The sequence below is a fragment of the Passer montanus genome, unplaced genomic scaffold (genome assembly GCF_014805655.1).
Source record: "Passer montanus isolate IOZ18808 unplaced genomic scaffold, ASM1480565v1 scaffold10, whole genome shotgun sequence".
Taxonomy (NCBI): Eukaryota; Metazoa; Chordata; class Aves; order Passeriformes; family Passeridae; genus Passer; species Passer montanus.
In genome coordinates, this window is record NW_024356505.1 from 652,112 (window position 1) to 723,355 (window position 71,244).

Below are 71,244 nucleotides of genomic sequence, written 5' to 3' on the forward strand. Positions count from 1 at the left end.
ACTTAGTGTTCTCTCAGCTCCCACCCAGCACCTTGGGAACATCCTGAGGCCCTGGGGGTATTGCCTGGTGCCTGCTGTCCTATCCCTGGCTATGAGAGCCCCTGATCATGCATTCCCTTCAGACATTTAACCAAGGACCATTCTACATCAGCTGCCTGTCTCTCCTCCCACAGCAAGCCAGGTCCACAGCCCCAGTGCCTCAGCAGCAAACTCACTTGAGCCCAAGGGGGTAAATATTGCTGTCATATGGCTGTACTCTTTGAAGGTGAGAAAATCCTCTTTTCCCCTGGCCATGTCTTCACTGGGTTGTCTGTATGTAGCAGATACATCCTTTCCATGATCTTGCTTTACCACCCTGAGCCCTTGCACTGCCTGTCCTGCCACCTTGCAGCCTCTCTGCACCACTTTCCGCCAGAGTTTAGCACTTTCAAGTGCAGATGACCTTTAACTTCTGTGTTCCTCTCTTAACACTCTTGCTGGTTTACCACATTTTCTTTGTTATCCTCCTCACGTGAACTACAAAGGCTGTGTCTTGGCTTGGTAGAAAACTCAGGTTTGACTGTGTAGCCCCTGTGTTACTCAGGGCTTGGTGTTTGCTACTCACAGACTGAAAAAGTGTTGGGAAGGATACAAGTCCTTACATCCTGGCTCATAGCTGATAAGAAGGATATTGGAAATGTGTACCTCTCCTCCTCCCTCCACAAGATATCTTCCTCTGAGCTTTCAAGGGAAGTTCAGCACACCTGCATCTTGCAGCACCCACATCTGTGAACACACTGGTGGTTATTTGTCTCTACTGTCCTTCAGCTCAGCAGGGTTCTGTCTGTCCGTCACCCTCTTGGATTGCCTGTAGGAGAACCAGTAGGGCTCAACGTGGGAAGAAGAAAATCTGTCTGTGGGCTTTCCCTGTCCCCCAACATAGGCATCTCCTATTAGTTTTCATCATTGTAATTATCTCCATTTCAGCCAACATCATAATTATAGTCTCTTCAGTTCTCAATCCCATCCCTGTGGGTTTTACCTCCCACCCATGCTCACACCTGCCAGTCAAAACCAGACCCTTTCCTAAACTCATCTCTACTCCATTCCTTTCACTGCTTTTGACAAATGACATCCTCTTCTTCTTTTCAAAAATTCCCTTTCTCTGCTGAGAAAAGCTCAGGTTTCAGCTCATTCTCTTCAGTTCTAAATCCCATCCCTGTGTGTTTTACCTCCCACCCACGCTCACGCCTGCCAGTCAAAACCAGCCCCTTTCCTAAACTCATCTCTACTCCATTCCTTTCACTCCTTTTGACAAATGACATCCTCTTCTTCCTTTCAAAAATTCCCTTTCTCTGCTGAGAAAAGCTCAGGTTTCAGCTGTGTGTCAGGAAAACCAACCACCACAGAAGCAGCTGCACATAAACCTTCCTGAAAGCCAGGTAGGGCCAGGGACTCACACCTGCATATCACTTCCCAAAACACAGCAGAGATACCCTTGGAAATGTTGCATCAGACTCCATAATTTTACTGTTCTCTCCAAAACACTGACACCACCACAATTTTTTCCTCTCTCTCTCCTTATTACCAAGCTGTTATCCATGTGCCTTGGTGTGCCCAAAGCACAGCAGCCAGCCCAGACATATCAGTCACCAGGCCTGCTCGCTTCTCTTTCAGCTTCTGTTCTCTTGAATTTAAGCTCTTTTTCTCACTTATTAGCTCATCTGCATCTTCTTGCTTGCTCCAGTTTTCTGCAACTCATGGAGTATTTCCCTACTGCCTCTCCCAGCTTCGTGCTTCTCTTTGCCTGACTGTGCAGAATTCTGGCTGGTAAAAGTACACAGCTGGGGTATTTCCCAATTAAGCTATGCATTTTGAATGAACTGAAATCTTTTTGCAAGATCATAATTTGTGCAGCAGAAAATAAGAAAAAATACAAGATTTTTTTCAATTTTAGAATATGTACGAATGTTTTAAAATGCAGAAATGTTTTATTCTTTTATTGGTTTAATGTCAAACTATTGTTTTATTTTTTATATGTATTAATAACTTATCAACCAGACTATTGCAAAGAAGCATATGATAGAAGAGGAGGCATCTTTAATTTGTTAATGTTTTGTTCCTAAGAAATAATGAAAGCTGACCTTATTGATTTTTAAACAAATATAAATAAACCTAAATAGGATAAAGCTACAATATGTCATATGATGTGTCTGTAACACCAGGACATACTATTGACAGATTATTAATCATATAGGTAGTATCTATAGAACACAATAAAATAAAGCTCTGTTGCAACAATTTTCAAAAATTAGTTCTGAAAAAAATATGAACAGAATAAGAGGAGCTGGTCTCTCTTGTGCAATAAGACCAGCTGGGTACTTGGAGGCAGGATGATGCCCTGGTTACTGTTAATATTATGAACACTTCATCACAGGACAGGTTTTTTCTGACTGTGCTACCAAGTAGTACCAGGTCTTTCATTGCATTACTGCTTTTTTCCTCCAGCCTGTTTTCTCACTTTTCTTTTTCTTTCCCCCTGCAGTATTTAGCTTTTCTTCTCTTTGAGACTCTTTCACTACTCACTTATGCAACAACAATCAGTGACCTGTAAAGGTACTTTGGGCTGGACCTGCAACCAAAGAACATGCTAATAACTTCAGTAAAAATTGCGGTTTGGATCTGCCACATACTCGTTTGGGATCTCTTGAGTGAACCTCTGGTATCAGACTGAAAAAGTGTTGGGAAGGATACAAGTCCTTACATCCTGGCTCATAGCTGATAAGAAGGATATTGGAAATGTGTACCTCTCCTCCTCCCTCCACAAGATATCTTCCTCTGAGCTTTCAAGGGAAGTTCAGCACACCTGCATCTTGCAGCACCCACATCTGTGAACACACTGGTGGTTATTTGTCTCTACTGTCCTTCAGCTCAGCAGGGTTTGTCCATGGCCCTCTTGGATTGCCTGTAGGGCTCAACATGGGAAGAAGAAAATCTGTCTGTGGGCTTTCCCTGTCCCCCAACATAGGCATCTCCTATTAGTTTTCATCATTGTAATTATCTCCATTTCAGCCAACATCATAATTACATTCTCTTCAGTTCTAAATCCCATCCCTGTGTGTTTTACCTCCCACCCACGCTCACGCCTGCCAGTCAAAACCAGCCCCTTTCCTAAACTCATCTCTACTCCATTCCTTCCTTTTGGCAGATTACATCCTCTTCTTCCTTTCAAAAATTCCCTTTCTCTGCTGAGAAAAGCTCAGGTTTCAGCTGTGTGTCAGGAAAACCAACCACCACAGAAGCAGCTGCACATAAACCTTCCTGAAAGGCAGGTAGGGCCAGGGACTCACACCTGTATATCACTTCCCAAGACACAGCAGAGATACCCTTGGAAATGTTGCATCAGACTCCATAATTTTACTTTTTTCTCCAAAACACCGACACCACATCAATTTTTTCCTCTCTCTCTCCTTATTACCAAGCTGTTATCCATGTGCCTTGGTGTGCCCAAAGCACAGCAGCCAGCCCAGACATATCAGTCACCAGGACTGTTCGCTTCTCTTGCAGCTTCTGTTCTCTTGAATTTAAGCTCTTTTTCTCACTTATTAGCTCATCTGCATCTTCTTGCTTGCTCCAGTTTTCTGCAACTCATGGAGCATTTCCCTACTGCCTCTCCCAGCTTCGTGCTTCTCTTTGCCTGACCGTTGCCGAATTCTGGCTGGTAAAAGTACACAGCTGGGAGATTTCCCAATTAAATTATGCATTTTGAATGAACTGAAATCTTTTTGCAAGATCATAATTTGTGCAGCAGAAAATAAGAAAAAATACAAGATTTTTTCAATTTTAGAATATGTACAAATGTTTTAAAATGAAGAAAAGTTTTATTCTTTTATTGGTTTAATGTCAAACTATTGTTTTATTTTTTATATGTATTAAGTTTATCAACCAAACTATTGCAAAAAAGCATATGATAGAAGAGGAAGCATCTTTAATTTGTTAATGTTTTGTTCCTAAGAAATAATGAAAGCTGACCTTATTGATTTTTAAACAAATATAAATAAACCTAAATAGGATAAAGCTACAATATGTCATATGATGTGTCTGTAACACCAGGACATACTATTGACAGATTATTAATCATATAGGTAGTATCTATAGAACACAATAAAATAAAGCTCTGTTGCAACAATTTTCAAAAATTAGTTCTGAAAAAAATATGAACAGAATAAGAGGAGCTGGTCTCTCTTGTGCAATAAGACCAGCTGGGTACTTGGAGGCAGGATGATGCCCTGGTCACTGTTACTATTTTGAACACCTCATCACAGGACAGGTTTTTTTCTGACTGTGCTATCAACTAGTACCAGGTCTTTCATTGCATTACTGCTTTTTTCCTCCAGCCTGTTTTCTCACTTTTCTTTTTCTTTCCCCCTGCAGTATTTAGCTTTTCTTCTCTTTGAGACTCTTTCACTACTCACTTATGCAACAACAATCAGTGACCTGTAAAGGTACTTTGGGCTGGACCTGCAACCAAAGAACATGCTAATAACTTCAGTAAAAATTGCGTTTTGGATCTGCCACATACTCGTTTGGGATCTCTTGAGTGAACCTCTGGTATTCTCTGTGCTCCTAAATGTCAGGAAAATTGTGCCTGTTGAGATTAATGCATGAAAAGTGTCTCATTTGTCTGACTTATAAAGCTCCACAATGGACAATTTCAGTGTTCCACTAAGCATAAGTAATTTAAAGCAATTAAATAAAATACAAAATATCAAAACTGTCTTTGTTTCAATATTTGTCCTTTTGCATCCTCAAGTAAACAAAATAAACTTGGAAAAAAAAACCCAAGGTAGCAAAGAAACTGAAATACCCCACTAAATAAGAACTGATTAAAAAATTATGGCTAAGTGGTATCAGTAGCTTTGAGTTGTTCTTTTGCTCAAAATACTAATGAGTTTTTAATGGGTAGGGATATAAACAGACTGCAGGATACAAGTTGTTACTAGCTGAAGAAAATGAAAAACTAAAATAATGCTAACTAAAACTGGAAATTATATATCAGCTTCTGTAAAAAGCTGCAAATTTATTAGGGTGTCTCCTGTGATGGAGACATGTGAACTTTAACATTTTTCCCGTAAATCAGGTGGGGCTGTGGAGAAGTGGGGTTTATCAAACACGTTAAAAAGACCCATTACTGTGTTAAAGAAGAGAGGCATTTGATCTTTGTTTCGAAGAAGGTGCCTGATACCCCCCTCACTCTTTTCCTGTTTACCACAGATACAAAATCTTCTATTTGTCCCCAAGCCAATCCTGTGTCTGACAGCTGCCCATTCGACAGCCACATAACACAAATTCTCAGCCCTCTGCACAAGCCAAGAGAAGGTGAAGTAAACCTCGAAAACCCTGATCCCAAGCAGCAGGGCACAAGGAGAAGGGGGCCAGGGCCATCTGAGAGAGTAGAGGCTTCCTGCTGTCAGAGGTAAAGCTCATCCATATTCACTGTGCTATTACTGGGCTGGCTGTGGCAACAAGGGGACCTGCAGCAGCCACCTCTCCCTTGATACCTTCCATAAAACTGCTTTTCCAGTTGGACTGTTCTGCTGAGTGATGTGGAGAGGGGAGAAAATGGGAAATGCTGTGGCCTGGTTGGGAGCTGTTGAAGGCATTAATGGTATAAGGGTGGCCTGAAGTAGAACATCTGTGGTCTCTGTTTAGCCCAGGAAAAACACTTGAATTTTTCTGGAAGTAGATGCTTTTTAGCTATAATCTAGATTTATGTATCTCTACATATCTATCTACACGTTTATAGATCTATATATTTATAACACGGTATTCATTGTTGTTCAATGAATACCATTTTATAAATATATTCATTTTTTAGTTTTGGTAGTTGAATCTACGCACTGCTTTTAAGAGGTCCTTGACAGACAATAAAGAAGCGAGAACCAGTGCTGCATCACTTAGTCATGGTATATCAGTTTCACACATCAAAAGCATTAGCAGGAAACATTTTCTACCTTTATCTGTTGCTGCAAGAAGAGTCACATTATCTAGTCACTCACCAACTAAATATTTGAAGATTTACGCCTTATACAAAGTTAAAATTAATAATGCAGATGTCCTAGCTACAGCTAAGAGCTCAGTGTAGTAGAGAACTACACTGTCGATGTGGATTGCAGCGCAGCTTTTCTCTCATTATTTGTTATTTCTGGACAAGGAATTCTTGTGGGGTTGAATGCTGTACTTGTAACAGTTTTCTCTGCATTGTGCTTACCAATTGAAACAGTTCTGGTGCTCCAAGGAAAGCTGAGGCAGGTCAGTGGGGCATGAGCAGCATCCTTACCTGGAGCAGAGGATGGACACTGGCACTCCTCTGGGCTGCACATACAGATCATTCTGTTCGCCCCACAGGTGGCATGGCCAGCCAAGAAGGGGTGAACTGTGATTCCTTCCTATCAATACAAAAAGTTCTCACTGTTCTCTCTCTATTTGTATCTCCAGGCAGCAATCTTTAATTCAAAAGAGCACATCATCTACTTCTATAGAATTATCACTTCTATTCATGTTATTACTTCATCTTAACAGCAATGATTATTACAAGTTATTCTTCCTTCCTCAAAACTCTGTGTCTTTGAAGCTCTTTCAAGATGTGGTCAGCCTGTAAGCAGGTGCACCAGAGGTGCAGCAGAGCCTAAGCTTTCAAATGTCTTAGCGAAAATGAATGCCTTAGTGAAAAATAAAACTATTTTGAAAGAATCATCACTTAAAATGTGAACAGTCAAGTCTGGAAACCTGATCTGCTTTTATAAGGGTCATGAACTGACATCTGAAACAATGAAAAAGTTGGCTGAAGCACTGAGTCAGTCTTGGAGAGCATGTCAGATTATTTTACTATTTTGAGGCTACCTTCGTTGCCATTCTTCAGAAATGAGAGAGAAGGAGCCACTCCTGCTAATGTTTTGGTTTTCTCTGTGCTAGAAAACTGAAGTTGGACAGAACAGGCAGGAGCACTAAGCTGCTGTGTTGTGGCAAAAGGCACAGCCAAGCTGCTCACCAGCTGCCCTGGAGGCTGGTGGCAGCTCAGAGCTTGGCACTACAAGTGTTGCTGTGCAGCCCTGTGAACTCCTTGTTGCTGCAGAGCTTTTTGTATGCAATCCGGGACCCACCCATGGAAAAGTAGCTTGCATGTCTCTGCACTCTGTGCCAGTACCTAGCCCTGATAAGCTCTGCTAAAAAAAAGGTTATGCTGCTTGGTGACAGCTTCATCAACAAAACACTCTTATGGGGATTTTTATGCTACAGGCAAAAAGTTTCTGCACCCAAGGGAAAACAATAAAATTGAGATCCTTAGATCAGATGCAGGATTTGTATTTTTTTAATCATTGTGACTATTCAGAGACCTGAATTTTTCCCCATCATTTTAATGATGAGGGACTGGTCCACTGGCACTCAAGCAGTTTCAGGAAAAACAGAGAGCATCCCCGAGCTCACACTCACACATGTGTAGGAACAATCAGCAGGCTGCAGGGCAGCCCTTTGGGTGGTAAAGCTGTTCTTATCCAGCCAGTGAGACCAAAACTGCATTTTGCCGTCACCCTCTGCCTGGAGGCTGATCCACAGGCTCAACACAGCCCACACAGAAGTAGAACCCACCGTGGGAGTGCTGTGCCAGGACAGCCAGACATTTCTAATCCTTTCTCTTTCCTGCACAGGTATCTGAGATGAATCCCACCAGCCAATTCGTTGGCACAACAGAATATGACTATGGATATGATGAAAACACTGCTCCATGTAGCGAAGGAAACAACTTTCGCAGGTTTAAATCCCTCTTTCTGCCAATTCTTTACTGCCTTGTGTTTGTCTTCTGCCTCCTGGGAAACACCTTGGTCCTTTGGGTTCTCCTGACCAGGAAAAGGCTGACAACAATGACTGACATCTGCCTGCTGAACCTTGCAGCCTCTGATCTCCTCTTCGTTTTGCCCCTCCCTTTCCAAGCCCACTACGCTTCAGACCAGTGGGTTTTTGGCAATGCCATGTGTAAGATAATGGCTGGCATTTACTACATAGGTTTTTACAGCAGCATTTTCTTTATAACCCTCATGAGCATAGACAGGTACATAGCAATTGTCCATGCTGTCTATGCCATGAGAATACGGACAGCCACTTGTGGCATAATTATCAGCTTGATCCTGTGGCTGCTGGCTGGCTTGGCTTCTGTACCCAACATCATGTTCAGCCAGGAGCTGGAGATTGAGCAGGCATTGCAGTGTGTCCCCATGTACCCCCCAGGTGACAATACCTGGAAGGTTGGTTCTCAGTTTGCAGTCAATATCTTGGGCCTCTTGATTCCCTTTAGCATCCTTGTTTGCTGCTACACTCAGATACTAAAAAACCTGCAAAAATGCAAAAACCGGAACAAGGTCAAGGCAATCAAGATGATCTTCATCATCGTCATCGTCTTCTTCCTCTTCTGGACTCCTTTCAACATCGCGCTGTTCCTGGACTCTCTGCAGAGCCTGCACATCATCAATGACTGCAAGGCCAGCTCCCAGATAGCGCTGGCCCTGCAGCTGACAGAAACCATCTCCTTCATCCACTGCTGCCTGAACCCCATCATCTACGCCTTCGCTGGAGTGACATTCAAGGCCCATCTCAAAGGACTCCTTCAGTCCTGTGGTCGCGTTCTCTCCAGCCCTGCCGGAGGTGCTGGGGCTGGACAGTCATTTTCGGCACCCTCCCAGCTCTCTGGCTGGTCTGACAGTGCAGGGGTTCTGTGAGCACACCTGAGCCACCTTCTGCTGGTGAAGGGGCTGGCCAAAGGTCTGCTGTGGTCCTTGAGGTCGCACCACGTGTGCAGCATCCCCTGGGACATGCAATATGCCTGTGCCTCCTGTTGGGATAGGCTGTGGCCTGCCACATAAGAATTTGTGACATCGATTTCCCAAGAGAACCAGTGTGTTTGTAAAACGGTGGCCATATACTGACACAGAATAACTTTTAAGTTTTAGAGCTCCTTTAATACAAGCAGGCTGATTCCTCTAGTATCTCTTTTCTCCTCTGACAAAAGAGTCCCTTCTGCCTTACCCCAAGTATGCTGTGCCTTGTGGAAGCTGAATCCCTACAACCCTGGGACAAGTGTGTGACACTCCTCTGGAAAGTGGGAAGTGGACAGGCATGGCATGACCTGATATGGCAAACAGAGAATCACCTCAGACACTGTCACAGCTTCCCCTTTGCCTCAGATCCCAGACAAAAAGCCCCCTCAGCACAGGACCCTGCTTGTTGTGGGATGGTCCCAGGGACACAGCCCTGGAATCCTTGGAAGTGCTGTCACCCAGAGCAGCCTTTGGTAGTGATGCCTCCAAAAATAACAAAACAATGGCTCCAGGTGTCCCCTATACTGATCACTCGTGGAGGATCCTACACTTGAAAATGTTTTCCTCAGAGCAGGTGGGGGCTCTGCGTCACCCCTGGAGCTGTGGGAGCTCTGACTCTGAGCCTCCAGCTCTCGCTGCTAAATGTAACCATCATGAAACTGCCTGTAGCAAAGCAGGCTCCTTCTCTTTTCCCAAATGTCTCCGTTTCCTGCCATTTTATAAATGCTTTCTTCAAATAAACATTAGCTACACCTTTCTTGTCTTGGTTCTTGATATTCTGCCTGATGACTCACAAGCCTCGATTAGGATAAGGAAACTTTGTGCATTTTTGAGTGGGTATCACATAAATGCATCTGATTGAATTGAGAGGCACCCTGAAGCTCTTCAAGAAAATAAGTCTTATCTCCACTTTTCTGCTGAGGAAGGTTTGTTCTCCAAGTCCCAGTAAAAAATCACAGGGAAAAAATAACATTTATGTTATGGTAGTATTACTGTAAACACACATTTTTAAAAGTTAATCAAGAGAACACCTGAAATCAGGGAAAACAGCCTGAATATTGTCAAAGATTTTATTTTTTTTAAGGTAATAAAAATTTTAAATATTTTCCTAACTCTACCTTTCATGTTTTTATCCTTCCTAAAAATTAAAAAAAAAGAGAAAAAATTAACCTTGGTGCCACAATTTTCTTGCTATTGACTATATGGTATAGAAAATACTTCTTTCTTTTATTATAGATAGCATGAGTAACATTTCTAGGTTTTATTCCCCAATGGAGAAGAAATGTCCTGCAACTCAATTATGATATTGTTTTACTTCACAGAAAACTTCTATTTAGAAATAAAGCTCTCTGTTAGTGCATTTCTGTGGTTTTTTTTGGACTGCATAGGGTCTTTAATGATTGAAAAGAAACATGGGTCAGCATCTCAGGTTAGGTATCTTCTCTCTGTGGCCAGATTTTGGAGTTTGGATGAAAGTATTTAGTTTAAAATATTCAGTGACATTTAGCATAATTTTTCCTGTTGATATTTCAGATCAGGAAGGGACAAGACAGAGAACTTATATTGCTTTAACTGATATTTTGAGAAGAAGGGATAATGGAAATGTTGTCTGACCAGCCCTCACTCACTGTCACTTTGCCAATGAGCAGTAAGATTCTCTCCAGGTTACAAGACAAAGGTCAAATTCTGGTTTCTATTTTTTTTGGTACAGCTTCTACTGAAATAATGCTCTGTGTGCAGTAGCAGAACTTAGTCCAAAAGATATGTGAAGCCTTAATCAAAGAGTAAAAAAAGTGCTTTGCTGGGCTCCCTGAAGAGTTCTTTGCCCCATCTTCCACTGCTGTCTTTAAAATACTGGTGTTTAAGAATGCAGGAGTGTAGATCCAAGCCTCACATCCTCTGCCCAAGCACAGCCAGTCTCCGACAGAGCCAGACTGCAGATTCTGAGGACACTTTTCCCTTCAGCAGACTCCTCCTTTGTATAATGTGGCTGTGAAAAGGAATGATACATGTAGGTATTTTGCCCCTTTTGTTGTAAGAACTACCAGAACAGAGACACAAACACACCCAGCATGACCCCAAAGCACTTGTACACAGCAAAGCACTCAGAAGCATTGTGCTTCTTCTCTAAACATGAAATTTTATTTACAATGGTTTGGACCACAAGACTTATGTGATGGAAAGAATCTATGGAGACACTAAACAATGTTCAAAATTTTTGCATATGTATGCACTGAAAGAGTTTTGGAAAACAGAACTACATTCACAGGATAATAATAGTAATGAGCTGGTAATGCCATTTCTTCAATTATACTTTTCTTTTTTTTAAGGCAGAAACTTGTCAACAACAATCTACTTTTCTCTGCAGGTGTAATAATTTTGGAATAAAGCAGGTAGCAGTTGCACTATTTCCTCAGTTTCAAGGTTCTGACACAGTAAAATTGGTAAAAGGAATTTTGCAATCAACTCATAACCAGATCAGCTAGTTTTCATGTGCTCAGATGTTGTCAGCTGCAAATACCACTGCAAAAGCACCAAGTAATAGTCAGGTTTAATGCTACCTAGATTTCCTGGGGCTTGGTGTGATACTGTGAATATATATGCCAAAATAGATAGCTCAATCTTATTCCACTAAATTAGTGGAAATTTGATCACTGTTCAGAAGAGGATGGAATAAGGAAATTATTGCTGTTTGTAGAACAGATCTAATGAGATGTTGCACATCCAAAGCAATTACAGTTTCTCCAGAGAACAAGTTGCATTGAAACAGTTGATGTCAGGTTTCCAGTTAAACTACTGAATATCACTTTTCACATTTAGTAACTTCCCTGCCTGGTTCTGAACTGTTTGTGTCCTGAAGGGCTTGAGCTTTCTGACTCTTGACTTTCATCTAACATGTTTCACTGGCTTTTCTGTCTCATGTTTCTCTGTCCTTTTGTAGCATGATGCCTGTGGCACTGTAACTTTGTGCAGGTCTGACCTTGCTCTACTCCAAGGCCTCTTAGCCAAATGTGCACATCCTCAAAGACACCTCCCAAAACTTTAAAGTAAGTGAAGCATACTAATGCTGGGCAAAGCACTGCAAAGGTGCACTGACAGTTAGAAAAGCAAAATAATAATGTATATTGCGGTGCTGTTTGTGATTCCTCCTGGCTTTTCTCCAGCCATGATTGCCAAGTTCAGAGCTTTCACAGTGTTCCTCAGGTCTGTTGACTTACCATGGGATAGCCCAAACTTAAGAAGGTGTGAGACTGAATTTCAGATGTCCTCCATTTTGCCCACCCTGTACTAGGGTTATGAGAAATCTGCCACATATTTTAGATCCACCACTGAATTCAGTGTGACAGGATACAGCACTCAGTGGAAAATTCCATAATATTTCCTAGGGCTTGACATTAGAGTTAAAAAGATCCAGGAAAGAAGTATGTATTACCTCCTTTTCTTATTTAAGTTCCAGTTATAAAGAAGGATAGCCGGAATAGCCAAAATCAATGACATTGCTCATTTGTGGCCTCACACTTCAACTGTTTGTAGTCCTTACACTAAAACCTTGGCTACAGAAACACACCTCACACCACCTTCTGCCTTGTGCGGGTTTTGCTCTTGTCATTAGAAATATGTTGTAGCAAAATACATTATCCAGTGCAAGCCCCAAACACATTAATAAATTAACCCAGAAGTGAGATACAAAACTTTCTGTGGTTTGCAGTTTCTGCTGAAATGACCTCATAATGCCACTAAGTTCTGAAGCGTGCCTAGCTATAACTTTCTTTAAGAACCCAAAAATCTCAGAGGTGTGCTCACCACTCTGGTGGCCCTTAGATGACTCCTGTGCCCAGCTGCTTGCTCTGTCAGCAGCTCCTTTTCTTCTCTTGGCCTGAAGAAGATAACTGGGTGTCCTATCTCATCCATCCCAGTGCACTGCAGTGTCAGCTGGTCAGTCCATCTCTCCCCCTAGAGACTCAACCTGTTCTCCTCCTTCACACTGATTCTCAAGCTAGCTGACAAACCTGTCACTTGTCACAGTGTTCTGACACAGCTTCTCCAGGCTGTGGCTCATGTCCAGAGCCTTTGGCCCTAATTTTTTTAAGCTTCTTTCTCAGGTAGAGAAAATGTTAGGTTATACCTCAGGAGAGACTCCCTGATTTCAAAAATTAAAAAAAAAACTACTACAGGCTGATAGGTAGCGCATGCAGTTTTCATGGGCATGAGCAGAGTACAGTCTTCATAGTGCCGTAACAAATCTGTTCTGGGTGCACCACCACCTGGGCTTTAGATCTACCTTATATCTATTCATTTTCAGCAATGGAAGTAGACAGCATTATCAGGCTTACTTGCTAAAAAATCACCTCGGCCCCAAAGAACAAAGAACAAAAACCAAAAGTATTTTACTTGATTTTTTTTCCAAAATGAATGGTTTCTCATCACCAAAAGCCTTGAAGTCTTCATTCAAGTTACCTGAAAGTTTTATCAATGCCTGGCTGTCTACCCTGAACATGTTGCCTAAGGCTGCTTATATCATTAAAGAGAGCTCCATACACTAGGCAATTTATTCCAGCCTAAGGTGGAGTAACTTAAAACAGTTTGCCACCTTCTGCAAATACCTGCCTCTGTCCCTTGACTAGAGAGGGAACCCTTAGATTAGCTAAGGGTGGGACAGATGATTCCTGCAGCCTACACCTTCCAGTCTGAAGGAGCTGAGAAAGAATTCCCTACTAACAGACCTTGCAAAGGTCTGCTTTGTGCTCCTCCTTGTGCCCAGCCGAAGTTGCCACATGCCTGTCCCTGTAAACTTGAAGACAGTCAGCAAAATGTCTGATGGCAGCTGCTGCGGGTGAAGGTGCTCGAGAGGAGTCCACAGCACAGGTCTTGTTAAGATGTTTATTGAATTCCTCTTTTAGCAAAAAAGATCTGCTTCATGCAATTTCATCATAAAAAGTGGCTGCAGCACACTGGAGCAACAGGAAAGCAACTGCCTCAGTATGCACCTTCCCTCATGCTGTTCTGCTTGGCCTGAAATTCTTGAACAGGTTTGACACAGGCACTGAAGCCAGCATTTCTCCTTCCATGGAAAGCCCAGAAAATGAGATTAATAGCTGAAGCACACTGGAGAACAGGAAAGCAACTCCCTCAGTATGCACCTTCCCTCATGCTGTTCTGCTTGGCCTGAAATTCTTGAACAGGTTTGACACAGGCACTGAAGTCAGCATTTCTCCTTCCATGGAAAGCCCAGAAAATGAGATTAACTGCAAGGTCTCATCTTTGCTATAGTTTTATTGGCATATAGCTGAAGACCAGTCATTTCTATTTAGGTAAACTGGTTGGTAATATTACCAGTACTTTTGCCTTTAGTGACTTGTCTCCAGCATCCCTTCCCTCCACAGGAAAAGATACTTCTTCAAGAAAAAAAGAAAAATTATTTCAGTGCCTTTAAGTGTATCCCCACAGCCCGACTCCAGTGTGCACATAACATGACATTATTGTCACAAAAAGGTCATTTTCTCCTACATTCAGCAACTGAATAATATAAGTAATAAGGAGTAATACAAGCACATCATGGTTTGATTCCCCTGCTTTAGTTCTCTCAGTGGTAGTTTTGTGACAGCTTGTAGAAAGCTCCAGATGAAGTAAGACAGTTTTATTGCAGAAGTTCTTCATGCTTTTTTGATTCTTCCCTTTGGTAAAGAGACTTCCATATTTCTAGAATTTCAATGGCTTAGCATGCCGAAGTTTATGTACTCTTTTTTTACTGTTCATTCTAATTTTTTATGGAGATGGAGAACCTAATTTTAAATGGCAATCTTCTCCTGGCAATGTCTCTGACTTTGGGAGACTTTTCTCCCACTGCTTCCTCTGCTTCTATCTCCTAGGAAGTTATATGAATTAGTTAATGTTTATAAAGCCCATTAAAGCCATACAGGAAAGATACTATGAGTAAAATCATAGAAAATAAGTCTGAGACATCCTCTAGTCCTTCACAGTCACTTCTCACTGGCCATGCTTTCTAGACCAATAAATACAATTCCTTTCCCCTGAATTTCTTCAGAGTCTCAACATGGCTGAAAAAGACATCTTCAAGGGGTTCTGTCTTTTATAACAGGCTCTGTCCTCTATAATATGGCTACAGTTCAAAATGTAGTCACAGGTGCTTAAAATTAAGTGCCTGATATGAAGTGTTGCCTTTCCTTTGACTACATCTTTTTTTGTCTCCTGTATTTTAATCTTGCTCAAACTTTTTGAAGTTTCAGATTATTTGCATTGCCATTTTGGAAACAGGCCATTCCTGATTTTCAAAGATTGGAGCAACTGGGACTCAGGCAGCCTGAAAACACTTGTCCACTTGTCTTCAGTCTAAGCACCCAGATTGGAGGCACAAAGAATTAAAATTATTTTCAAACAATATGTGCAAAACCATGCCTTTGTCCTCAAGTTACACTGGTTGGTCTGGAGTGGTTCATTCACCACCACAAGGATACACCAAACCCATTATGACAAACTCAAAACTGCTGTTTACCTGCCAGGTTATGAAAATAGAACGGGGGTCTTCCTAGGAAGACTTCTGTGATCTTTCCTAGAACTGTTTGGAGTTTGGAGTTTGGACTCCAGAAAGACCCTGAGCAAGGCAGAAGGAAGACCCAGTTTCACAAGACAGGGAGAGAAGTCAAGGACCACCTCTGCTATTCCCAGAAGATTACACCCACATGAAGACCCTGGATGGTGGATTCCAAAGAAGTTTCTCCCTTAAGATCTGAGATACGGCTCTTCTCCAGGTGACACCCTTCCTTTTCATGAGGCAGTGAAAAGGAAATTCTTTAGGCAGGATTTTGGATCCTGAAAGCCAATTAATTTCTTTACCAGGCAGAGTAGTTCACAAAAGATGAAACATGCTAATGAGACTTCTGAACTAGCAGCCTGTACATTGAGTAGGAAGAGGTGTCCTGAGTGGTAAAAAAGAATTTCAAATTCAGACAGCAACTCAGAGGGAGATAGTATAAAATGGAAATGTGTCTTGGGTCCCCCTGTTATCCACTGTGTCACTGTAGGGAAGGCACTTTCTGCTCAGGCTTGAAAGTTTACAATGTTTTGCTGTCTGTATTACAGCAAAATCTACACAGCCCCTTCCCTTATGTGATTCCAGCCATCACATCCTTCTTCCTATAGCCTTACTTAGGCACTCTTTCTGAAACACCTTTATGAGTCTCTTTAATACACCCTGTAACATGTGTGATCAGGTTATATATCCCTGGGTTTACTGAAATAAATTTTTTATGAAATGAAAAAATACAGCTATAATTGTAGCACAAGCCAGTCTTACAGATTTTCAGGAATACTGTAGGAAAACACCCTGCAGTCTTAGAATGATCAAGAGCTGCTGCCAAGAGTGCAAATTTGAAATAAGTGGCCTTGCTATAAAATTGAAAAAGACTGCATAAGGAGCAGAGAAGTGGCCATATTATTAATAAATTCTGTTTCATAAAGATCTGTGTGACCCAGTGAGATGCATCGCAGAGTCCTGAGGAAATAGGTTGACAGTAGTTACCAAGCCCCTCTCCACAATACTTGGAAAGTCATGGTGGTCAGGTGGAGTCCCAGCTGGCTGGAAAAAGGGAGACATTGTACCTATCTTTAAAAAGAGTAGGAAGGATGACCCTGGGAACTGCTGACTTGTCAGCCTCACCCGGTGCCTGGGAAGAACATGGAATCCTCCTGGGAGTTGTGTTAGGGCACATGGAGGGCACAGAGGTGATTCAGGACAGCCAGCACTGCTTCACCAGGGGCAAGTCCTGTCTGACCAACCCAGTGGCCTCCTGTGATGGAGTGACTGCGAGAGAGGGCAAGGGAAGAGCTATGGATGTTGTTTATCTGGACATCTGAGCAGCCCCCACAACATCCTTCTCTCTAAGTTGGAAAGAGATGGATTCAGTGGGTGAATTGTTAGATAGATTAGCAAGTGGTTGGACCATCCTGTCTGGAGGGAAGTTATCAGTGGCTCAGAGTCCCAATGGACATCAGTGACAAGTGGTGTCCCCCTGAGGTCTGTAATGGGACCAAGCACTATTTAATATCTTTATTATCAAAGGAATTGTGTGGGTTCTCAGCAATTTGCAGATGACACCAAGATGAGTGAGGCTGCAGACACACCTGAAAGATGGTATGCCATCTGGGGGGAGCTGGAAAAGCTTGAGAAGTGGGTCCATGGGAGCCCTGTGAGGTTTAACAAGTCCAAGTGCAAGGTGCTGCACTTGGGTTAGGGCAGCCCCAGGTATCAGCACAGGCTTAGGTATGAACTGATAGGGAACAGCTCTGGGGAGAAGTACTGGGGGGTGCTCATGGATGAGAGGCTGGACATGACCCAGTGATGTGCACTTCCTGCCCAGAAAGCCAAACACATCCTGGGCTGCATCCAGAGCAACATGGCCAGTATGCAAGGGAAGGGATTCTGCCCCTTGCTCTGCTCTGCTCTGCTCTGCTCTGCTCTGGTGACACCCCACCTGCAGTGCTGCATCCAGCTCTTGGATCCCCAGCACAAGAAGGGCATCAAACTATTGGAGCAAGTCCAGAGGAGGCCACGAAGACAACTAGAGGGATGGAGGATTTTTCCTATGAGAAAAATCTGAGTAAATTTGGTTTGTTCAGCCTGAAAAAGAGAAGACTTCAGGGTGATTTAATTGCAGCCTTCCAGTGTCTGAAGAGAGCCTCCAAGAAAGGAGAGGAACCTTTTACAAGGGCATGGGGTGACAGTACAAAATGCAATGGATACAGACTGGAAGTGAGTAAATTGAGATTTGAAGTTTCCAGAGTGGTAGAAATACTTATTGATCTGAGAATGGGATTTTATTGAACCAGCCAGTCTTAACCCTGTAGAGATGGAGTAGTTCCAGCTGGACCAGAACAAGCTGTCACCCATAAAGTCTTCATCCACCAGTTCTGATCTCATCCAGGAAATCAAGCTTTTTCAGAGGAGAAGAAACTTACCCCCCTTTTGCAATATGTCACAGGAAGTGCTGTTTCCTATTTTCAGATAAGTGCTCGTTCACAAAGAAGAACCCACAGTTAGACCAGCTTGATGAAACAGTGAGTAACTGATTTTTTTCCCTTATCTTTCCATCTAAAGTTGTGTGTATATTTGAGAGAAATTTACTAAGTAGGGAGGCACTGTGCCTAATGACAGTGGCAGTAGAGCTGACATTGAAGCAGAGATAATATCTTTGGGAACAATTGGGTCTTGTAACTAACTTAGAGCTTGGGATAAGGCTAAATGTGAAAGTAGAGAATTCAACTGGACAATTGGTGTAGAAAAGGATAATCTGTTTTTGTACCAGAAACTTATTGGGTCTTAGTTTTGAAGGAGTTCCAGGAGACTGATAGCTTGAAGTGGCATTCTGCGAAGGATAAAAATTGATCAGACATTAAATCCTTCATGCTTAACCTAAATGGTTACTTTTTAAACCTAATTTTACTTTCAACTTGCTCTGTCAAATGCAGTTGGCAGGTGAACTCCATCCTTATCCTATCACATGGTTTCTCTGTATTATTCAAACATTTAATCTATTCCATTATCATGTTCTAAAGGGATATTGTGACTGGGTCCTCTTTTTAATGTGATGTCTCTGTGCCACCACATTAGAAAGTCTTTACTCCATACCTCAGCTACATCTCAATGAGGTATTGGTTTTATACTCAGATTGTAATTTTTGTTAAAGAGGTTTTACATTAATAAAATCATCAGTACTACACTGGAATTTTTCTACTCACACACAAGAAAAGGTGAGCTCCTCTGCTTGAATAAATGAGATTTACCACTTTTATATTAGCAAAAAAGCTACAATAGACTACAAATTATTTTTCATTATTTTTTATGTTCTTGGGAGAATTTCACTGTCATTTGCCTGGAACAGCTGACAGCAACAGAGCAGGGGGCTTGAACCTCTCAGTGTAGACACCCTTGGGGCAATAACAAGACATCACATGATCCTATGGCATATGCTGGCAACCTCCACTCCAAGCTATTACCCTTCCATTTTGTACTTGAGTTCATCCTCAGAATGGTTGGGTCTCCAGTTGCTGCTTGAACTACTCTGAATTCAATGTTTTATCAGATACTGGAAAAAAGAAACCCAAACCTAACCACAGCAAAAAAAACCCCTAATGCACATACGAGCCCAGAAGTTAGCTTACACAAGAGAAGAGCGCATGTATACACATATTCATGATTTGGAAGAAGATACTTAACACGTGTCAAATTTCTCTTTCTCAGAATTCTATTTTTCAGTGCTTATGATATTCCTTTACTGTAAATTTGTTTAGGTAAGAACACATCCTACTTCTTTTGTCTTGAGGCCCATAGACTGACTCTATTTAACTGCAGAAAAGCTCAGAATTTTTGCCAGACTGCCTCTCTGGTTTTGATGGGGAACATAAACAATCAGATCCTGAGGGCTCACAGAGAATTAGGACTGCTTTTTTCAGCCCAGGATATATTTTACTTTCAAAGTTTTGCAGGGTTGAAAAAAACCCATCAGTTTGGAGGTAAGTAATTCTGAATGCTTCAAATGCTCATCTGTTAGAAAAGAGGAAGTGGTTTCCCAGGCAAGGTTTAATTTTGGAAGGGGCTCTTTGCCCAGTCAAATCCTAGAAAGAAATCCTGTGGTCACTACCGCATGAAAAGTTGTGTTTGAGGGAAACTATCAGTTCAGAGTCTTACACAGAGTATTTAGTTTACACTGCCATCTTTTCCTTCATCTTTCCTGGTAACTTAAGGAAAAATTCTTACTTTTATGCTTGCTCTCCAAGCAAGTGCAGGTGTCTGTGCAGTCTGTCTCTGCAGTTTTGCTCCTCCTAGAAAGTCAAAGTTAAAGAGGTAGAGCTGTTAGCAGGAAACACTGGGTACCTCTCTTGCAGAGCCTGCCATCAGAGTATGTGGTATTATATTTTGTTATTTAAGTTTCAGTATTACTCAGTGCAATGTTGCACTTCTCTCTCCATGAAGTGCCCTAGATGCTGCTGACACATACTTTTAAGCTGGTTACAAGTCATTAAGCAATTTCTTTTTCTGTGTGCCAAATGCTGGCATTTGTGAAAGGAGGAGAGTGAGGGCAGTAGCACTGTGTTACCCACTCATACATTTTAAAAGAGAAATCTTCTCTTAAATTGAAAAAAGGTGAAAGGAACTTTGGGGAGATCATTCAGTTTTGAAATAAGCAACTCCATTCATGCACAGATGCTCTTGTAACTTGCAGTTATAACAAGTTCTTGTTTCTGAGGGGAAACTTTTTCCAAATCCCCTCTAGAGCACAGCAGACTCATTGGGCTGTGACAAATGTCATCCCTAAATAAGTCACTGTAGCAACTCAGGAGCTGTTTTGCTTGAATGACATGACAATATCATGTCTAATAGTCCTACCAGCACCTAGACATCTTCTAGCTTAAAGTGACACTGCAGACAGCAGCTAATGCTCAAGAGCTAGTGAGGCTTCTCTCAAAGCAGCCAAAATACAGAAATCTGGAAAGACGTGTTTCAGGGCTACACCTTCATTGCAAGAATCTCTGATGTTGTCATAAGTGTGAATAAAATTTAGAGAAATGAAATTATGTTTATTTGGGCTCACAAAGTTACAAGTATTCAGCAAACCAAATTTTATCCCATCTAAGATGCAACTCAATGTTCTTTGCAAGAATTTTTTTTTTTCCAGAGTCCTGGTATTTGGTCCATTGCTTGGCCAAACCTCTCTGTATCCGGCTTCTTTGGCAACTCAGAAGGTAACCAGTCCTCCAAGGGAAAACAACAGTAGCCTCTTATTGGACTGTTCATGTATTTAGATACTCTTACACGGTTAAACACAGAATAAATTAGTAAGTTCTCCTCTTATATGTCTACCTTAGCTTTGACATGTTGCCTACTTTTGCAAACATCATTCAGAATTTCTGTTAGTAACCAAAACTACCCTGTGCAGAAACAGTGGGACTGTGGTCAGGACAGTGAGCACTGATGGCCACATGCAGTACAGAAAATGAAAATAATTAAAACTTTCTGAATATTCATGTGTAATTTTGGACAGAAAAAAAAAAGGAAATAAACCAAATTATTAAATACAAGTTCTCAAATCAGAATTGCTCCAATTATGTTTAAACATAAGAGCAGAGATAAACCTTGAGATCTCTTTGCTGTAACACACTTATTTCTGAAGGTTCAGACCTAGATAATTTAAGAGCCAAAACCAGACATCATGTCAAGGGCTATAACTTTTGCAGAAGATGCTTCTTTCTGCACAAAAATGAAAATGGGAAATATGGTTAGAGATAAATGAAAAAAAATTAAAATCAAGTGCAACTAGTAATTTCCAATAGAGCTTTTTATCCAGGGCAGTTTTCTAGAGTTCTTTGTGATTAACACTGCCTGTGTGCAAAGGAGAAGCATTTTTTTAAAAAGCATCTCAGAAAATATTTTTAATATTTTGTGCTTGTTTTGAAAAGGAGGGCGATATAAATACTAGGAGATTTCCCACCAGGTCAGAGCCAGTAAACAAAACAACCACAGTACATGTTGTCTTTCTAGGCAGGGTCAGTGTCAATTGTATAGGGCAGGAGCTAAATTGTGGTGGAGGGAAGGTGAACTTGGTCTGATTGGGATGGACTTATTTTCTTGCCAGCAGCCCTTATGGGGATGTCTTTTAGGTTTGTGAGCACAGCTGAGACAGATGACCCAAACTGACCAAAAGGATATTCTGTGCCATACAATATCACACTCAGGAATAAAACTAGGGGCAGAGGGAAGTTTTTGCAGAGCAGGCATTGCTCAAGGACTGCATCTGCCTGCTTGTTGAACATGGCAAGCATTCATCCTTGCATTACATCTTGTGGGTTTTTTCAGTTTCATTCTCTTTTTCAGCTGTCTTTTTCTCAACCTGCAAGTTTTTCTTTCTTCAGCTCTTCTGATTCTCTCCCTGATCCCGCTGTGTGGAAGTGAATGGGTTGTCCAGATGGGACCTTAGCTGCCAGCCGGGGTCAACCCTGAAAAGGACACAAGGCCTGGACAGCAAAGGAGACAACTCTGTAGGGAGTCAGTAACTTTAGTTTTGTTGCTCCCACAATTATTTTCTGCTGGGGTTACAACTCAAAATAAGTTCCAAACTTTGAAGAAAATAAAAGTTACTTTCTTTTTATACACATACAAAGATTCTGCAAGGCTAAGTGCACCAAGGCACGTTTAGATCAAATATTAGGGAAAAATCATTCACAGAAAGGGATATCAAGCTCTGGAACAGGCTGCCTAGGGAAGTGGTTGAGTCACCATCCCTGGAAGTATTTAAAAGCTGTGTTGATGTGATGCTTAGGGACGTGATTCAGTGGTGGACTTGACAGTGTTAAGTTAATGGTTGGACTCAATGATCTTAGAGGTCTTTTCTGATTGAAATGATTCTACAATTCTACAGTACTATGATTCTATATATAAATGTATGTATATGCATATTTACTTGTGTATATATGCACACAAAAAATCATTTTACTTCCATGTAACCAACAAAATCTGTTCAAGAAGGTTATTTGTATTATACATATATCCACCAAGATAAAAATCCAAATATCTTCTGGATCCTGAATGCTCTGTAATGACATATCAGGAAATCAGCCTTCTCTTAAACGGCTGAATAAGCTGACATGAGCTTAAGACACTTCAAAAATTTCACCTGCTGCAGCTCAGAATGGCCCAACATGTAATTAAATTGCCTATCTACTAAAAAGCAGAGCAGGGACCTGTCTCTCAGTCACTCCAGCCATGGGCTGAGTTTCTTCAGTGACATTTAGACTTGCAGAGCTCAAGTGCAGACAGAATGAAATGGTGGTGGTTTTGAGACTGTGGTCTCTGCAAAAGATGCCTGCAATCACATAGGGCAGAATACAACACTGAAAAAAAAGTGTAATCAGGAAAGGAGAGAACACTGGTGCATGACTTGAGTGTTCAGGGATCACACAGCAAGCTGGGCCAGACACACTGCCTGAACTCTTCTGCATCGGGACACTGTTGCCTTTGTCCAAGAACAGGTCGGACGTTTCCAGGAACAGGCTGATTTCAAAACCAACACCATGCCATGGGCAGCCAACTATCTGTTATAAAGTGTCTGATAAAAGCAGTCATGATAGCACAGGGAGACAGAGCAGCCCTTTAAACAGACAGCAAGTAGCTCTCTTTGAGTGCCTACCAAAGGCATCGATTGCATTTCCTCACTAAATGACCAGGGAGCACTTGTGGTCCCTCTGACACTTCACAAAATCCTCTGCCCAGCTTCTCATGGGACACACACGAATTCTTCTGTGTTCCCTGGGGGTCTGTGAGAAGACCATTGTCCTGAGCTTATCAGAGATCAAGTTACACAAATCTGTGCTTCTGCATCTGGCTCACAGTCCTACCAGGAGGCTGGGAAAAGGGGAGGCTTTGGAGACTGGAGGGGCTGACACCCAGACCCATTCTTGCAGGGAAAGTCCAGTTCTCCAACCATCCCTAAACCAAAACAGAAGGGACAGAGAGTTTGCACAACCCTTGTAGTTCCTCATTGTTGCCTTACTGGAAACACTGACTGACAAAGGGTGAAGAAGAATAACACATGAGGAACTGTAGTGCACAGTCTTAGCTACAGCCATATCGCTGCCTTTTGCCTTTGTACTCCTTCTCTACCAATCTGAACTTTGCAACTCCTGAATAAGGGCTGTAAACAACTACTGAAACAAGGAATCAAAACTCCATACATCCCCAAACAGCAGTGGAGAGGCCTTTCAGCTAACAGGAAGATGCCACAACAGAAACGGGTATTAGAGGCTACTCCAAGAGCAACTCTTTTGCATCATTTGCTAAGGTCTTTGTCTGTTCTCTCTACAGGACCATGCACCAATTTCATTCCAGAGGTATCTGAAACCAGCACTTCCACTGCCTACACCTGCCATAGGCTCTGTGAAAGACCCAGCGTTTGCCATTTCAACCCAGACCAGCACTGCCGACTTTCCACTCTTCAACAGCCACAATAGCACAGGTGGGTGTGTTTAGTACTGTCCTAATTCCCATAGGCATTAAGGCTTCCAGAATGTCACTTGAAGCAACCTGTGCTTGAAGTCAGCTGTTTTTCACCCCTTTCACAGTGCCTTTGCAGGCACCATTTATATCTGACCAATGCCTGGTCCTCCATGGGTAAGGGCTACAGGATAGACCAGCACGATGAGCAGGTGGCCAGATCCCTAGGAGAAGCAAGACTATGCTCTGCATGCCAGGCACAGTGCTCTCCTGAGGCTGCCTTCCTGGCTTTCTACACTCCTCTAAAAAGCCACTGGATGAGCACAAGAGCTACCCAAACTACCCACAACTCATTAAATTCATCCATCCTTTCCCCCTGCGTCAGGCAACTGACAGGCTCTACTGAGGAGCAAAAATGTACATGTGGGTAATTACACACTTCCAACATGAAGCAGTGTGACTCCCCAGATGTATAGATGGGTTTCCTGGGAGTTCTACTATTTCATTCTCTTTCACACCTTGACATCATAATGCTTGTGTGCTCATCAGCAAAACGCATTTCAAATGAGAACATCAGCATGTTTCACTCCCTTCACTGCTAAGCTTGGAGATTCTTCTTGTTTAATGGTCTTTGATTCCTTTCCAGATCAATACACCATGGGAAATGAAACCACAGACTACACTGACTGGCCACTGACAACAGAATTTGACTATGGCGATTCGACACCATGCATGGGAACTGAGGAAAAGCATTTTGCAGCAAAATTTTTGCCACCACTTTATTCTTTGGTGGTGATATTTGGCCTGACAGGCAACATGCTTGTTGTCCTTATCCTGGTAAAATACAAGAGGCTGAAGAGTATGACTGACATCTACCTGCTCAACTTGGCGATTTCTGATCTGCTCTTTGTATTTTCCCTCCCTTTCTGGGCTTATTATGCCGTTCGCGACTGGATTTTTGGGGAGGCGCTGTGTCGAATTCTATCAGGTGTCTACCTCCTTGGCTTCTACAGTGGCATCTTCTTCATAATCCTGCTGACCCTGGACAGGTACCTGGCCATAGTGCACGCGGTGTTTGCTTTGAAAGCCAGGACAGTTACCTACGGTGTCCTCGCCAGTGTTGTCACTTGGGCTGTTGCTGTTTTGGCTTCTGTTCCTGGAGTAGTATTTCACAAAACTCAGAAGGAAAGTTCAGGCTATACTTGCAGTTCTCATTATCCAAGTGAATCCACAATAAATTGGAAGTACTCTTTTATTTTAAAGATGAACATTCTGGGACTTATTGTTCCAATGCTCATTATGATTTTCAGTTACTCACAAATTCTAAAAACATTATTGAGATCTAAGAATGAGAAAAAACAGAAGGCAGTCAGACTTATTTTTGTAATCATGATTTTTTACTTCATCTTCTGGACACCATTCCATATTTCTTCTTTTTTGCATACATTTCAAAATTCACTTTTTGTCCCAAATTGTGAACTTAAAGGTCAACTGGAGAAAGCAATTCAAGTGACAGAAACAATCTCAATGATCCATTGTTGCATCAATCCCGTGATTTATGTATTTGTTGGAGAAAAATTTAGGGCATATCTTTATACCTTTTTCCGAAAGCATGTCGCTCCTCACCTTTGCAAAAAATGTCCAAATCTTTATCGTGAAAAATTGGAAAGAGTCAGTTCCACATTCACACAATCCACTGCGGAGCATGACATCTCTACTGGACTGTAAAAATACATCAGAACATTAGTTAGCAAATTTTGCATCACTTGCTTTGCCTTAAGGAGTGCCGGACATTCTTGAAGATCTTTATGTCAACCACTATTGAAAACTGTATGACCCCCTATTCAACTGTTCCCTGGGATTACAGCATTTTCCATTGCTAAACTAAGAGAATCAATGAGCTCTCCAGGAAACATTCACTGCATATCTGGGTCACACCAGGATTTAAACAGGGCCCAGACAAATATGATTGTGCTTTTTTACAAAAATCTGTCCACTGAGGTTTACTGAGAGAGGAATACAAAATTGAAAAGTCTAAGCAGTAATAAGACCACAAGATCTTACTGGGATCATTTAACCCATGATTTTTTTCTATTTTGCTAATAGTGCAGTCATCTTTAAACATAATCCTTTGACAGCTTTAAGTTACAACATTTTGATTTTTGCTTTTTAATTTTATGTCTGCCATATCACCATTCAGTTGCTGACTTTTTCCAAAGGGTGCTTTAAATGAGCAACATTGTGATTTTTGTGGGTGCAATTCTTCAAGCAATTGCACACACCAAGTTTACTGACTGCACAAGACAATGATACACTCCTAACTGACAAGTCATATCCCTGCAAGAAAATAAAAACCAAACCATAACCAAACCAATAAAGGCCCTTCAGCAAAGATCTGCAACACCTGAATGAAAATTACCTTGGTATGTGCTATGCAAGTTTCTGTATGAATAAAATATCAGGACCCTCTGAAGGATGTGAGCACAGTACTGACAGCAGGTCTCCCTAGTTCTGGACAGGTAAATCGTGCAGAAGAAGAGTTGGCACAGCTACACGTGACACTGGTGTGTCAGGGTAGGGTTCTACATGCTCTTCACACACACAGCAACTCTGACTTTTGGGATACACTTCGAGGAAGACAGTGGCCTTGGAACTGCAAAATCAGCCCATTCCAGACAAGGCATACCTTCCTGCCTTCTTAGGAGAAGAGTGTCTCTAGCCAACTGGTGCCTCAATGAGAACTGCATGCTTATTGAAGACTCAAGACCATTGGCCTACTGGTGTACAATGGCCATATATTTATTCCATTATGAGAGTTTCCCTGTAAAAGAAAGGAATTCTAGAGACATGGGCTAGCAAAGAAGAGGAAGGAGGAACATAGCAGACAATTTCCTACTTCAAACTGTAAAGAAGGGCAGGTGAGCCCTCCTTATGCAAGTGAACTGTCCTGGTTTTTCCCCCATTTCCTTGGAAGGGCACAGCTCATGCGTGGAAGGACTTGCTCATGGAAATCTGGAGAGGCAGGTTCAGCTAACCTCCAGCACGGACACCGGAGGGAATTCTATGCTACTTAAGGTCAGGCATGTGATGTAGATGCCTGAATTAACAGCAAATCTCTTCAAGGTCCCTCAGTGGTCAATAGAGAATAAGAAGTGCCTGAGCCAGAAACAATCATGGGATTTAGTCTCAAGGGAAGATTAACTGTCCACCTGTGGAAAGAACCTGAAAATGTCAGCCTCTTAATTTGGGTATCAGATGCCTCAGTCTAGGTGGTGCAAACACTCTTCTTCCTCTTGCCTCAAAATGCCTGGGCACTGCTTTTGTTTGTTAGCTCTTATCCCATCAGCTATTGTAACCTTGTGAGGTTATATAGCCACAGATAGACTACACAAAAACTGTCCTCACAGTAAACTTTCTGGATTAAAAATAACAGTTTTCCTGTCTTTTCTACTTTCTTTACTGAAACAATGTGACAGCACCTTTATAATTTTCAAGCATAAATTAGGTCAGTGCAATACAAATCCTGCTGTAACGGTGATATTTCTACTGCTGTGTTTAACTGTAAATCTTTCTCTTGTTGGAATGACATTTCTGCCTGTTTTCATGTTAATGCAGTGAAATTAATAAAATCAGTGTCTGGAAATCTGTGTATACTCTGTGGCCCATGTTCTCTTCTATAAGCAAAAGGGCATTGGCTCTGCTCTCAGAGTGGAGATGAGAAAAAGACAAAAGGCACTTGCAATACCACACTGCAAACCAAGCAAACACAGAACTGTCTGCCCAGTCCAGAAACTTCTGCAGCTGGCACAGCTTTTATCCACCAGCAAACCTGAGAAGAGTGACCTACAATAGCTTTGGAAAAAGTCTGGGGCCACAGGTTTTAAATTAGTGACATTTGGAGAAATAGGGTTGTGTGTATTATAAATAGGGAAAGACTGGCAATAAAAGATGTCACCATATTAATATTGGGATAAAACCAGGATTCTCCACAGACTCTCTGCAGAAAATTTTAGAACTCTTTGCACCATATAGAGTGATCCCAGACAAGCAGTGCGCCTGTTGTCCCAAGTTTTATGTGTAAGGAAATTAAGTCCTCAAAGTTTTCATATGAAAATATGCTTCTGCTTCACCTGCCATTCTCCCTGCTTCACTGTGCCCATTCCTTTTTTTAGCCTATGATCCACACCTCCTTCTCTCCCCTGGACACTCTTCTTATCTTCTATCTTATCTTCTTATTCACCTCAGGATAAACAAAACTCTATAACCACTCCCCCCCACTTTTTTTTTTTTAAATCTGATTTCAATCTCCTATTTTGTGCTGTAGGAGTACAAATAAACTAAAATTAAACATTATGTTATTGTTATGTGCCCAAGCAAGATAATCCTTGATTCTTCATTGCAGCTTTGCACTGCGACATGCCCCTGCATGATAAGAGAGACATATAGTTAGGAGGCTCCAAAATAAATATCTCTCCTTCCAGTGAAAATTACAGGAGGGATAAATACAAAGAATATAAGGACAAATTTACATGGTATCTTGTTGCAGTTAATCAGAAACAAAGGAATTGCCAGGAGAATAACATGACACGGCACAACAGGCAAATAGATACTGCTCATTTTGAAATTTAATTTTTCTGCTCTTTTCAACTGCTGATGCCTATTGCCCTTCACTAGGAAGTGTTTAGTGTGGTCACTGGGGCCTCAGAAGCATTACTCCCTAATAAAGAAATAAAAAAATTTAAGCTAACAGTGGGAAAAAAACAAACTGGGAAATTCTGGTGCATTTAGAATATCTATAGCGACCAGGCCAGAACAAAGGGGTGCAATATGCTTTGTACCCATATTTTGGGTACCCATATTTTGGTGACACCTGCCTACTAGGAGCTGTACTTTATTTAAAAAAAATTGAACAAGAGGATTTAAAATAAGGTTGTCACAGTTTGTGTCACTGCCAATATGTTTTGTACATCTGTTGACAGCGAGAGCAATGTTGGTTTGAATGTCTGAAGTCTGGAATGACTGGTGCTGGGAAGGTGGGACCTGAGAGAGAGGAGGGCAGCATTTTTAGAAACACAAGCCAATATGCAAAACTGCAAAAACCTCCAAGTGATGCTCAGCTCTACAGACCTGTCTATGGGGTTGTGCCAGTAGGATGTTACCCATACGACACAACCTATCCTGATAGCAGACTTTTTGAGTGGAATGCAAACCAAATGGATGGAAATAAAAGAGCCATCTGAACACACCCTACAGAGACAACAATATAAGGTATGGACAATTACAGACTGTATCTAACCTTTGACTCTTGAAAGTACTCTCTGGTTTCTAGGGACTGATGTTGCCCTGAGCATGGATTCTTTCACCTGATGTACAACAAGCTGATTCACCCTTGCAGTTGAGATATTTTTTTCTTTTATATCTGGGCAGAGATGGGTGCTAGGTCATGAATCTGCAAAGCTAGCACACCTCCAAAATGCCAGGTGATCATTTTTATACACTTTGAACAATAAAATATTGACATTTCCCACATATGTACCAACCTAAAGCTGAAGTCCTTGGCTTTGCATTCTCTGATCTCCATTTAAGGGAGTGCACACTTTCTTAACCCGCATGCCCTTTGAAGAAGGGGGTTTTGTGAGTAAGAGGCAACCATGGTCTATAGGCAGGTATTTAACTCCATTAATGACTAAGCAAACTTCTTTAGCTTTATCAACAGTTTCATTTTCTTTGCAGCTTGATTTATAGTGTACTCCTGTTCTTACTTCTCAGGTTATAGATTTTGGTTCCTGCATGTTTGTTTTTTCCTTCATTTTTCTTAAGTTCTTTTATTTATCCTGTACTATACTTTGGTGAATTTTTACCTCTGTCAAGCTACTTTATTGACTTACTGGGATATACTTTGTCATCAAACAGACTCTGTTCACCCTTTGTGTGACCTAGTTTTCACCAGGAAGAAATTTGGTGTGTGATTTTCCCAGCCTGCTTGATTAAAGGTCCAGGAGTTACAGGTACACAGGGGAAGCATATCCAATGCACAGACGAGATAGCCCCAAAACACCAAACTCTAGACCTAGAATTTATGTACTATAGATGTACCTGAAAAAAAATCCCAAAGTGTGTGAATTAAAGGCCTATGTAAAAATAGATTCTGATAGATTAAATTTTGTGAAATGCATAACTGTTGCCCAAAACTAAAATTTATTGTATAATAACAAACTTTTATCTACAAATTGGGAGAGCATACACCAGAAACCTAGATAAAAATAGTAGAAGGAAGCAATGTTCTCTTCCTTGCTGCATAAGGAAACATAGTTCAGTAACAGCAGCTTGGAGAAAGCCAAAACAAAAATAATACCATGACAATAAGACAATGTATAATGACATATATGTCAGATTTACAATGAAGAAACAAACAGCCTAAGAATAATAGGTGAAAAAGCCCCCAGCCTTTGATGTTATTGACAATAAAGAACAACATGAAGAAATCTTCATCAGCTTTAGAAATGCTTGTGTCTTCCAGAATTTGGTTTTGTAACCCATCTTATTTTACACCTATGTGTGAAGTGTTTTGTTTTTTTTTTCACTAGTCTCTACGATAGAAATCTTAGGGTGTGGTACATTGTGCTTTTCCCCTGTTGTCCCCAAGAGAATATGTCTCACAGATGTTAAGATTGGGTGTGATTGTGATGGCGGCTCAAATGATGAGTCACCAGAACTCGAGAGCCTGAAAAAGAAGGCCGATAAGAAAAAATTGCCTAAACAATAAAGTAGTTTGAACTGGTTGTTTTATTCAGCCTCATCAAGACAAAGACACGTGTTACTTGATGAAATAAAATATTGTATGCTAATATTAACCTAGTTTGGACACAGATGTGGTGAATAGAACAAGTAACAAGATTCATCTAGTTCATGTTCACTTGTCTTAATTTGACCTTTTCTCCAGATGAAAAGGATTAATCTTTGCTGTAGCAATAGACTTTTAATAAGACTGTTGTGCTCTATCATGCTGTGTATACCTAAGAAAGGTATTTATCATTCCGTCCCAGGCTTCCTTCTTCCCCCCAGCCTTTCTTCTTCAGGTGGTGCAAGTTTGCAATAACTTGAATGGAAACTGTACGTTGGATTTTCAAGTTTCTGTACCCATAATTATACTTGATGACACTTGTGTATCACAATGGTACGTGAGGTTTTGGTATGTGTCCTAGCAGCCAGTTCGGTACCAGTGTAAATCTCACAAAAATTACAGCATCTCCTCTGGAAATGCCACATCACTCAGATACCTACACTTCAGTGTGATGGGCTGATTGCTGTAAAATGAATCATATAATCAAACATTGGATAGGAAAGATTGACAAATGCAGCTTAGCTTGACAGTGCACATGGCTGCACACTTGCTGAGTGCATCAACTTGAGCCCCACAGATGGGGAACATAGCTCACTTCCATTCCAGGAATATCTTTATGGAAGGAAGGAGCATCACACCACTAAACACAGCTCCTACTCATCTCTGAATGAAAACCATGATAGGTAAAATTCAAAGCTATATCAATCCACTGAATCATTACTCTTGTAATTGAACAACAGCTTCAGTTTCTTGGTAAAATGATAAGATTCAGCATAGGTAAAGAGTCTTAAAATCTACTGGCATTCATGACAAGCAGCAGTGCACTTATCCAAATAAATGGTTGGCAAGGGATTGAGAAAAGCTGAGAAAAATCTGACTTGCAACAATGGATGTGTTGCTTGCGTTGTCCACTCCTGTGCTCACACACACAAGATAAAGGCAGCAGAGAAGAGGTGAGACAGCATTAACCAGATAAGTCCCAGATTAGTGTGTTGAAATTTCAGACTGGATGGGAGACCAATTCCTGCAGGAAAGATCTTGTCCTAACAACACTGATGAACAGCACATCACCCAATGCCCCACAAACAACTCAAGGGGATTGGATTTGCCTACAGCCTCATGCAAGACCTGACCAAATCTGGCCTCTCAGCAGCTCTGCTTATCTGCAGCTGGGGTAGAGCTAATTGTAGATATCCTGCAGGTGCTGACAATAAAGCCACACAACCCAGTACTTGGGCTGCCAAGTACCACAGGAATTCACACTCTCTGGGGATTCACTCATCCAGCTGTAAGATGCAGCTGGTGAGCAGACCAAGTGCATTCCCCTTTTTCAGCTCTTACAACTGTGAGTGGCAGAGGCCCTCTGTTGGTGCGCAATACTCTTCACCAGTAAATAAAATGCTACACTCTGCTTCTTGACCAGACTGAGCTATGGGAACTAAAGCTATAATCAACAAAATCAAACACATTAATAAAGCCAATGAATCTGTGGGAACAAGGGACTGTTTCTGAAGACCAGCCTACCACAGGTCTTAGTTTAAAGCAGTGGTAGTTGTTCTTGTTATTGTCAGTCAAAATGCTGTAGGCAAGTTTTGAAGGAGCAGATTTCAGAATTAAAAAGCTTGATGAAAAACAGGCAAGTCCAGCAACAGGTTTGAGACTGTTTCCCCTGTTCCTGTAGTCTGAAATTATGAAAGGGATTAGTCTCTCCAGGGCGGTTAAGTAACATGTAACATACAGCAATCAATGCAGTCTTCATTAAGAGATACTTAAAATATATATTAATTTTAGTGTGTAGATTGTTTAGAAATTACATATTGAGAAAGTAAATTGACACAATACCTCATTTCAGAATTATAATAATTCAGTATGAAAGCAGAATTTTTTATCCAGGAAAGTTAGGCAGTAACTGGGAACTTGTTTTAAGTGTAGTGGAAACAGTATTAGAAGCAGCTATTTCCACTGACTGTGTGGGGGGTCTAATATAGTCAGTCCATCAAGCATGGTGGGGTGAACACACCCTTAGAATAACCTTCAGAGGCCTTTAATTTTGATCCCGAGACTCCAGCCTTTAAAGACCTCATTGGAACAGCTGATTAGGAAAGGAAGAGAAAAATTCATTTGTACTATGGAATAAAGATTAGTCCCTCATGCAAAGAAAGGTTGACAAGGAAAAAAGAGTGAGCTTTCACTCTTTACTGTCTCCCCACAGATCTGAGGGATAACTCAGAAGTTGTGATTCCCTTGACTTCCGTTAAGGAATGGCAGCATCCAAAAAAAGATTGTGCTTTTGTTTTAAAATCTTTTAGGGATACCAAGGAGTGACTGCAGAAAAGGTATCCCTTTAGTCACTTCACTGATGGGATGAGATCCTCCAATACCCTACCAAGAGATGTCAAGGTGAGGCAGGGGGTAGTACTTCACCAGGTATCTTCTCAGGGGTTCTCTCTAAGGGCTTCTCTGGCATTTGGTCAGGCACCATTCCCCTTCTTGCTTTCTGTATTTTCCCTAGCTCTTTTGTCATTTCTTTGATGTCCAGGAAGGATCTAGAAATCTGCTCACAGCGCAGCTTCAGTTTAAGAGTCAGAGGAATCAGATACGAGGAAGGAAATTGATAAGAGATCAGATTTTATCAGGCTTTTCTAAAGCTCAATTCCAAAACATAAATAACAGTGATGTTTTAAAAGATCAGACTCACTACACAGACTAAGTCATAGTCTTATGAGAGGGATTAAAATAAAAAACATAATCCAGAAGACAAGGTGAAAGAAAAATAGGATTGATCAACTATCCTGAAATACAAGGACTGCAACTCAGAGCAAGACAACAGAAAGTGCAGGTAATTCTGAATAGAAGCATAAACTTTATTCAAAGGCTCCACATTTTCTTAAAGGACAGAAAAACATAAAAAAAATTTAAACACTTAAAAATGTAAAGGGATGAATCACATGTAAACCATTCTTGATTTAACCAGGATAGCTAAAAGAAAAAGATAATTATATAAACTCTTTTTCTAAAACTATAGGGGTGGGTTGTGAAACTTCAACCCCTAGGAGGATCCTCTAGAATTTCAACATATCTGCACGCCTCAAGAGTTAGAAAAGTAACATCTGATGACCCATTTTTAGAAAAAAGAGAACCAGAGAACTGCTCCTTCATTTTTTTAAAATGAGAATATTTTTTTGCTTGAAGTTTTCAAACTGATACATCCTTCTTCACACAGGAAGACGTGTTTTTGACCTTCTTTTTGTGACGGACAAGTCATTTTAGCATTACTCATGTTGTAATAATACAAGACATCACCTGCACCATAAGATACATGGTAAGTCATCTTTGCCTCTTTTATTTTTTTTACATTTAGTAGCTACATAGGCAGTATGATGTCTGAAGTGAAACATACTAGTGGAATCCTGCCAGTGTACTCATCTTTAAAAATTACGCTGGCATAATACATGTTAAATGGAATACCCTAGTTTTAAAGGACAAAATCACTAGAAGACTTGAGCAGAGCATCCAGGCACCCAGGTAGGGAAAGAAATAAATCTCTAGTGATTGATCTGAGGAAGAAACATAATGGAGTATGCCTCCCTGATTTTGTCTCTGAAAATGATGTGCAATGATGGAAATATGGATTTTAAAACTGCTACTTCAAAACAAAACAGTTGTTTGAAGGTTGAGTTATTTAAGAGTACTTATGCTTCTCACAAGATGACTACAGAAAAACTAGTGTTGTATTTTAGACACTGACTCATTGGAGCCTGTTTACATGCAGGACTTTACACTTAGCACTTTACCTCCATTTGCCACAGCCTTATAATTATTACAATTTTATGGGACTATGCAAATGAACTGAAACTCACTCTAATAAAATCTTTGCTTCTTAAAACACAGAGAGCTGTGACCTGAAACTCAGCATGAAACACAGACACGAGTTTACTCATCTTTTCTATGGTGAGCCTTTCTTTTAAAAAATGCATGACTGCTAGTCTCAAGCAGAGAAACAGAATTTGTATAGCAGATTGCAGGTTTCTGGAAATATTGCATTTATCTAAACTGTACTCAAAATTATATAGAACTTTTTGTTTAAAAATATAGTTTCTTCAGAGATCTTTGTTGCCTAGCTTTCAGGATTTTTTTAATGATCAGGAAACACAAGCCCAGTCAGATCCCTCTAGTTAAGTGAACAACCTACTCTAGTTAGGTGAACTGATTAACCCAGTGAAATATTCCAGCCAGTAGCCAACAGTGTCTTCTAAAACATCAAGATTATAGGATAAAGCACAAACCTGCTTATAGTTAATTTTTTTTTGTTTCCAAATTAGTATTTTTAGTCTCCTTTGTCAGCCTGTGCTGGATACTATACACAATTCAGAGTAGTGAAATATTTTTGCAGAGAGACTTGTGAAGCAAAGGCTGGGCTAGAGGAATGGGGTTTGGTTAGCAAAAGCAACTGCTCAAAGGGGAAGCCACAACTTAAGCATGTGAAAAGGGTTGTAAGAGAGAAGACAAGATGCAGGGAAAATGTGGTGGTCATTCCAGGAAGGCAGAGAAAAAAGAGAGAAGGCATTGAGAAAGCAGTGAAAGGGAAGAAGGGTCTGTCACAAAAAGAATTATCACAGCAGTATCAGGGTAGCATTTTTCTATGAGTCCCATCAATCACCTACTCATAAAATCCCACTCTGGGTTTATGACTTAATAGTTTTTCATAGCCATATTTATGCATGGCCATCCCACAGGTGCAAAATGAGCAAGACAGGGAGTGCTGGGTCTGGTACTTGTCCCATAAGCCCAGTATACAGCATGGCTTACTGACACACTGTATATGAGGATACTCAGATATGTGCAGGGATGTACTGTCAGGGCATGCAACATGGATCTAGCAATTGTAGCTGAAGAAAATCGTAAATATTTCCTTGGGTAATGCCCAAGTCTCATCATACTTTGAAGTAAAGAATTAATGTTTTAGACCAAAGTCACTTTTTTAAAAGTGAAAGTACTTAAGAAATAGACTTTATATTATACTTTATAAGAAATATACTTTATATTATACTTTATACAGTATATTTCTTAAGTACTTATAAGAAAGAACTTAAAAAATATATTTACTTGCTGAAAGTACTTAAGAAATATAAACCCTTAGCTACTTTAAAATCAAGTTATTTATTGACGACAGAGCCACAGCCACTTCCGTTACCAACAAAACTATAACTGCTGCATTGTAATAAGTACACAGTTAGTATGACTATGGAAAAAAAAACCTGTTTCACAAAGATTGCCAGAGTTTCCTAAAAGACAGTCTTTGAAGAGGTTGACAGCACTTCTTTGTCATCAAGAGATTGCATCTGGGCAAAGCTGAGACCCAAACAGTTATAATTTGCTAATATTCTCTTACTCCTCATTCTCCAAAAGAAAACTTTACACTGTACTCAACATACCAAAGTAATATCTGAACATGGATGTTGTTGTTCTTATTATTCTTAGGAGAAGAGCTGGTAGCCAGACTCAAACACTTGGGAAAAGAGCATAAAAAACATTTTGCAAAAGCAGCATTTCTTTTTGTACAAGGTGCAGATTTTGCTCCAAAAAAACTTCCTCTTTTGGAGCAGATGTATATCTGCACTGTGCAGCATAAGAATCTCCATCAGGAGCTGGCAGCAGAACCTCATTTTTAAGTTCAGAGACCTAGCAAATAGCCCCTTCCCCAAGACCTCAGGTTAGGTTTAACTAAGTCAATGACTTTGACACAGATTAAGGGCACTGGCATCTTAAGCAATTACTTTTACAGCAGTAAATAGTCCATTCTCCTGAGAGGTTTCAGCTACAGGCATAAAGAGATGCTTTGGGGATTTAACAATCTCTAAGTCAGAATGGACCACTATAAGCTTGTACCAAAAAGCAGAGCAGGAGTCTGTCTCAGTCACTCCAGCCATGGGTTGAGTTTCTTCAAATGGCATTTAGACTTGCAGAGCTCAAGTACAGACAGAATGAAATGGTGGTGGTTTTGAGACTGAGGTCTCTGCAAAAGATGCCTGCAATCACATAGGGCAGAATACAACACTGAAAAAAAAGTGTAATCAGGAAAGGAGAGAACACTGGTGCATGACTTGAGTGTTCAGGGATCACACAGCAAGCTGGGCCAGACACACTGCCTGAACTCTTCTGCATCGGGACACTGTTGCCTTTGTCCAAGAACAGGTCGGACGTTTCCAGGAACAGGCTGATTTCAAAACCAACACCATGCCATGGGCAGCCAACTATCTGTTATAAAGTGTCTGATAAAAGCAGTCATGATAGCACAGGGAGACAGAGCAGCCCTTTAAACAGACAGCAAGTAGCTCTCTTTGAGTGCCTACCAAAGGCATCGATTGCATTTCCTCACTAAATGACCAGGGAGCACTTGTGGTCCCTCTGACACTTCACAAAATCCTCTGCCCAGCTTCTCATGGGACACACACGAATTCTTCTGTGTTCCCTGGGGGTCTGTGAGAAGACCATTGTCCTGAGCTTATCAGAGATCAAGTTACACAAATCTGTGCTTCTGCATCTGGCTCACAGTCCTACCAGGAGGCTGGGAAAAGGGGAGGCTTTGGAGACTGGAGGGGCTGACATCACAGTCACAGCCTTTCTCTGCTCCCAGTGTGTAGCAGGACTTTCCTGATGGCTTTCACAGCTCTGCTGCACCCTCACCTCCCAGGCCCTGACTCGTTGCAAAGGAAGGCCAGTCCCTCACATAGTGCCTAAATTAAGAATAGCCATGGTTCAAATTCAATCCACCATTCCTGTTTCTGGTTTAGCCAGGCTGCTGACAATCTCTACTGAAGAGCAAAAATGCACATGACAATGTACATGTGGGAAATGACACACAGTACACTTCCAACATGCACCAGTGTGAGTGCACAGCTGTATGGATGAGTTTCCTGAGAGCTCTGCAATTTCATTCTCTTGACATTGTAATGCTTGTGTGCTCATCAGCAAAACGGATTTCAAATGAGAACATCAGCATGTTTCACCCTGTAATCTATGCCTTTGCTGGAGAAAAATTTAGGAAATATCTTCGCAGCTTTTTCCGAAAGCAGATTGCAGTCCACTTGTCTAAATACTGTCCTGTTTTCTATGCTGACACAGCTGAACGTGCGAGCTCCACCTACACACAATCTACTGGAGAACAAGAAGTTTCTGCTGCATTATAAGTTGTGGCGAGTGAAAAAGTGGAATTGACTCTTATGAGATCAACTCTTTGATGAAAGCCTGCTGAATCTCTCCTGGATATTTGTCACTAAGGCAGCTGAATAAAAAACCAAAACAACACAGAATACATATTTATCAAAGATTGCATTTGCTCACAGACTTGGGTATTTGCAAATACATGAAAAGGATGTGGCAAATTACCTGACTGGGGGCCTGAGCTAGCAGGCTAACAGATTTTTTGAAGTGAACTAGAGGTTAGAATGTTACACTGGTTCTTTGGAAACATCTCTTGACTTTGTACATCACACAAGATATCTCACTCATTTAAACTCAGTCTCAGTCATATTTTTTACTAGTCTGGTTGTGTGTCTTTGTAAATAATGCTAAATTACTAAGGTCTATCATACAGCATGGAATGAAAAATTTTATACATTCAGAATGGACTCTGATATTTCATGGTATATTTTTCTTTGTGTATGGTTGAGTCCTAACCACTTAGTTCTTTCTCATAATAGTTCTAACTGCTTGGGCTAATACCTGAGTGATTTTTGAGTTTGATACTTCTGAATGGTCTTTATGACTCATCTACTCTTTTATATGTTACTCAAGCTAAAAAAGAGAGTATAATTGTGCTATCATTAAAAAACTAATGTCCTATAACTGATCAGAAAATCAGGGTGGTAACAGTATTTTAAAAATAAAGTATTTCACATGGAGCTTTAAACAGGTTGGATCAAACGTGAAGAGCGATTCAACAGTGTTTTAGCTTCTTAGTGCAGTGATTTTGCGTGCCTTTTTTGTAGCCTACATAAGAGAAAAACTTTTTAAAAAATGAGTGCAGGTATAATGGCTATCAAACCACAACAGTGGTGAAAGAGATGTGAAAATTATTTCTGAATTGGATTGACACAGATGTTTTTAGAGATAAGTATATGTTATAAACACTTAACAAAACATCTGAATAAGTAAAAATATTCCCTGTTCTGCAGAGGCAAGGGTATAGAGCATTTCTCTTTTGTTTTAGAAGCTGGTATCATTTGGGGGGCTGTGACAGTGGGGTGTTTTTTGCCATTTAGGAGTTTTACAGGGAGCAAAAGTTTCCATAATTAGTAAGACTGGTGGTTGAATATGACTGATTCTCTACAAAGCTCAGAACCTGTAAAGCATGGGAACACTTAGAAAATATGAAATAAATACCGGGCTACTCAGGTGCTTAAGAACATACCATAATCACAGTATTAATTAATTTGGGCCAATTTCTCCTTCTAACAGTTCCTACATTTCCCCAAAGACATATGGTATTGGACAACTTTGGAGACATGAAAAAAAAAGTGAATATTTTGTTTGCTGTTCCTATCCAGAAGTACAATTTCTGTTTCCCAGCTTCTCTAGACAGCCTTTTATATAATATTTTCAAAGAAACAAATGTTTAAAGAAGTCTTAAAGAAATTTTACAGTGGAACATGCTTGTGAAAGCAGGAAGTGAAATAGGGAAATCTTTACTTATCAAACCACTTGTTTTGTGTTATTTATTTTGTCATATTAAGCACCACTTTGGAACTACATCCATATGGGAAGTATAACAGAAGTATACCACACCTCATTTACAAGATTTTTAGCTGCATACTCTTCTTTAAGGCCCTGTGCATCAATTACTTTCTGGACTTTGTACATGTTTTTTAAATGGGAAAATATATCAGCATAATGACAAATACACGCCTTCTAATCAGGTTTGAGTTTTGGGGTTTTTTTATTTTTACTTATAGAATACATTTATGAAAATTTTATATTTTAGTCTGCTCTTGACAAGAACTTTCGCTTGGTCTTAAAAACACCCTGCCTTTAGGAAACTATTTTTTCTGGAGGGCTTTGATGCCAGACACAGTAATGCCTCTTTGTCAGACCTGCTGGAGAAAACACAACAACCAAATGTGCACGGGCACACTGACAAGCTTTCTGAGAGGCACGTCAAAACTGCCCTGATCCTTCCACAGCATGGACCTCTAATCATGGATCTTTCTAAGCAACAAGCAGCTTCCGGAGGAAAGAGGTGGAACTGAGGTTGGTGGCCCTGTGGTTCGGCAGCTTATCAAGAGTTTCCATCACTTCACTGGAAAGGGATCACACTTCAGCACATGAAAACAAGTCATATTTCAGCGACTGCAATGAACTGTGATCCACATTCAAGGAGACAATTGAAAACACAGCATTTGGTTGCACTGCTGGTACATTCAGTTAAGCCAATAACTGTAATAATACTTTGTATTATAACATCCATTAAAGTTGGTTAACTTTTTTGTTAGACTTCTTGATCTTTTCCCACCTCCATCCCCTTATATTTGGAACAGTCCAGAAGAATGAAAAAGAAAAATAAATTCCTCTTTATAACACTGAAAGAACAGGCAGGGCAAAATTGGGATTTTACAAGTGGACAAAGAACCAGCATAATCAAATAACACAGGACCATCAAGATAACTACAGTGGTCTTAACTGCTTCTCACTAATAATCTAATAATAAATATGCTATTTTGATTTTGTTTACATTTACCAATGGAAAAAGCAGTATCTCAGACAATTCCTATTAGTGGTTTTTAAAATAAATAAGTTTATAAAAGAATTCCAGTGTATTTAGTGACTTAAGTAATTAGGTCATCTAGCTCAAATCTAACAATTACAGCGGACTTGTGCACACACTTCCCTCCAGTTCTTAAGATTACAGTGCCACCATGTGGTCTCACTGTAAAGTTTGATGCCAACAAACATGCACCACTGCGGGCAGGCTTTTGGTGCTTTTCTCATTCAAAACATTTTCTAGGATGAATTTCTTCACAAAAAAATGTGATTAGGTATTGGAATGGGTTTTCCAGGGAGCTGGTGGTGTCACCGTCCCTGGAGGTGTTTAAGGAGAGAGTGGACATGACTCTTGGTGCAGTGCTACGGTTTGGTTGACAGGGTGGTGTTGGGTCATGGGATAGACTTGATGATCTCAGAGGTTTTTCCCAACCAAATTGATGCTGTGATCCCTTTTCCTAAGAAAATCTCCTAATGGAATGACTGCCCCCACTACAGGCATTATCAGTATTATGCAAACAGCAGCAAGGCACTGTGGTCACTAAGAATGGAAGGGAGGTCCATTGGGTGCATAGGCAGGGTCACCCTGTCACGATGCAGGCAGATGCCAAGAGTGCAGTTCAGGATTACAGACCCTGCTCTGGAAGGAGAGCATTTGACGTTCTTGCCCACAGCTTGGAAGATACAATCTACAAGAATGAAAGTGAAGTGCAAGGTCCTACACCTGGCAACACCAGAGACTGCTCCAGGTTGGGTGTAGAAGCGATTGAGAGCAAAACAGTGGGGAAGGACATGGGGGTGATGCTTGATGAAAAACTCAACTCACTCCACTCTTCTCTGGCCACAATTACCATTGTGATTGAGAGCAGAACAGTGGGGAAAGACATGGGAGTGATGGTTGATGAAAAACTCAATTCACTCCACTCTTCTCTGGCCACAATTACCATTACACAACTACGTTTTGGTTTTCTTTCTCCTTAAATATATTACCACAGAGGCGTTATTGCCATTTCTAATTGGCACAGTCCACCTTTGGATCTGCCAGGATTTGGCTCTGCTGGACACGGAGGACGCCTCTGGAGGCTGCTCCAAGAAGCCGCCCCAGCTACCAAACACCAGGCCCTGCAAACCCAATACAAAGTACCTGAGGGGGGCCTGCAGGGAAGCCGCACAACTACTTTTTGGTTTCTTTCTCCTTAAATATATTACTACAGAGGCGTTATTGCCATTTCTAATTGGCACAGTCCACCTTTGGATCTGCCAGGATTTGGCTCTGCTGGACACGGAGGACGCCTCTGGAGGCTGCTCCAAGAAGCCGCCCCAGCTACCAAACACCAGGCCCTGCAAACCCAATACAAAGTACCTGAGGGGGCTTGCAGGGAAGCCAGAGAGGGACCCATGGTCAGGAACTGCAGTGACAGGACAAAGAGTAATGGGTACAAATTGAAAGAGGGTAAATTTAGGTTAGATACTAGGAAATTTTTTTTCCTGTGACAGTGGTGAAGAACAGCTTGCCCAAAGAGATTGTGGATGCCCCATCCTTGGCAGTGCTCAATGCCAGGACAGGGTATAGGGTGTTCAGTGGGACGTGTTCCTGCCCTTGGCAGGGGAGTCTGGGGCTAGATGCTCCTTCAGGTCCCTCCCAAGGCCTCGTTTCCCAGTGATTCCCCAAGTTCCGCTCCGTCTCTCCCTGCGGCCCGCGCTCCCTCAGCGAGGCGCTCGCGCCGCCCGCTCCCCCACGCGCGCTCACAGCGCCCCCTGCGGGCGGAGCCCCCGCTCCCGCCCCGCCCACACCCTTTTCCTGTGACAGTGGTGAGGAACAGCTTGCCCAAAGAGGTTGTGGATGCCCCATCCTTGGCAGTGCTCAATGCCAGGACAGGGTATAGGGTGTTCAGTGGGACGTGTTCCTGCCCTTGGCAGGGGAGTCTGGGGCTAGATGCTCCTTCAGGTCCCTCCCAAGGCCTCGTTTCCCAGTGATTCCCCAAGTTCCGCTCCGTCTCTCCCTGCGGCCCGCGCTCCCTCAGCGAGGCGCTCGCGCCGCCCGCTCCCCCACGCGCGCTCACAGCGCCCCCTGCGGGCGGAGCCCCCGCTCCCGCCCCGCCCACACCCGGCGAGGCCCCGCCCCCTCAGCCCCACCCCGGCCCCGCCTCCCTCGTGCCGACCCCGCCCCGCGCCTGCGCAGAGCGAGCACCGCCGCTTTCCCGCGCGGGTGAGGGGCCGGGCCGGGTCTGCCGGGGCCGGGAGCGCCGGGAGCGCCGGGAGCGCCGGGCACCCGGTGCCCAGCAGGGACCCCTCCGTGCGGGCATTGGGCCCCGTGCGGAACGGGCCTCCCGCTGGGGAACGGGCCTCCCGCTGGGGAAGGGGTCTCTGGGTTGGGGGCCGGCCAGTCCCCGCCCCTCCGTGCCCGTTCGAAGTCGGTGCCGCCGGGGCCGGGCGGCGTGCGCTGGGCCCGCGGCCCGACAGGGACAGGGACAGGGGCGAGAGGGCTTCGGGGCTGCGGCGGGAATGTCAGGGTGCTCACTAGGCTTTGCTTCTTAGTTGAAGGATGAGAAGTAGTAAGGAGCCGTTTTTTGTGAAGTTCATAAGGTCTCCCCGGAGCTCGGAGTATTTTTCTAAAGCTCTTGAGGTAAGTGGATTGGGTCACCTGGGTGAGCTTGGTGAACTGGCATGTGGTTTCGGTGTCGGTGTTAGCTGCATGTGCCGTACAATAAGCTAACTTATTGTGTGTACACCTGGAAATCAAGCTGTTTCTATAGCAGGGGTGCTTAGTACGTCATAAAGCTTGTTGAACAAGAACAGTTTTGTTGGAGAAGCTCATGAAATAGCTTCAATTTCAAAACCCGGTGACATATAGGGAAGGGACATGTAGCCTGGAAGGCCTGGATGGTAGTCGCTCATCTAAGCACAAACTTTGGAAGGACATTCTGCATTGTTTTACACCTTGGGAGCTTAGTTGGGAGCCAAGGCACTGTATGGCAGGATCTGGTCCTGAAGGCTTCTGTGCCAGATATTTAAGTCAAAATATTCTGGACTCAAGGGAATGAGGGGGACACCCATGAGGTGTTTTAGCCCTTTCTTCTGCCAATACCTGTTTGCATGGTAGCTTTGTTGTGAGCTGTTTTGAGGATGTGCACTTGTGTAGTTTGCACAGGATTACGTCTGCATAAATTATTTGCTAATTAAATAAATGTTGTTGTATGTATAATCTACTTGCAGTCTATAAAAGAATTCCAGTCAGAAGAACATCTCCAGATTCTCGAAGAAGCGGCAGTACTCAATATAAAAGAAAATGATAAGTCACTTTACATTTGTGATCCTTTCAGTGGCGTGGGTTTCAGTCATCTCAAAAAGGTATGTCACCCAGCAACTTACTTTGAGCTGTGTTCTTTCCTTTTTAGAAGCACTCATGTGCATACTTAAATCCTGCATGTTCTCTCCTGCACTGAGTGTAGCAGTGTGCCTTATTTAGGGAAGAAGGTGACCAGCAAAGCGTAATGATTATTTCCAGACATTTGGACCGGTAAATTATACAGTCGGTTCTGATTCTGCTGGAGTCCCTGAGCTGGATTTTACACCGTTTATCTCCTGATGAACATGATTTGGTAGCTTCATCCTGTATTTAGGGAAGAAGGTGACCAGCAAGGCGTAATGATTATTTTCAGACGTTTGGACCGGTAAATTATATGGTTGATTCTGCTGGAGTCCCTGAGCTGGATTTTACACCGTTTATCTCCTGATGAACATGATTTGGTTTGATCTGCAAGGAATTGTCTAGGGGACAAAGATAGGCTAGCTGGAATTCTTTGGTCATAGCCACAGCATCAGCTGCTTTTACTGAGGCCAGAAAATCTACAGGAATTGTACAGAAAATACAGAACTGAAAGTAAAAACAAAACTCAGCTACCTGGAGGTGCTAGAGGAGGAGGCGGAGGACAGACCAAGAGCCCTGCCTTCTTCAGAATTCAGGGACTAGGAAAGCCTTCCTGATGCTACTGTAGCCTCTGCTTATTTTCTTTGTGCTTTTCCTGTTATTTTATTGCAGCTTGGCTGTAGGATTGTTGGACCACAGGTAGTTCTGTACTGCATGCAGTCGCAGCGGTGCGTCCCAAGAGCCGAGCACCCCGTGTTCAACATGACCATGGCCGATGTCACCGTGTCCTGTACCAGCCTGGAGAAGGATGTGAGGGTAAGGCCTTCCCAAGGATGGGATGTTCAGCTGGTTACCATTGGTATTTGCTTTGCATTGTTCATTAATAAGGCAGCATTCAGAACACGTGTGTCTCCTTGTGCCCGTGTCTAGATCCATCAAGTCTTCTGTGGCTTGTAAACTACGCGTAGTTCATTCATATGTTAATACACCTCAAATATGATTATATACGTTTACTTTATTCTGGTATCTTTTTTCTAATGTTACCTAAAATGTCAACCATCTGCAAAATTTTGCTCATACAGCATAATTGTCGTGGTTTTATTTAGGGTATATATTATGTTCATCCTATCATAACTGCAAATAAAATGGAAATTACAGTTATGTTTTAATGGATCCCACATATATCTAGTTAGTATTTTTAACAGTTTTTAGGGGAAATAATGGAGAATTGAAATACATGTTTTTGGTGTAAGGTGAACATCACTGTCACATAGGGTTTTTTTCCCCCTGATGGTTTTCTCTGGTTTTTTTTTCCCCATCCAGGAAGAAGTTCATAAATACGTGCAAATGATGGGTGGATGTGTATACAGAGATCTCAACATGTCAGTGACTCATCTTATAGCTGGAGAAGTTGGCAGCAAGAAATATTTGGTAGCTGCTTCCCTGAAGAAACCTATTTTGCTTCCCTCTTGGGTTAAGACATTGTGGGATAAGTCTCAGCAAGGGTATGAAAGAAACAAAATTTTTGATTTTCTTTTGGGTAATGGTAATTCTTATGTACAGACTAATTTCTTTTCCTAGTTGATTTTCCTTGCAAAATAACTTCTTTCTCTTTTCCATTCCTGTAGCATAATGAGGTACACTGATGTTAACATGGAAGACTACGCCTGTCCTGTGTTCCTTGGCTGCACGATTTGTGTCACTGGCTTAAGCAGCTCCGACAGGAAAGAAGTGCAGCGCCTCACTGCTGAGCACGGTGGGCAGTACACGGGGCAGCTCAAGATGAATGAATGCACTCACCTCATAGTTCAGGAGCCAAAAGGTAAAACTGACAGGATAAATGCTGTTTTCACTTCTGGAGTTGGAGTAGTGTGAAGGTGTGTAAGCACAGGAGCTTGAACTGCTTCTGCTTGCTTCAGTGTTGCTCTTACTACTTCTCTCTAGGGAATCTCTCTTGATGGAAAGAGTTACACAGGGGCCTTTGGTTTGCTGTAAAGACATGAGAAAGAGAACAAAAGAGGAAAAAAAGCCAGAAATATAGATGGCATTTAAAGAAAGGAAAAGGGAGAATCGTAGAGGGGATAAAGAAAAGAAAAACTGAAAAACTTTTTTTGGGAGAGCAGGATAGGACTTCATTTGTACCGTGATTGAAATTGGATTGTGGCCTGATGTTTTTTAACTGATTATTCTTTGTGCCTTCCAAATTCCCTGCTAAGGTAAAATGAAAGCTCCTTTTCCTTTCTCTTGGGGAGATGAAAGGATTTTAGTTTTATTGTGGGAAGAAAGGAACGGTTTTCTTTTTTGCCTTGATATCCCTCTTTTTGCTTACAGTGAAATATGCTGGGACTTTTTTCCCTTTTCTTTTGTGTGCTTGAAAGCTTTAAAGCCTTTTTTCCTTTTTTGTTTGTTTAATGTTTTGTCATACTATGGGTTAGCCATCCACGAGATTTTCCTACTCTAACTTTAATTGCCACATAAGCAGCTTATCAACAGGTTAGTATAACATAATTTGTCCATTAAAATCAGTTCTTTGAATTTCTATGTTTTCTTAATGTCCAGTCATCTTTCGGCAATCACTGTTTGATGCTTTAGTCTTTTAATGATTGTGACTTTTTTTTAAAATTTATTTTGTTTTCATCTGGAAGGTCAGAAGTATGAATGTGCCAAAAAGTGGAACGTGCACTGTGTGTCTGTGCAGTGGTTTTCTGACAGCATCAAGAAAGGCTTCTGTCAGGATGAGACGATGTATAAAATAGAGGCTGGATCAAAACTGAGTAATGCACCTAGTACCTCAACACCTACCAATGACACCAGCAAACCTACTAGTAAGTAAGATATTTTAAAGTGTGTTTCAATAAGGTAGGAAACATTTGTATTAAGGAGGAAGAACTATTTTGAGATGAGTAAGGTGCTTGCTTTTATAAATGGTGGTTTGATGGTTTGGGTTCTAGATTCAGTTTAAGCTTAGAACATAACAGATTGCTTTTATGCACACTGAATATTCCAGCATGTGTAGACTTGAAATGTGTGGATGATTGATAAAAAAATAAACTTGAATTAGGTGTATGATTATCTGCTTGAGAGCCAGTGGTGTATATCTGTAAGTCCTACAAAAGCACAATTGTTCGTAGATTTAAGTTTAAAACAAGTGTTTATAATGAGTTTAATCTTACAGCAGTCTTACGGGTGGGGGGGAACAAATAAGTTTTTGTTAATATTTTTCTGTTTAATTTTTCTATATACACTTGCTTTTATTTATTCTATGCTAATAACAGAAGGACAGTTAAAAGTATTTTGTAAGGGCACATGCTAACCTAAAAGATACAGCCAGCTTTAATGTGCTTCCACCTTTTGCTGGCTCCACTTAAATTAGAGTTGATTTCTCTACAATAAAGAGTCTTGTTTAATTTAAAAAGTGTTTCTGCTAGGTGTCCACAAAACTGGAATAAGAGCCTTGAAAACAAGTCTCATTGGCTGCTGTGTCATAGGTGCATCCTTTAGGAAATAAACGGATGTATCAGCACTCTTTCTAGTAAGATGATGTTCAGTCTGTGTGTAAAGAAACCTCTTGGTTTAGCAAAGATTTTACTTACCTAGTATTTTTCGTACTTCAAGCTTTACATTTCCTTATAGCACCACAAAATCCTAAGTGGCAAGTTTGTATTTTCTGTAGTGAAGCAGCAGAGAGAGATGAGCCAAATCTTTTTTAATTTTATTTTTATTTAAAGGTCATGCCTTTTCGGATGTCAGCCACATTTCCAATATAAATTTGAGTGGAGTTAATGAAACTGCATGTAGTTCAGCTATGAGCAGCAGACTGGATCCTGTTTCTGATGAGCTGGAAAACCTGGACATAAGTTCTTTTCAAGCCGCTGAAGATCTGTTAGATGGGTGTCGGGTACGTTTAATGGTGTATACTTTGAAACATTCAGTTTTAACAATGGCAAAGCAGCTATGTTGAAGCACTGTTACTTTCTGCTTGAGTAAATAATTTCCATGGTCAGCAACAAATACCAGATTCATTTTGTGTCCATGTGCTTGTTGTGTGTCTACCTATCTGTGTGTGACTATAATTACATTAAGAATGTAATAGAAATAGAAAAGTTTATATTCATAGGCATCTGTATTTAAACATTAGAGTGAATGGGTTCTAGAATTAGTGTGTGAGTTTATTTGGGTGGGGGTTTTTTGTTTGTTTAGTTTTTTTAGTTGTTGTTGTTTGTTTGGGTTTTTTTGTTTATGCAATTTCAGGGGTTTGTTCCATTAGTAAACATTGACGCTTTGGTAGATTTATTTGCAAAGCTAAATTAATACATGCTTAACTTTTTTTGCTGCTTCTCAGAAGCTGCAGCACTACTTTCTGAGTTCTGCAGCAGTTGAAACAAATTATACCAAAACATTCTACTTTATTTTTTCTTGGGTTTTTTTTTTTGGTTTGTTGGGGTTTTTTTTTACATTTTTGAGGCTTTATTTGTTGCTCTGTTCTCTTTATAGATCTATCTCTGTGGCTTCAGTGGCAGGAAGCTGGACAAGATGAGAAGGCTTATTAATTGTGGTGGTGGCGTTCGATTTAATCAACTTAATGAAGATGTTACTCATGTCATTGTGGGGGATAACAACGATGAGCTGAAACACTTTTTGGACAAGACGGCTCACAGGTTGTGATAACTGTGTTGCTTAAGTCTAGTTACACCTTGTTTTCTTTCTCCTGCCACTTTTGGGGTCCCTAGCACAGAAAATGCATCAAACTGTTGGCGTGAGTTCAGGGGAGGGCCCCCAAGATGGTCAGAGGGATGGAGCACCTCTCCTGCGAAGGCAGGCTGAGAGAATTTGTTGGAGAAGGATTTGGGGGGACCTAATTGTGGTGGTCTTCCAGTACCTAAAGGGAGCCTACAAGGGAGGTGGAGAGGAACTTTTGGCAAGGACATATAGAGACAGGACAGGGGCGAATAGCCTTAAACTGAGAGAGGGGCGGTTTAGTTTAGATATTAGAAAGAAATTCTTTACTATCAGAGTGGTGAGGCTTCTCTGGTTGCCCAGAGAAGCTGGGGTGCCCCATCCCTTTAAGTGTCCAAGGCCAGGTTGGAGCAACCTAGTCTAGTCAAAGGTGTCCCCTGCTCATGGCAGGGGGGGTGGAACTAGATGATTTTCCAAACCATTGTATGATTCTTTGAAATCACATATTGATTTGAAAATACTAAGTAGTTCTTGATTTAAATGAGAAGACTTACAGCTAGTGGTAGTAAGTATGTCCCCATGTTCTTTTCAGTACTGTGTCTTGGGTAGCCATGGATAGAAAAGCAAGTGTTCTTATTGGTGAAAAGAGGTGCTAATGTGTGCTTAATAGTGCATTGAGGAGGAAGAACTTGGCAGTGCAGCGGTGGCAGATATAATTTATGTTATATGAAATGCTCTGCTTTCAGACTGAAGGAATTAAAGTCTTTTAAGACTTTAACTGGGTTGTAAATTGCCCAAAGCTTGCTTAATATGAGAGCTACAGACTTTGTATGTGTATATATACTGTGTTTTTTGGTCTGAAACCTGCTGTGACTTGTTTCTATAACACTTTATTTTATAGGCCTCATATAGTGACAGCGAAGTGGTTGCTGGAGTCATTTGGTAAAGGTTGTCTGTGTCCAGTGGAGCACTATATCCCTCTAAACTACCAGCAGTTAGAGAATCCAATTTTAGAACAACCTGGAATGAAGTCAGTTTTTCCAAAAAAAACCAGTCTCTTGAAGAAAGATGCTGTGAACAGTATAAAGCACCAGAAAACTGCTGAAGATGACTTCCTCTCTCAATATGTAGATAACTACTCTGCACTAGGTACGTTATAGGCTCAGCATAGTGTAGAAAATTTAACTGCTCATAATTAGTATTTGAGCTTGCAGAATTTCCTTATTAGAAATTCATTCACATCCAGTATGTCAACTTCTACTTTGTGTTTCAAAATTCAAATTTAAAATTGGCTGATATAGAACAGTTTTTAATTAAAACCTGGCTGAAAACAGCATAATCCTGTAATTTCTTCATTGAACTGTTTTGGGTTGTCTTTGATGTTCTTGTCAAACAATTATTATGCTTGGTTCTTTTTAATTTTTCTTCAACCTTTCAGATGAAGTTGAAAAACTAGCATCCTTCAGTGATGTTACAAACTCGACTGCCCAAGGAGAGAATCAACCTTCTGTCTGTAACGGGACTTTGGCAGAGTCTTCTGCACTGGCTGAAGGAGGCTTATTTTTCAGGAAGAGATTCCTTCTCCTGGGTTTTGGTGAAGAAGACGAGTCCTGCATTGCAGATATTATAAAGGAGAATGCTGGGGAAGTTCTGCCACTGCAGAGCAGAACCATTGCAGACTATGCTGTGGTACCTTTATTAGGGTGCACCGTGAAGGCAACTGTTGGTGACGTCGTCACAAATACGTGGCTGGTAAGGGAGTTACACTTCTTCAATTCCCAAATAAACAGGTATCTCTATTAGAAATTTGTCGTGTCGGAATGCAGTTATTAATGGCTTAAATATAAAGATACTGAGATATCAGCCTCATTTCATTTGACATTTGCTAAATAAAAACCTTCATTAAAGCCTCTGCTCCTGTAGGGTGTTTTGTCACCGTTAAATAGGACTGCGTTGTCATGATCTAGGCGTATATGAGGTCTGACAGAATTCTGTGTAAATGAACTGTTGAGGGAGCTAGTTGACTAATAATGATTTGATATTTTTGGTTTTTTTCATGTTTTTTATATATTTTTTAAATTTGTGGTAGAAGAGCAAGTCTTTATAGCTTTAAAATCAAAGAATGCTAACCATATTTGGCAAGAGCAGGCCCATGATACTACCTGCTGTTAGTAGCTTTTAGTGTTAGGTGACTTCCTGTGAAGTAAATCTATACAGACTCTCAGATCAGGTACTGAACTGGAAACCTCCAGTTTTATGGGAACCTCCAGGGTTGAAACTTTAGTAAAAGAAAAGTTCTGAATAATGCTTCAGTATGTCAACCTTGACAAAATAGTCATGGTCTAAAAAAGAGTTTGATCCAGTGGGAAGGAATTTGTCTCAGGTGTGATGATGGAAGCACATTGCTTATTGTTGAGTCCATAAATGCTGTTGTAGAGTTGCTGAAATCTTGTTGGCTTTGTTACTGTTTGGTTTGACTGACATTTTCATGTCTTTTATCTTCTTGAAGATAACATGCGTGGAACAGCAGGCCCTTTTAGATCTCCAATCCAATCCACTTTTCACACCAGTCCTGGTAATGGAAGGAGCTACCCCTCTGGAAGATTGTGTTCTTTCTTTTAGCCAGTTCACGGGTGCAGAGAGAGACTCCCTTGCTTATCTGGCAGAAATGCTGGGAGCCAGGTACTTCTCCTGTTGCAGTTTCTCCTTGTTCTTCAAGAGCCAATGTGTTGCCATTATGTATTTTATTTCTTCTGTACAGATACTGGAGTTAAAGCTTTTGAATTCCATCCATTTACAAAACCTGGTGCTGAAGCAATGAGACATCATTATATAGGTCTTTAATTTTGCTCTCTTCTAAGGAAATATGGTCATTACTCAGTCTAATTTATACCAGAATATGCTCAGTCTCTTATTTCTCAGTAACTGAGTCTCAGTAACTTTTCACTCTGCTCATGAACCGATCAGTGAAAGTCAGGTTTTCAGATGTGGTCTTCCAAGTTGCTCTTTTCTTGTCTAGCAAAGGACCACTTCAGTACTATCTGGCTCTGCCTCATAAGCCTGGTGAACCCCATTTACTCTCCCAGCTCCTAAGAAATGGTGCTCTATTTGCTTAGAATTCACAAAAATCTTTGAAAAACTTTTAACAAAAGTATGTTTAGTCATGACATGGCAAAATAGTGTAGCTTTGAGTAAGTATCATTTGGTTTGGTTTGTAGCCTGTTTGAACTAAATTCTCTGCTGAGTTCTCAACCTTGGCATCTTTTTGCAAGACTGTGTCCTTGATTAAGAGAGAGACTGTAATATAAAGAAAACTGTTCTTCATTTGGAAGTGATGCTTGTTGACTCTGGAAGGGAAGCAAGCCTGTTCCGTTCATCTTGCTGAAGAATGTTAGGCCCAGCGTAGGATTTGAAAGTAGGATTTTGCTGGAGGTTTACTGGAGTGTGAAAAATATTGTTTTCAATGCTGGTAGATGTGAAACATTACCGTGTAACATTTTTTTGTTGATATTTTGGGCGTTATTTGGGGGGTATTTGTGGATATTTATCTTTTCTGCAGGTTAGGCTGTAAAGTGCAAAGTGGGTTGTCTTAAATATCTACATCTATTGGTTTTTCTTCTGTTGTGAGAATACAATTTATGATAGTATAAATGTGCCCTAGATTAATGCTGTTTATGACTAAATGAATGTTTTATCAACCTAATTGCAGAGTCCAGGAATTCTTTGTGCGGAAAGCCAGTGCGAAAAAAGGAATGTTTGCCAGCACCCATCTCGTGGTGAGAGAACCCAACGGCTCCAAGTATGAAGCTGCGAAGAAGTGGAATTTGCCAGCAGTCACTGTAGCTTGGCTTTTGCAATCTGCAAGGACAGGGAAGAGGGCAGATGAAAGCAAGTTCTTGGTTGAAAATGCAGAGGCTGAAGGTTGGTTCTTAGCAAGTTAGGGGATATGATTGTGTTGTTGTACTGTTTGTTCACAATAAAGAAGGCAGGTGTGGTGAAATTTTCTTTCCTAACACCTTCTAAGTATTAGAGCTAAAGGATATTTCCCAAATAAAAAGATAGAATTATAGATTGGTTTGAGTTTGCAGGAACCTTAAAGATCATGTAGTTCTAACCCCTTGCTGTGGACAGGGACACTTTCCATTAGATCAGGCTGTACACACAACCATGCTGTTGAGTTGTGATTACAGAAATGATATTGTGTGTTTGCTGCAAATCTAGTGGAGTCTTGTGGTTATCAGTCAGTTGGGAGTCAAGCTTAGTGTCTCAACATTGTTCTTTTTGGCACATATACTGTTCTGTAGCTTGCATGGAAATTTATGAGAGATCCATCTTAGGACTTCAGACTTGTTAGTCTGCTATGATTTGATGCCCCTCTCTTCAGTTCTTCATGGTTGCTGCTTAAATAAGAGTGTGTGGTGTCTGTGTTCAAACAAAAAATCCAGTTTACTTGCTTATGTTTTCTTTGTTTCTTTTAAAGATATGGAGAGTTTCATTACTCAGCTTAGCAAGACACCAGCAACTGTTAAATCTCCTGACTTGGAACAGCCTATTCATCTTCTTGAAGCTGGAAAAAAACCTGTGACTCCCCTTGATATCAACAGGTTTCAGAGTAAAGCTTTCCAAGCTGTAATCTCTCATCATACTGGGAAGACAACTCCTGTTGCACAAGGGGGACCACTTCAGAAAGAACCATCTTTAAATCTTGATACACCATCAAAGTTTCTTACTGAAGACAAGTTCTTCAAGCCTTCTTTTGATGTAAAGGTGATTTTTGCAAACTTTTTAGTTTGTGTGGCCAGTACTATTTAATATGTGCATAAACTATAAACAGCACAGAAACCTGTGCTTTTACCCATTTTTATGCTGTTTACATACAGACTTTCCCTTTTGAACAAAGCCAGGAAAACTGGCTCATTTATATAGTTTAGTTAACAGCCTGTGGTCTAAGTTTATTAAATAGTAAGTGTTGTAATGTCCTTAGCTCCTTTGTGCTTATTGCACCATATGCTTTTGTGTCCTATACCTCAGATGGTATCCAGTCTGCATTCTCTGCATCTAGATAAATGTGACAAGGCACCTTGGAATTGCTGCCCATATTTGGAAACAAGTGTTGCATTTTCTGATGAAATGCCACTTTGATGGCATGTTTTGATGTAATAGCTTGAGAGCAAGGTGCAAGTACACTAAAGTAGTTGGTTGAGGTTAGGAGTACCTGGGTTTGGTCACTGGCTTCTCAGAGGGCAGTGAACAGAGACATTAATAAACTGTTGTCTTCTTGTTTTGCTTGTGCAGCTTTTGTGCAGTGGACTACAGTTGCACTTGGTAGCTGTAGTTTGCTATCCTGGTTTAGGAGTACAAAGTCCTACTGTATTTGTAAAACTTGCACTTGAGTGAGAGTTTTGTAAGGTGTTCATTAAAGGCAGTCAGTTTCTTCTTTTTGTTTGGTAGGATGCTCTGGATGCTCTGGAAACTCCTAGAGGTCCTGAACAAAGAACCAGGAAACTGAGCACGCCTCTCTCTGAAGTCATCGGCAGAAACTTGAAACTGGCACTAGCAAGCAGCACAAATCATGCAGCAGCTCTTACTGCCAGCCCTCAGTTGGCTGCTGCACAGCCAGAAGTGGTAGGAAATTTGGGAGTTTAGTTACTGGAGCATAGGTTTAATTAAGAAAAAGCTTTATCTTTTGAGATTTAAGTTACGAAGGAATTTGTGAATTGTTATTTGTGATAAATATGTATGATCATGTGTTCTTCAATGACAGTTAAAGGAATGTGAGAGGAGTTTCCATATGGTAGGCAAAGAATTTTAAAACCTTTTTCTACTATCTGCATTACTGTCTTGAATATTAAGCAGTTGCTAAGTAAAATGGCAAATAAATATGTATCAATTTAGACTCTGTAGTATTGGAATGAGACACCACACTTAAGAAATTCTCAGGTTCCAGCTAAACAGGGTTAGATATTTTGTCTTGGGCTGAAGTTTGGAGTTCTTTATTAATGCACGTATCTTCTTTTCCTACCTACCTATGTGCTTAATAGGAGAAGAAAAGTGAGAGAAAACAAAAAGGTGTAGGAGGAAAGGGAGGATTTATGTATTGCTTGCCATATTAGTGCACTGTTTGCTGTTGGAGGGGCGAGAAAGCTAATGACCTCTGGAAAGGGAATGTTGCTACTTCTTGTTTTGTAGCTCCTTAGTCTTACTTCTCTCACTCCTCTATAGTGAAATACTTCAGTAGTGTCAGGTTTCATAATTCCTTCATTTCAGTGTTCAGCCTGTGATGAAAAGAGTAGAGTATGTTCTAGGGAGACTGGCTGAATCTTTGTTTTGGCATTTCTAGTGCATGGTATGTTAATAATGCTGGGTTTTGAGCATGGGTAGGGGAGCATAAAAAATAGAGGAAGTGTGTTTATCTTACCTTTGTTGTCACTGTATATTTCACTACATGCTTCACTAAATATTAAAGTACTTTTGTTATTGATACAGAAGCCTTCTAATCATGACTCTCCTGTTTTTATCCCTGCTGCTTGACCAGGAAGAAGAGCCCAAGCCTCTAGCTGATGCTGTTATATATGTTAGTAAAAAACTTAGTAAGAGGCAAAGGGAGCTGAATGCAGTAGCAGCTTCTCTTGGAGCAGACTACAGGTATCGGCCAATACAGTGACTTCTGACCTTTTGCACTGATGTGAATTTTAATAACTTTGAGTCTTTGCAGCCTATTATGCCTTTTACTGCAGATAAACATTAGATTTCACCATCCTAAACAACGTTAAAGTTATCTACTTGTAGTGTGAAATAAAGCCATTTTTCCCTGCCACTTCCCCAGTCCCTGTGTTCTTTGTAAATCCATCTCAGAAAGACTGTTTGTCCAGAAGTCTTCCTGAACTGCAGATTTTTTTTTTCTCCTTTGATTTGAAGAAATGTAACTTTTTGATGGTGTAACATTTGCTTTATATTTTACATTTTGAATCTAATGTGAATTTGTCTATGTTTCTCCTTGGCTCAAAAAAAAAAAGTTATTTTCTATATTGTAAGCTTGGCTAAAGTCAGTGTTACTGATTTTTTAGTAAGTGTTATTATTCATGATGTGAAGGAGGTTACCCTTATGTTTGGTAGTACCTTAGAAATGCTGAGGATACTTGGATCAGATAGAAAATACTTGTTTTTATCAGTGTAAAAATTAACAGTCCTCATTTTTGTTTATTTTGAGCTTCAAGGATCAGTATTGCACTTGCAGTTCAATATGACAACAAAAGAAAAAGCTCTTGTCCTAGATCACAAATCCTTTTCAGAAACTATTTTAAAATTCCACCAAAATAAAAAACAAAACATAAAGCAACACCTGTACTTTCCATATGTTTATCCTATTTAATTTTATCTTCTTCAGGAATGCTTTCAAAACACATTCAAGTTGTGCTATCATGAAACTGAATGCTGCCTTTCTATCAGAGCAAGTGGGCTCATTGTTTATTGAGGCATAACAAAATAGGCAAAACTACTTTAACTTGAACAAGAGACAGGACAAGTTTTGAGCTGGATTTATGATACTTTTTGATGTTTGAAATTCCATCTTCAAGTTGTATTTTATTCTCTTTTCCAGATGGTGCTTTGATGAAACAGTAACACACTTCATCTACAAGGGCGGACAGAATGATAACAATAAGGAATACAAATCTGTTAAAGAACGGGGTATACATATTGTTTCAGAACATTGGCTTTTAGAGGTATGAAGCTTGTTTTGTTCTCTATTTAAAAGTAAAGGGAAATGAAGGCTTAAAACCTGTTATATGGCAGTGGGTTTCCTGTATGCATTTATACTAAACATGTATAAGGACTGATGTTTTGCATCCTGCTTTAAATTAATAAATTGAGTGATCTCTTTTCACTGATGTACATTTACATTGTTCTCCATAAGGAGAAAATAAATTCCACTGAACACTTCTGCTACATTTTTCCCAGAATAGCAACCACGTTTTTCCCCTTGTGTGAAGTACTTCTTTTGACAGTGTTTTTATTGTACTTTTCTTATGTTTAGGTGTGAAGTTTCTTTTATCTTAGTCAGTTCCTCATCTTTCTCTTATTAACTCATGTTATTCCAGAGTGCCCGAGAATGTAAACGGCTTCCTGAATCTCTCTTTCCTCACACTTACAATCCCAAAATGAGCCTGGACATCAGTGCAGTGCAAGACATCAGGCTCTCCTCCTCCTCCAGTAAACCTCTTTCAACTGGAAAACCAGCAGAGGAAAATGAGGTATGATGTGTGATAGCAACGTGTGTTCCATGAAGTGATTTGAATTCAGTTAATAGTTATATTAACATAGTAATAAAAACTTTTTTATAAAACATAAATACTTATTCAGCAATGTCCTGAATCAGATTAGCTAGTCATTATTACTAGCTATTGCAGATGTTCTGTAAGGTTTTTCTGCATTTTTAAAATTCATCTTCCAGGATGATGGAGGAAAACTCATGCATTTCAGTATTTGCTTTCCAGATTTGAAGAGATAGATGTCTTTTCTTTTAGGTAGTGGTATCCAAGGTGTGAACTTGCTGTAGTAGACATTAAGACTGCAGAATTGGAGTTGTCATCCATGCTACTGTTCACTGTTCTACTGTCATTGCAGTAGCAGAAAGGTTAGATTTACTCTAAGGCAAGATTAATGATCTTCAGAATTTATACAAGTGATGTCAAACATGGTTAAAAAGAAAAAAAAAGAGTGTTTGAGGAATCTACTTGTCTTAATTGGTTTTAGATTATTCCAGTGGATGAAGATGATGCTGAAGATGATGTAACTACTGACCAAATTAAGGAAACAGTCACTGTAGGGGAAGAGCAAATTGTAGCAAGTGAATCTAAAGGAGGTAAATGTAAATCACTGTTTTCAGATACTTATGGACTGTCAAACTATCAATATGAGCCTTTGCAGTTCAGGTGCTGAATGCGAAGATCTGGAAACCTTAGGTAGCAGATTAAAATACTTGTCAAGTACAGCTAGCTTTTATTGCTGCTGGATGCCAGCAGAGGGTTTTCCTTTCTATTTTAAAGATCTTGACATCTCATAAGAAAATCATGACCAGTCATTGGAAGATACTTAATTGCCATTTCTTTGTTTTTAAAACACTGAAATTCATCCTTAATGTGACAGATTTTTGGTTTGGACTATATATTATGTAATTAAATGTGTTATTGTGGATCTAAGTTAGATTGTGTGAGGAGATTTCTCCTTGTGTCTAAGAATAGGTAACTTAGGGCATATATTTCCCTTGATATTCTTGCCCAAGTACTTTTCCTCTTTTTAATGTATAGTCTTTGTTCTGGTGGAGGAGGGAGGTTGACTGCAGTTGTTCACTTTTCACTTGTTTCAGTATAAGAGTTGTGATATTACAAGTTTTGTTTCTTCTCTTAAGTTTTAACTCAAGCACTAGAAATGAGGGAGAACTTCCAAAGGCAGCTGCAGGAGCTCATGTCTGCCACATCACTAGTGAAACCACCAGGGCAAAGAGGTTCCCTCTCAAGGAGCAGCTTTGATGGCTCTCCAGCCACTCCTGATAGCGCACGGTCTGTGCGAAATGGCCGCAGTAGGGTCTTGGAAGCTCTAAGGTATGGACTTGTATTTAAACGTGTCTTGTTTTGTCCTTGCATGTATTTAGACATTCATTGAAATTTGAATAGGTCTCCAGGGTTTTCAGATGTATTGTCTGTTTTTACTGATGTGCTTGAGTTGCTTCTCCTGCAATTCAGAATCTTTAACTGGCTGTGCTAGGTAAAGTCAGAATATTTAATACCCACTTAATCCATAGTGGGTATCTTTTGTTTTTTGTAAAAACCAGAATAGTATGATTGGTTTTAATGTTCAGGTTCTGAACTGGCTTATTTTCTTTCTCTTCAGATTCCTTAGTGTTCTTATAGCTTTTGAAGAAAGTGTGTATGAATGCTTACATAGGCGATAAAGAGGTAGTAGGCATTACTGCAGAGCACCTCTGTGAATGTTTCTTCTCTTATTTTTCTTTTCTCTCCAAATGGAGAATAGGATTTGAACTCCATCAATACTGATGTGCAGTAAGACAGTAATGGAACCATTGCAAAATAATTCATTTAGCTTGGTGCCTATTTTCAAATAAGTAGGCTTAATAAGGAGTAAGGTATGGTGATTTTATAATCACTTATTAATATGCACATAATAAAAAATATTACTGGTATTTTGGGTGCCCATTTTCAGCCATGCTGACACTTGGGTTCATAAAACCAAGATGCTAGAATAGCTTCTATACTGAGATTTTCCCCTTTCCCAGCCATAATTTCTAATAATGAGGTCACTTGGGTTCTGCAGTTGTTGTGATCATCAACACATTGCCTTCTAGAATGGAAGTCTTCTGTAAAATGAGTCTGTAAGGTGTCTTGGTTTTTCCTTTAGGCAGTCCCGCCAGGCACTGGCAGATATAAATACAGAGCCATCCCAGAGTGAGCAGATCATTTGGGATGATCCTACTGCGAGGGAAGAGAGAGCAAGACTTGTCAGCAACCTTCAGTGGCCTAATAGTCCCTCTCAGTACCTCGAGCAAGGTCACACCAATAAGAACATGGATGAGTCTGCCCTCAAAGGATTTGTACCTGATGCAGAGATGGCTGGTACAGGTAAAATTACAAATGCAATGTCCTTGTTTTGTGCAACAGCATCCAGTTGGTCTTTGGGACTTCTAAAATACAGTAGCATTTGAGTTCTACTTACAAAAAAGTGAGCCTTGTTGGTATTTCTCAAAGGCCAAGAATACAATTTCACATCTTTGAGCTACATTATGTGTTACTGTTTTTTTAAAGAGAAGCTTTCCCATTTATTAGTAATCAAACACCAAATAGACAAAATATTTAGTCTAATATGAGTTTTAATATTTACTAAAAATAGACTGCTGTGGCTTCAAAAAAATGCCCACAACTTGAAAGACTTAATAAAAATTTCCAAGTTGTTTTGGTTTTTTTTTTTTTTTTTTTTTTGAACCACAGGTAAACCCTCAGGTAAGTATGGTGGAATTCTAATGGGAATACCATAAGCAAAATCTTTTCCATTGTAGTAGAAATATTTATAGGTGAAAAATTTGAGTACAAGATTAACTCACAGACCCAAAAAACCAAGCTGTGTCAAGCTGCTGATGGACATGCTTGGGTCAGGATTTGGTAAATATACTTTATTTATATTCCCTGTTCTTGAAGTCTAATGTCTGTTGCTAGGATTAAGGAAGCAACATACCTTTTCTGCCAAAACCAGATGTTTTTTCATCTGTTTTGCTTTCTTTCTGTTCTGAGATAGCAGAATCCTTTATTTCTCTCTCCCTGCTGCCACCTACTCCTTCCCTCAGTCTACTTGCAGAATTGGTGGCAGCAGTCTACCTGAAAACTGACCTTGTCCTAGAGGAGGTTAAAGAAAATTAGATAATTCCATTCAGCTGGTTTTTGTTTCAACCAAATCAGTGCAGTTTAGCCAAAGAAATCAGATAATTTGAGGTTTTCAAGGTTTTTTTTTTTTTTAAAGCAAGGCATTCAGGGACATGATTGCAGTATTGGTGTTGGTGGTTTGTGATATAAGGAAGAGCATCTTTATGAAAGGCAGGTGAAATACAACTGTACATGTTGTAGCAGCAATTGTGGGGATTTTTTATTTTTATTATATCTTTTACTTTATACATAATTATATTCTACCAAAGGCAAGTCATGCAACACCACTTTACTTTCACAGCTGTTGCTGAGGCTGGGCATGGAGATGTGGTTGAAAGTCTGAAGATTCCCATATGTAGAGATCCCGAAACACCAATTAAGGATAACTTGATCCCTACTCCACAGGCCCCCAGCATTGCTTTCCCCCTGGCTAACCCTCCTGTGGCACCAGAGCCCAAAGAAAAGGTTTGTCAAACAGAAAGATATTTATGATGATTTGTGTTCTGGGAGATGCAGTTATACTTAAAGAAATTTTGAATTCGATGATAAATATAAAATGTGCAGATCTGGATTTAAAATCTTGAGGTGGATTACTTTTTTGTAGTTCTAGTCTCTTTTTTCTGTTACTTTGAATACTCCCCTTCCTTTGACATTTTTAACAAATAATATTTGCTCAAAAAAATAAAGCTTGTTTGTTTAGACAAATGAGGCTTTTTGTCCCATTAGTTAGTGCTGGAATGCTAAGGCAGGCTTTGGAGTGAAGAATTACTGTGTGTACTACTTGGAACTCCTCCAGCTATGTTAGGATGACAGAAAAAAAATTAGGCCTTTGTTTCTTTGGTGGTATCTGGAATTTTATGTTTAGGTACAAATAGAAAATTATTTTCTGCCAAAACCTGGTTTAAAAGTCTGTTTTATTTTGAACTTGAAAAGGGAAAGTGAGCTTATATTCGCAGTATGTCACTTGAGGCTCAAAGTTTCAGCAGTTGTGTGTCTTCAGAGGCATAGCGTGTCATCTTAGTGGAAAGGCCCTCAAAAAATAGAGTATTCTGACTTGACAGAAAGTGAATGAATGAGGCAGCATGATAGATCAGTGTTGATTTCTTCATGTGTTAAACCTGGCATTCCATGGATGTGAATGAAGGATTAACTTGGTATGACAGATTAGTTCAGCTGTGCCCTGAAGAAAGGGGGAACCAAGAGGATGTTCAAGCAGGAGCCTGAGGATATGATAAGATCCAAGGTTTTTGTCTAGTGACTGACAGTTTGGTTCTGCTTTTCCCAGCTAAAAGAAAACTTAATATATAAATAACCCGGAATATTTGGCAGAGAAATAGTCAGCTGTCAAACTAATCGTTCTGTCATATATTCAAAATCTGTTACTGTATTTCTAGGTTGTTACTGAAGATGAGAAGGCTGATGAAAAAACAGAAAAAGTCCGTAAATTTCAGCTGTCTTCTCTTAATCCTCAAGAAAGATTTGATTACTGCCATCTGATTGAGAAATTAGGTACCAGATATTTGTGAAATGCAAAGAATACTATGTGTCTGTATGTGTCTGCTCAGCTGTGGCGTGTTGGGGAGAAGAAAGGCCTTCTGTTAGTGACTCGCCAGATTTGAGGTCTCAAATTTATGGCTTTCTGTGCTTGTGAGCAATTCTTTGAATATAGTGTTATTATTACGTGAGTGATCAGCTTTGCCATAAAACAGCAATGGTTTTGTCTTCTGATAGTTTTCTTTTAGCTGTCTTTACAACAGCCTCGTTCTTTACTGTTGGGAGTGCCCAGGATGGGCTCTCTTCTGGTGTCTCTCATTCCTGTCTGTGTTGCTGTGGCATTTTACAGAGCCACTCTTTCCTGGCTGCTTCTCCCTCCCTAGCAGCTTCTGCCCATATCACTTCAATGACAATACTCTCCATGTAAATTAGAGCTGAGTTTTTGTCTGAATTCAAATAATTCTTACTTTGAGGTGATTCTTTCTGCGTGCAGCATGACGCTTAAATAATTTGAATGCAATTCATTCCTCACTTCAAGGTGGAATAGTACTTGAGAAACAGTACTTTGATGCAAGCTGCACACACATTGTTGTGGGACATCCTCTTCGGAATGAGAAGTTCTTGGCTTCGATGGCAGCTGGAAAGTGGGTGCTCCATCGTTCCTACCTGGAGGCGTGTAGAGGAGCTGGCTGCTTTGTTCAGGCATGTCACCTTAGCCTTAGGACATGAGTGTGTTTTACTTTTTTGCAAGACAACTTCACAAAACCAATTGCTAGTTTAGGGTGCCCAAGCCATGGGAGTTTTAGAGAATCCAAAATCTGAGCAGTTTTTGGCCAGCTTTGTCTGAAAACAAGTCCTGCACCAAACTCCTGATACAAGATAAATGAAATACTTATGCTTTTTATAATTGTTTCTTAAAATTGAGTCTTTGAATACCTTTTGGTAAATTCTCACTGTTATCAGCTAAATTTACATGGCTCCTGTTAAACCAGGAATAAAATCTTGATTCTTTCAATAAATGAACATATATTATTTTTTAATAATTTCATTTTATAACCATGTATGTAAATATTTTTTAACTCTACCTCTTCCAGTGCCTTCCTAACTGTTAATTTTGCAGTTCTCCTGGGTCAGACAGTTCTTTTACATTGATCAGGCTAACTTTAAAGTAATCCTGTAGTCTGTTTCATATCCTTATATATTAAAACTAACTTTAATTTTTCTGGAAGATACTGCAGAGATGCAATCAGTGGTATCTAGTGTAGTGAGGTGCTTTGTTTTGCTGTTGCAGTCTATTGTAGATATAACTGCAAGAGGAATCAGGTTGTGTGCAAGACTTGATCTCACAGATAACATGAGTTAATTTAAATAAACATGTGCAATTCAGAGCCATATCTCTAATTTTACCTATAACTGTTTTGGCTAGATAAAATCCATATATATATATATATGTATATATAGCTAGAGTGAGATTTGTTTCAGGTTTTTTTATTTTCTGTTTTTGGTGTGGGTTTTTAAAATCTATTTTCTGCTGGTAAAATTGGCAGGACTGTTTTGTGATTCAAGCTTATGATTGTTTCAGGAAGAAGACTATGAGTGGGGAAGTAACTCCATACTTAATGTTTTGTCTGGAATCAATGTGAACCAGAAGAAACTAGCACTGGCAGCCATGAGGTGGAGGAAAAAAATTCATAAAGGGAAGCAAGAAACAGGTGTTGTTGAGGTATATAGATACTCCTGTAATGCAAGCTGTACAGTGTGGATAGACAGGACAGGGATTGTCGCCAAGAAACCAAAAACTTCACTGTCAGGGGAAGGTTCTGTCTTGTTATCAAGAACAAAATGTCTTGGCTTGATATATTCCAGTTAGGTAATTTTGTTTTTAAAAAAGTTTTTGTGATGGTATATTAAAAGTCTCTTAGTCTCCTCTGAACCAGTGTTCATGTTTTCCAAGGCTGGAATGTGGCTACTTATGTACGTAAATGTCCCTCAGCCATGAAGATGATTGTTCTTCAGAGCTAACCTAACTCAGCTCTGCTAGGAAACCAAAACTGGTTACTGGCTTCTTAGTCTTTCAGTGAGACTTTTGGAAGTGAGATTTGAACTCCCCAAAGCCTTTCAACTCCTCTCAAATCAGGTGCTGCAGTTGAGGATTCATTGAAAGATGATGTTTCAATTATGCCAGGAAAAATCTGGTGTGTGTTTCACAGTAACCTTTTTAAAATGAATGCTTGTAACAAATCCCCCACGCCCTTTGCCTATGGGCAAGCTACACTGGGTGTTTGTAGGAGGGAACGAGTTGGCCCTCTGTGCTGTTACTGTAACCAAGTGCATCCTGGAGGAACAGGGGAAGATGTTTCCAAGTAACTGGTGATTTTTTAAGATAAATTTTTCACAGTGTCTGGTGTTTTGGAAAGCATACTCTCTGCAAGGGTCTTCCCTTAGAAGGGGCTGGTAGCTGTATGTTCTGTGGATTTTTCTTCTGGCGTGCGTACTTAAAGGCAAAACTAGGTAATTGCAAGTCTTCATCTGATGTATATTCTCAAAAGGGATAAATTACAGACCCATTAAATCTTTGTACTTTTTTCAGTACCAGCATACTTTTGACTGAATTGTCATTTATCTAGGGAGCTTTCAGTGGCTGGAAGGTGATCCTGAATGTTGATCAAACCAAGGAAGCAGGATTCAGGCGTCTTCTTCAGTCAGGAGGAGCAAAAGTATGTAGTTGTTTGAAGAAAACAATGAAATGCATATATGTTGTTTAATTATTTTTGTCTTTCTGTTTAACTCTCTGCTGGGCATTTTTCATGTGAGTAAAAGGTCTTAATGAACAAAATTGCTTACACAGGGTAGCTGAGACATGGTCAAAGGGTGGGAGGAAAAAGCTTTGTCATCTTCACTTTGCAAGTGGTCAGGCAGAGCAGCTTGTCTGAGGTTACACAAGTCAGTACTGCTGGTGGGAATTGAGGATAGAATTTCTGTGCCCTGCTCTGATGGGAAGGATCACCTTTTTGGACAGGTATGCGATGGTATAGAATGCAGCTGTAAATGGTATTTGATTTCCCACTGGTTTCTGATAGTTTGATGAGTGAAATTAAAGGTCATGAACTGCATTTGTCTTGGCGAAGAAACACAACTGAACTTTTGTGGGTCGTGTTTTGTCTGTAGGTGTTCTCTGGCCATTCTGCATCTCTCTTTAAAGAAGCAACTCACCTCTTTGCTGACTTCAGTAAGCTGAAGCCAGATGACTCCAGGGTGAACGTGGCAGAGGCGGCAGCCCAGGGAGTGAACTGCCTCAAACCTGAGTACATCGCTGACTACCTCATCCAGGTGGGCACCCAGGGCTCTCCACCTGCCCCACTGCCCCAACCCCTGCAGGGGATGGCTGCTCTACCAGTCATGGGCCTCCTTTGCCAGGAATTGTAGCCACAAAGTGCCTGTGTGGAGGGCTTTGATCTGTGGCTCCAAATATATGCTCTGAGATGACTTGTTCTGGTGATGGCAGTGGGATCTCTTGCAGGGTAGGGAGCTGCTTGTAAAACGTATTTAAAACGTAGGTGTGTAAATGTTTGTTTTGTTGTTTCAGTTTTAGGCAACTAATAAGCTGTTTCTGTTATCTCAGAAGCTGCTCTTCTTGAGCTGACCCATTCTTTTTTTCTTTCTTTACTGAAGGATCCACCTCCTCCTATGGAGTCTTACTGCTTGCCAGAAGCTGAGTCTTACCTTCAGAATAACTCAGATCTTGGAACTGGATCATCCCAGAAAAGGAAAGCACTGGGAGAAATGAGTAGAGTCAAGCGATCCAGAATACACTAAACATATTCTCTGTTCTTAATCTGTACATTTTTAAATTCATATTTATATTTTTTCATTCTTGCCCAAAAAATTAAAAACTTTGACTTTTACTTCTAACTTGTCCTGAGATTAAAATAAATTTGCAGTAATGCTTGTAGGAAAAATTGCTGTGGTTACCAGTGGCATCTAAAACATGGCAAGAATTACATCCAAAATATACTTCACCTTGTCCAAACTATCCCATCACTAGACTAGTGATTTTGTGTGTGGACACAGTTGTATAACAATAGTTCAGAAATCATTTGTAAAATGCTTATCACATCTTTTATCTGTGTGTTTTGGGGAAAATACCAATTGATGACAATTCCATTGCATTTCCCATATAGTAATAGACTTAGATTTTTACATTATTTTTTCATCTTTTAGTATTTTCTATTGGAAGGGAAGAGAGAAATCTGACAAAAAGAACTGGCTTGTAAATTTTTGTACTAATAGAGGATGTATTAAATTATTTCTATAGACTACAGGTGCTGTTGCTGCCATCCTGAGTGCTAATAATCTGCTCAGCAACTGTAGAAACCATTCTGTTACCCAAGAGGTGAAGCTTGTCTTGACCATGTTCCCTGTTTGAGTCTGTGACAGGAACCAGAGGCAGACAAAGACTTCAGTTTCTGGCAGCTGGAAGTGTTCTTAGACAGCCAGAATATTTGACAAAGTCTTAAATCTTTTCAGTAACAGTGGGTCTGGGTCTGTTTTTACAGAACTTCATGTATGTGAGTGCACTGTGTTAATCTGGGCAAAAGTGTTCTCATGTATTTAAGCAGCTGGAATTACTGCAGCCTGCTTGAACAGAAAAGCACAGCATCCAGTTGCACAGGACCAGTGGAGTTGTCTGGAAGAATACATGTAACACTGAAGTCTGTTTAATTTCTTTTTTTTTTTTTTTTTGATGGCCAGGGTGCATTTTACGTTTATTTTCTATCTACTGAATACTTTTTTTTAGAAACGGTTTGCATCAGTATTTGTTGCAGATCCAAGACTGAGCCACAAGCATTTAAGCCTTGTACAGCCTGGAGAGTCACTCTGGGCTGGGCAGAACAAACCTTTTGCTGCTTGGGGAAGGACAAAGATACCTGAGCTGTGGGGTCTCTAGGTGAGAGAGAACAGGAAAGCAGCTTGTCTTTATGTGCAAGGCTGTACTTTGTGCTTCTGATTTCCTACTTTAGCGCAGCAGATTTTTTGTCAGTGAGCTCTGCAACCTGCTGTCAGGATGACCTGAAGGAATTGTCAGAGAGTATTGAGAATGAATGTGAGGGATTTGATTCTTTTAAAGTAAAATCTGTGCCCCTATCCCTGGGGTCTTGGCTGTGACAAGACTGCTATGTTAAGCTGCAGTGACTACCATCTTACCACCTACTTTTGGAGTTTTTTTTTTTAATAACAGCTTGATGCTTTTTTGGTATATGTGGACATTAAACATTTCCAACTTGTTCCAAGTCCACACACCACCTACTTTTGGAGGTTTTTTTTAATAACAGCTTGATGCTTTTTTGGTAAATGTGGACATTAAACATTTCCAACTTGTTCCAAGTCCACATACTGAAAATAATGCCACTGTTAGTGCCTGAACATCACATTTTTAATTGACTTGAACTTTGAATTCTGTATTTCACTGTTCTACTTCTGAAGTGCTGCTTTGCATTGCAGGCATTTGAAATAGGTGTGTTACCAGGCAAGACCTAAGGTTCCTTTGACTTTTTCTTCCCAATCTCCAGAAGCTGCTGTGGAAGGGTAATGTTAGTATTCTCACTTTATAGATAAAAACCTGTTCCCTGACCCACTTCACTTAAGCTTTAAAAGAAGTCTTGGAGCCACACAGTTCCTGCAGGTGCTGTGAATCCTGGGGCAGGGCAGAAGGGGGTGCAGCTAAAATCAGGCACATACCAACCCACAGTGAAACCAGTAACCTGGGATCTGAGTGCTCCATGTTCTCCAGTGTTCTCTGCCCTTGTGGACACTGGTTTGAAGCCAGGGCTGAGGCAGGACAGTGAGGGAGGGCTGGGGGAACAGAGCAGAAAGCAGCTGTTCCAGGCAGAGCCAGCTCCTCTTCTGCTCTGGGCCTCGAACATCCAGCTGTCTGTATGCCACACACAGGGGAACACAACACAAGCAAGACAGACTTGGGAAATGGAAATTCAGTTGGTGCTGTTAAGATAAATTTATTTTCTTCAGCTTTCTTCACAGGAAACATCATGAAAGTGCTTTACACAGTTTGAATACCATTACTCTACCATGGGACAAAAGGACAACAGGTGTGTGCACTGCACAGTTAGAAGTTGTCATATGCAGAAGCCATGATAGGTAAACCAGGGTAAAAAAAAAACAACAAAACTACTGACAAAAATATATATAGTTCAGGTTTTGAACTTAAGTTATGACTATTAACACAAAAAAAATATATAAATATACAGGCACCATTAGGTTCCTGTGTTAACTGTGGGGGCCACACAGGGATTCTCAGAAACAGATCATATTGAGCTCTGCTGAAACAGTTTCTGCTGTGCTCCATAGGCTCCCAGCCAACCATTTCCCCAGACAGTATAATTTTTTTTTTTTTTTTGTACTACACTGAGTCCACAATTATCTTAATTTCTTCACATTAAGTCTGGTGCTGAGGCATTCTGGTACATTATTGAAAACAAATTCGGGGATTTTTTTTTTTCCTTTTGATTTACAGAGGGATCCTCTTACAATTCTTCCCTCAGTATACTCTTCATTAAAAAAAAATTAAAATGCTTTAGGCTAGATCCTGCTGTCCAGGTAACAGTTTTGTTTAAGCTATAGCATTACCAGTCATGTAATCCTACTCCTTTCCATAGCTGAGCTGTGTTGTACTGTGAACAGTGCTACTGCCTCCCGTTTGCTGTATTCAGTGGGAATTCAGCTCCCATGTAGCCTCTGACTCCAGGTTTCAGTTCTTCAAGGAAACCATACTTAACTTGCTAGGCAGTTTTGCAATGTTTGTGATACTACAGCCCTGACAAAAACAATGCAACATGATCAAGACTCAGGAATTCTTGCCTGCTGCTTTTTGAATAAGTGGTGAATAATTCAGGCACCTTACTAAGAAATCCTTGGCATGGTAATAATGTAGATGAACAGAACAAGGAGGGAATACTCTAGGGCAAAGAAAGGTCAAAAGATTTTTGCTGAGTTTTGAGTTCCAGGAAAACCAGTGAGCAGAGCCCATTACCTAGAAAACACTGTCATACCAGTTTCCAAAGCCACTTTGCCTTTTTCCCCAGTTCCCAGAGTAGAGACACAGTGCACGGTCAAAGAACTTGTCAGTCCTGAAGGTTACTGGGCAGTTAGTAAGTAACAGTACAGAGCTACAGTGGCAAGACAGGGCCTGGGTGAGTACCAACAGAGGTGAGGCTTCCAGAGGCATGGGAGAGGCTATGAAGTATTACATTCTAACAACTTTCAGATTCAGTGGCTCTGTTTTCCCACCCACGTCCTCAAAAAGTAAAAAACTCCCAACTCCCCTTGGCCAACTTAATGGACTCCCAGCAGCCATGACTGTTTTTTGACAGAGTACTGCTGTAATAGAACACTTAACAGATACAGATCTTGGATGCAGCATCCAAGGTACATCGTTCTCAACCTGGTATCAGCATTAGTACTGGAAGGCAGCTGCTCTCCAGGATGTGGTACTCTGATAATTGAGGTAATGCAGCTCTCAAGGGCCAGGCTGTGTATCCTACCAGGCTTGAGTCTGCCCTTATGACACATCCTTTGTATCTGTAAACATAACATGACTGGGAAATGCAGTCAGTGCTTAAAGACAACTTCATTTACAGCTCCATGCTCTTTAAAGCACAAGATGATGAGAATGAAGAGATGAAACAAACCACAGAGATTTAGCCTACCCTCCAGTGTTGCTTCATTTCAAATACTGTAATGCAGTTTCAATATCCAGTTAAATACTACTCCAGGTATATTAGATTGAGCATGGCTGAGCTCATGTGGTGCTGGTCAGAGAGTAACAGTAATGCATCTACTTAATCTCTGGCACAAAGAGAAGAATTATCCAGAAATTTAAAACAAGTTTCTATGGGGCTTGTTCACTGGCACTTGATTCTGGCTGTCACACCTAAATGCCAAATGATCCCAAATCTCTGATCTCAAATCAAATGTTAATGAAACTGACTTTGTGTGACCGAAATAACTCCATTGAAACCAGTGAATTTAAGGTCTGGGAGACCATACACATATTTTGTCTTTTTCTCAATAAATTTGTTCTATTGTATCAGCCAGTTTTTATGGTTTGAATCCCTTTGCTATGGTTGTACATACTCTGAAAGATATACAAAATAAGTGGTTTGTTTTAATTAAAAAAGGAAGCTTATGACAATATTTTAACTTGCCTACGGTTTTCCGTAGGCAAGTTACTTGAAATAAAGCAGATGGAAGTAATGTGATGACTTCATTGCTGTAACTGAGCTAGAATGGAAATTCAGTACAGAATATAGGAGACATGAAAAGGAACTAGAAAACATCAGATTGAGCAAAAATTAGTGAGAGTTTGCCATGCTACTCGCTGCCAGAAGAGTGGATTATATACATGATACTGAAGACTTCAGTACATCAAATGGCAAAAGCCGATCCCCATGGAAGTTACTGGTGATTGACAGGATATTCTAAATTAGTCTAAATTTGGCAAATCAGGGGCAGGTGAGTTGTCAACAGGAAAAACCAAGGCAATAAATACTGGAAAGGTTTCAAACCACTCATACATGCTCTGGTAGAAGTTGTGACATGAGTCTGAATTAGTTGTGATCTTTCAAGGGGACGATCTAGGCATCACCAGGGGCAGCTTGATGAAGACATCTGCTCACTGTGTAGTTGCAGTCAAGAAAGCGAATAAGTTGTTAGGCTGTATTAAAGACAGAACAATACAGAAAAATATTACAGCATCTGTTTCTCTTAGTGGTGATAATGAATATTTGCTGTTTCTTCAGCACCTTAAAAAAAGTGACATGTTAGAAAAATAAGGCAGGAAAGTGGTAAGAGAATGGAAGAAGCAGCTCCTTGGAGCTGGAAGGACAGTAAAACTAAGGTAGTTTATTTGTTAATAGGGGGATAGATGACAAACATCTTAAAAGCAATTCTCCTTCCCACCATGTAAGACACATACTTGAAAGTCATTTTAATCACCTACCAATACATATATGGACCTTAATTTCACTCATTACCATCCTCACCATAAGTATTCCAAAAAACCCCACCTTGTTCTTCAGTGCTTATTATTCAGCTAGCTAAACATTTTCTCTGAAGCAACTGCCAGTTTGTTGAAATTTAACAGTAATCATTTCTGACAGAGAACTGTCACAGCTGATGCACAACAACAACTGTCTTAGAGGTGCTGCAATGATAAAAATGTCAATAAGAGAAGGCCTTATCTCTGTCCAGGACCCACCAGAGCTCTCATTTGTCTGCATGCAGGCCACCATAGTGTTGTTCTCTGGTTCTATTTGAAGCACCATTGTAAAAGCTGAGCAATGAACCTTGAAATCACCAGCAAAAGCACACAAAGGCGCATTTGTAAGTTACTACTTCATGTTACTTCAGCTGCAGCTAACTGATAAATCAGCAGATAATAAGTACAGTAATTGCCTCTGCTGTATCTGTATTCCTTCCTCTTACCTATTCTGCTTATCCCACTCACACCTAAGTTTTTGATAGTTTCTTCTCTTTATTTCATAACACCCCCTCCATGGCCAACTATTTCCCTTTTGTTCATTCATTTCCTCTACAATTTGACTTAATACCAGCTTTTACAATTTTTGAAGATTATTCTCTCTCCCTATTTCCCTTGTATCTGCATGCCACTTCAACTTAAGTAAGGGAAAAAATAAAGAGCAGGAAAAAGTGTTTACACATGGAGAGAAGAAAAACACATTCCTATGACAAAATACCCCTTAGTATCAGGAGTGAACATTTCTGGTTCACATGAT

The 71,244-nt window shown here is 40.5% G+C and overlaps 3 protein-coding genes across 4 annotated transcripts; all 3 read left to right on the forward strand.

The window, feature by feature from the left end:
* The first annotated feature begins 5,322 nt into the window (after positions 1–5,322).
* Positions 5,323–9,808, forward strand: LOC120502336 (C-C chemokine receptor type 8-like). Its single transcript, XM_039709657.1, has 2 exons — positions 5,323–5,455; positions 7,689–9,808. Exon 2 carries the CDS (start codon positions 7,698–7,700, stop codon positions 8,751–8,753), a length of 1,056 nt encoding a protein of 351 aa, XP_039565591.1. The 5' UTR covers positions 5,323–5,455; positions 7,689–7,697; the 3' UTR covers positions 8,754–9,808.
* Positions 9,809–17,896: 8,088 nt separating this feature from the next.
* LOC120503761 (C-C chemokine receptor type 5-like) lies at positions 17,897–27,329 on the forward strand. Of its 2 annotated transcripts, none has more exons than XM_039712639.1 (3): positions 17,897–17,927; positions 23,728–23,878; positions 24,503–27,329. In XM_039712639.1, the coding sequence occupies exon 3, from the start codon at positions 24,514–24,516 to the stop codon at positions 25,582–25,584; it is 1,071 nt and encodes a 356-aa protein (XP_039568573.1). In that variant the 5' UTR covers positions 17,897–17,927; positions 23,728–23,878; positions 24,503–24,513; the 3' UTR covers positions 25,585–27,329. The 2 variants fall into 2 exon arrangements, with proteins under 2 accessions (XP_039568573.1, XP_039568584.1); XM_039712650.1 differs by lacking the exon at positions 17,897–17,927 and adding an exon at positions 20,570–20,612.
* Positions 27,330–42,643: 15,314 nt separating this feature from the next.
* TOPBP1 (DNA topoisomerase II binding protein 1) lies at positions 42,644–66,689 on the forward strand. The gene is made up of 28 exons (XM_039712147.1): positions 42,644–42,668; positions 42,998–43,085; positions 43,676–43,810; positions 44,502–44,645; positions 45,153–45,334; positions 45,458–45,651; positions 46,475–46,654; positions 47,558–47,727; positions 48,324–48,487; positions 49,408–49,655; positions 49,945–50,258; positions 51,016–51,188; positions 52,216–52,427; positions 52,987–53,273; positions 53,958–54,131; positions 55,042–55,151; positions 56,107–56,230; positions 56,606–56,758; positions 57,261–57,369; positions 57,916–58,108; positions 58,923–59,143; positions 60,240–60,403; positions 61,333–61,447; positions 61,971–62,134; positions 63,015–63,155; positions 64,060–64,149; positions 64,601–64,762; positions 65,105–66,689. The coding sequence occupies exons 2-28, from the start codon at positions 43,005–43,007 to the stop codon at positions 65,246–65,248; spliced, it is 4,548 nt and encodes a 1,515-aa protein (XP_039568081.1). The 5' UTR covers positions 42,644–42,668; positions 42,998–43,004; the 3' UTR covers positions 65,249–66,689.
* Positions 66,690–71,244: the final 4,555 nt, after the last annotated feature.

Excerpts from the sequence above, each read along its gene's own strand:
- TOPBP1 (XM_039712147.1), top strand. The coding sequence starts at position 43,005 with ATGAGAAGTAGTAAGGAGCCGTTTTTTGTGAAGTTCATAAGGTCTCCC. Across the intron at positions 45,652-46,474 it reads CATAGTTCAGGAGCCAAAAG|GTCAGAAGTATGAATGTGCC; the intron begins GTAAAACTGACA and ends TTCATCTGGAAG. Across the intron at positions 50,259-51,015 it reads TCGTCACAAATACGTGGCTG|ATAACATGCGTGGAACAGCA; the intron begins GTAAGGGAGTTA and ends ATCTTCTTGAAG.
- LOC120502336 (XM_039709657.1), top strand. The coding sequence starts at position 7,698 with ATGAATCCCACCAGCCAATTCGTTGGCACAACAGAATATGACTATGGA.
- LOC120503761 (XM_039712639.1), top strand. The coding sequence starts at position 24,514 with ATGGGAAATGAAACCACAGACTACACTGACTGGCCACTGACAACAGAA.